At 32.5% G+C, this 72,089-nt stretch overlaps 5 protein-coding genes across 6 annotated transcripts; 2 read left to right on the top strand and 3 right to left on the bottom strand.

Annotated features, from left to right (window-relative positions):
• The first annotated feature begins 206 nt into the window (after positions 1-206).
• Positions 207-6,722, top strand: LOC145598456 (4-hydroxy-tetrahydrodipicolinate reductase 2, chloroplastic-like). Of its 2 annotated transcripts, none has more exons than XM_081654812.1 (9): positions 207-341; positions 453-665; positions 2,432-2,669; positions 3,721-3,854; positions 3,945-4,019; positions 4,379-4,480; positions 5,468-5,577; positions 5,673-5,760; positions 6,355-6,722. In XM_081654812.1, exons 2-9 carry the CDS (start codon positions 465-467, stop codon positions 6,421-6,423), a joined length of 1,017 nt encoding a protein of 338 aa, XP_081510938.1. In that variant the 5' UTR covers positions 207-341; positions 453-464; the 3' UTR covers positions 6,424-6,722. The 2 variants fall into 2 exon arrangements, with proteins under 2 accessions (XP_081510938.1, XP_081510937.1); XM_081654811.1 differs by having other exon boundaries at positions 233-363.
• A 35,571-nt stretch (positions 6,723-42,293) lies between these two features.
• Positions 42,294-49,138, top strand: LOC145597713 (uncharacterized). The gene is made up of 21 exons (XM_081653951.1): positions 42,294-42,692; positions 43,032-43,111; positions 43,943-44,029; positions 44,163-44,213; positions 44,299-44,416; positions 44,507-44,563; positions 44,645-44,709; positions 44,838-44,921; positions 45,006-45,056; positions 45,158-45,220; positions 45,324-45,370; positions 45,457-45,526; positions 45,638-45,700; positions 46,420-46,509; positions 46,603-46,641; positions 46,924-47,160; positions 47,260-47,345; positions 47,432-47,480; positions 47,608-47,688; positions 47,781-47,874; positions 48,259-49,138. The coding sequence occupies exons 1-21, from the start codon at positions 42,575-42,577 to the stop codon at positions 48,774-48,776; spliced, it is 2,148 nt and encodes a 715-aa protein (XP_081510077.1). The 5' UTR covers positions 42,294-42,574; the 3' UTR covers positions 48,777-49,138.
• Positions 49,139-50,956: 1,818 nt separating this feature from the next.
• On the bottom strand, positions 50,957-52,098 carry LOC145597207 (uncharacterized). The gene is made up of 2 exons (XM_081653361.1): positions 51,474-52,098; positions 50,957-51,357 (listed from the first exon to the last, which is right to left on the bottom strand). Exons 1-2 carry the CDS (start codon positions 52,096-52,098, stop codon positions 50,957-50,959), a joined length of 1,026 nt encoding a protein of 341 aa, XP_081509487.1.
• A 375-nt stretch (positions 52,099-52,473) lies between these two features.
• On the bottom strand, positions 52,474-58,622 carry LOC145597944 (glyoxylate/succinic semialdehyde reductase 1-like). Its single transcript, XM_081654226.1, has 8 exons — positions 58,406-58,622; positions 57,058-57,168; positions 56,882-56,983; positions 56,213-56,314; positions 55,726-55,841; positions 53,956-54,034; positions 53,715-53,885; positions 52,474-52,854 (listed from the first exon to the last, which is right to left on the bottom strand). The coding sequence occupies exons 1-8, from the start codon at positions 58,508-58,510 to the stop codon at positions 52,768-52,770; spliced, it is 873 nt and encodes a 290-aa protein (XP_081510352.1). The 5' UTR covers positions 58,511-58,622; the 3' UTR covers positions 52,474-52,767.
• Positions 58,623-63,515: 4,893 nt separating this feature from the next.
• LOC145597206 (uncharacterized) lies at positions 63,516-65,487 on the bottom strand. The gene is made up of 4 exons (XM_081653360.1): positions 65,461-65,487; positions 65,184-65,381; positions 65,069-65,096; positions 63,516-63,955 (listed from the first exon to the last, which is right to left on the bottom strand). The coding sequence occupies exons 1-4, from the start codon at positions 65,485-65,487 to the stop codon at positions 63,516-63,518; spliced, it is 693 nt and encodes a 230-aa protein (XP_081509486.1).
• Positions 65,488-72,089: the final 6,602 nt, after the last annotated feature.

The raw sequence follows: 72,089 nt of genomic DNA, 5'->3' as shown, positions 1-72,089 counted from the left end.
ATTTCACGAGTCCTAATAAAATTAAAGAAATCACTTTCTACGGATTATTTTGGAATGAACCGAGAAATTGACGTTAAGCCTTCCTAATTCTTCAACTCGTATTATGTTGGACCAGACTAATGAACCTAGCCATTAGCCGGCGATACTTAATTGGCTAACTGCTTATTATCTTAAATGGCCTATTAAGCTAATAAGTATTTTTTTTAAAAGATAATTAAGCTAATAAGTATTAGCAAACCTTAAAAGTTGATTCTTGTTCTTTCTTTGTTTAATCTCTCTGGCTTTCTCCCTGCACTGTTCCAAATTTGAACTAGGTTTTTTGTTTATTCACTTTTACTGTTGTAAGCACAAATTATACTTTGGGTTTGTTTCTTCAACTCATTTCAGTAGTATATATTCTGTAAATTTAATCTAATTAATAAAGATAACATTTTTATTTGTTTTCGTTGCAGATTAAAAGATAAATGGCATTTGCAGTAAAAGCTCCTGTGAATTTGAGCATTTTTTCACAATGCAAAATTGGGGGATTTTCTGGGAATAAATTTAGAAATTCTGGGTTTGAAAATGGGCGTAGTTTGTTTATTTCAGCAGCAATGTCAAGCAGCCCTGCTCCAAATGTTGAAAATCTTTCTATCAAGTCCAAAGACATTGGATTGCCCCTTATGGTATAAACCCTCAATTGTTTTCTTAATTAATTGCTATTCAATTTGTAATTCTTGTACTTGCTATCATGTTGAATTGAATCTTGCTAAAGTGTGTTTGTGTTGTAAATTGATACATATATTTTCTGAGAAACTGTTGAAATTACTGATTTTCGAGCCCAGAAATGTATTTTTGACCTATGTTTTGAGGATGGAAGGAGTGTACGAGTTTTACTAAGCTGTATAAACCATCAATTGTTATGTATAGGCGTGTATATCAATTTATCAAGACTTGAATTATAACACATTTATCTCATTAGTAGAATGGTAGTACTATATAACATTTTATTTCTTCCACCTGTATATGAGTAATTTACAACGGATATAACATATAAGATCTGATGACTGCTGTTTGGTTTCCTAGTGATACCCTGCCGTCAAAACAAGTAGATGAATGAAAATTTGTTGCGACTCAATGTTGAAATGTTATCGTGTTTGTCACTTGTATGTGTCTGTTACTTCCTCGCACTTTTAACTTACATTTGTGTATCTGATAAATTATGGGAGGATGGGTGAATGAGTATGGATGCTGAGATTGGAACTGGCTATATTCAGGGAGTTCTCAGTGCTTTTCAAATGGCATAAGGTAGGGGAGGGGAATCTTTTTTTGTATCAGTGTATTTAGGTATTAATATTTAGATACGAGTCCATATGACTGCAATGGGTGGATGTATAGAGTTCAGGAGACTTGAGTGCAGTGATAATCTTCAACTCTACCACGCAATTTATTTATTCTTCATTGTTTATTATCTCGGCATCCTTAACATGGTTAGTAGGACTGGCTATAGAGAATGGCTTTTTGAAATTTGAGTCTTACCTTTGATGCTGGAGGACAATTATAAGTTTATTCAATGTATGTTCTATGAAGCTTTCTGATTGATATCTTAGGTATAAGCAAAGTTCTCTGATTACATAACTAGATTGTTTAATATGTTTTGTTTAGTATTCCTTTATTAATTGGTGAGCATTGATCTGATTCTTTGCTGTATCGGTTTTGTTGGAATTTTTTGAAATGACCCAAGTGTTTGAAATTAGAATCTTCTGGAAGATGTTGGTTGCTTGGCTGATCCTAGGAGTTTGTATCATGCTTATCTAATGGTCCCTAACTCCCTATAAGTTAAAGGAAGTTGTTGAAGTTATACTAATCTGATACCTGTCCATTTATGGGTTTTCTTCTTGCACCTGTGACAAACTAGCCATGGGAAATAGGTATAATGTGGAATTAGAATATGCCTTGAATCTGTTAGAACCCTTCGAGGGACTGTCACGGGGGTCTCATTAGTGAACCACATAAAATCTGTGTACTTGTTTTTGTTGAATTCGTGAATCTTTCTTGCATCCGTTATGACATGTGGACTATGGCATACTCTAATTCCTAGATTTCAAAAGCTTAGCATCAATATTTTGTCTTGGTGAATTATAAAACTTCAAAGATAACATCTAGATAAATATAATAATAATGCTTAGATACCAGAAAACAATTACCTATAGCAATGTGGTCAGCTATCGATTACATTTTTCGAGCTACTGAAACAAAATCTAAGATTGCTATCTTGTATTATGTAACATTTGATGGAAGTTGACAGAATTATATAGTCATTGCTCTGCTATTATTTTGTTGTCAGAGATGGCATTTCACTTTTATGTGATTATCATGGTTGTAACAACATCATGTGTTGGGCAGATGTTTTTTCTTAGAAACTTTGTTCTATGTGATTCTTTAATTGTAGGTCAATAGTTGCATGGGGAAAATGGGAAAGGCAGTTATTGAAGCAGCGACTAATGCTGGACTTCATGTTGTTCCTGTATCATTTGGTGCTCAGGAGGAGAGTGGGCAGTTTGTCCAAGTGGGGGGTAAAGAAATCCAGGTCCACAGTCCTTCAGAAAGAGAAGATATCCTTGCTTCTGTCTATGATGAATATCCAGAGCTGATTGTGGTAGACTATACAGTGCCGACTGCAGTAAATGGTATGCAGAACATATGAAAATTGGTAACTTATAATTTGGTTTTTTTTTTTTTCACTTAAAAGTACTGATGGGGTGCAACTGTTTGATAATTGACACATTCTGAGATTTATCTTGTTACTAGATGATTAATGAAGCCCCCACATTCTGTAAATATAAGGTCTACACCTTCTTGTGGATGCTTCCTTGTTGACCAGCAATCATCAATCATTATTTTATGTACAATACCTCATCTTTTTAGTTCTGTGCAATTAAAATAATGAATTTGAATTTCTTTTCCCTGGTTATCTTGCATCTGACTATTGATAATCAACATATGATCATTAGGATTTTTATATTTATCATGTCTTGGCTTGGTCATATCATGCTATCTAAATTGATTTTTCTCTTTCTGCTGAATACTTGGCATATTTTTTCATGCATATTCTTTGTTATCCTGGGAATTTTTACTGTATTGAAGTTTTCAGTTTATATGTGAACCCTTTTTTTCCCTTTTTTTTTTTTGTTTGTGGATGAATCTTGGGGGTTTGAGTTCTCTATGCTTTCACGGTTGAAGCTACGTTTTTCCTATCTTATTTGTCTAGGATGTTATCTCAAACAAGGTCACGGGAGACTTTCATCATATTTGTCTAAGATGATGTTTTGAACGAGGTCATGAGAGATATTCAGATTTTCTCATCATACGTGGATTTGGCCAGTGAAACTTCAAACCGGGCTCTCTACCCTTTTGTTTCTATAGATTTGCAACAGTTTTGTTGGTCAGCAGTTAAGCTAGATGCAGCAAGACAGAATGCATGATCAATATATTAAAATATTCGAGTTACTCCACCTTAGAACCCCTAGTGCAACCATTTTTATAATGTACCATCAATAAATGTTATGGCCTGATTGTTGAATAATTTCAAGCTAGACTCAAAATTGCTAATGTTTATGTCAGTATGTAGAAGGCTCTATGATAATAATAATAATGTTGTTGTAGAAGTATCCAATGATGCTTTGACTCTTGGAAATACCTTCTAGTTTGATTGATTATTTTTTATAACTTGGTATGCAGATAATGCAGAGTTGTATTGCAAAATTGGGGTGCCATTTGTGATTGGAACCACTGGTGGAGATAGGGAGAGACTCCATAAGACTGTGGAGGACTCAAAAAATTATGCTGTCATATCACCGCAGATGGGAAAGCAGGTGTTCATTTATAGTCCTGTAGCCTAAGCCAGTTTCAAAATATCTATTGTAGTTCTCTTCACTGGATATCTAAACCCTTGGCTATTTAAGGTTGTGGCATTTCTTGCAGCCATGGAAATTATGGCGGAACAATTCCCTGGAGCCTTTTCTGGATATTCTCTTCAGGTACTTCCTCTCCTTATGCTCTCTGATGCATACAAAATATATTTTTTTTATTAGCTGGTTTCAGCATTCCTGACAAGATAGTTCCATTAACTGTTTGGATGGAGCAGTTTCCATTTCAATATCATGTGCATGCCTTGGCAAACTCATTTGAGTACTTTAAGATGGATACAATTTTTTGTTGTTACTGACCAATCTGAAAGTAATCTGATTCAAGCAGTATCGTATCCGTTTTCTAATATATGGTTGAGTATAGTAATTGTGAGTTTGATTCTGCCATTGCCACATCATATATATATAGGTTAAACGGCATGGTTTGACTGCTGAATTATTGGATATGACTGATACCTTGTGTTTTGAAGGTCATGGAGTCTCATCAAGCCAACAAAAAGGATGCATCTGGGACTGCTAAGGCTGTTATCTCATGCTTTCAGAAACTTGGAGTGGACTTTGATATGGATCAGGTAGGTGTTTCTTGTATACAGGGGTTAATTACTTTGGTGAACCTTTTTTTTTAAAAAAACACTTTACTTTTCACTTTTTCAGTTGTCATTCGGATGACTATTTGATCCCAGTAGACAGTTTAGGGGTATTCAAATCATCTTTCTTATGCATCATATTTCTTTCATATGTAGAAATCAGCATTACTAACTATCCTTATCCTTGACTGTGACTTTTTACACCTCTTCTTGTAGGTTTGTTGGATTTTTATCACATGCATATATATTCACCTATTTAATCTCATTCAACCTTGACCCTCTTTCAGTCTCTGTTTTAGTGTTGTTATGAATGTACGGAGTGTTATGCTTTATTTTTATTACTTTTTTAATTTTAGTTCTGTGTGTAGGGGTCCCCCGGGGGGGGGGGGGGGGGGGTGTGGATGGAGACATAGAGTTGTTGATCTAGTTTGGACCTTGGAATACATAGATGGAAAATGATAAACAAGTTTGTACTGTAGCAGTAGTTTACTACAGAGTACTGTAAGCTCTAAATCACGATGCTTCTTTATTAGGTAGGAACACAAGAAGAGAGATTGGTTCTGAATGCTTTCTGAGCTTGCATCTTACATTCTTCCCTGAGGCTAGTCCTGTGCACCTTGCAACATGGCAGCTCATAGAATTGTTAATATGAAGTATAAGATAATTTTAAGCTGGCAATATTTGGAAAACCTTCTATTTTCTTTTCTTTTTGTGATTTTACTCCCATACTATTTTCTTCAGCTTATGATCATCAACTTCAAATCATAGTCGGGTTATTGCTTCACTAAACATAATATTTTGTATATTGCAATGTATGTGTTTAGAATACCTTTGGAGCTTTCTTAGAGGCTCGTTAACGTCATTTAAAGAACCTTTATTGTCCTTGTGTGATTTGAGTTGCTGTTATTATTATCTGTACTTTATCATAATGTGAATTTATATTTTCTGATCATTCACTTGTATTCTTATCAGATACAACTAATACGGGATCCTGAGCTGCAAGTTGAGATGGTTGGTGTCCCAAAAGAACACATTTCTGGTCATGCATTCCACATGTACCACCTAACGTCTCCTGACCAAACGTAAAGTTGCACTTCTCAGTTCTCACACGCCTATTTAGATCTATGTTTAATCTATTCCTACTAAAGAGTTAAGCGCTTTTTGGTCTCTTTTTTAGGGTATCATTTGAGTTTCAGCATAATGTGTGTGGAAGGTCTATATATGCTGAGGGTACTGTCGATGCTGCGCTTTTCCTGGTGAAGAAGGTAAATTGCTTCTTTTGCTCAAATGTTTCACTTTACTTCCCTCTTTATGATGTTATAAAAAAATGGACATTGAGGTGATTTAAATTCATATTCGGCCCTTGCCAGTTCCATTCATATTATTCTCAAAATATGATGGGCATGCTGTGGAAACGAATTTCTCTTGTACAAATGAAATTTCAATGAGCTAGCGCTCATTCTAGGCCTATCTCATACCTTCATTACCTTGTAATTAGTATTTGAGTTTGAGGATTTATATATACCCCTCCCTGAGGACTAAGTATGCTATATGAGGTAAGTGCACCTGTTTTTTGGTGGTTGTGCAAGTATGGTACCAAGGATGTTATGGAGTTAGTTGTTAGATTGGTTGCTAGTTTTGATCCATTTTTCTGAGTAATATAGCTGTTAGTATGAAATTCTGAAATCAAGAACTTATTATTTTGGCATATCAATTTAAAGAAATTTGGAGTGAATTTCTACTTTCAAAACACAGTTTTCTGGCATCAAAATATGTTGCTAACCTTGATTTTCTCTATTTTTTGGCTGTAATATTGATGTTGCATAAACCCATGAGGACTAACATTGCGGTTTATACAGGTTCAATCCAAGGCTACAAAACGAATTTACAATATGATTGATGTCTTGCGTGAAGGCAACATGCGATGATATGTCTGAACTGTTACGATACTTAGAGATTGTTAGCAACTCAGTTCAATGGTTTACATCTTCATACTTTATATCGTTTAGAACGAGATACCTTTGTTGGATAGCATGTATGATTGATGTATCTGTAGGAAACCAGAGTCACAGGCTTAAGCATAATTTTGTAGCATAGGGTAAACTGTTGAGTTGCCTTTGTGATCCAGAATACATGGGAAGGCCCAAGCTATCTGGGCTTGGGCCGTGGATTTTTTTGTTAAATATTAATTTTAATTGTTGAACAATAAAATAAAATCAAGACGGAGTTAGTAATAATTTGATGGGTAATTAAGAATCCTTACGTTATATGGTGATTGGTAATCTGGATGACGATAATACGTGTGTCCAGGCATAGTAGGATGTTTATTTAAGAACGGAGAAAGTATATGTTTTTTTAGATTGGCGATAATGTCCCAACCCAGTTAAGGGACATGGATCGATATGCATCACCAAAATACTTTGGATTGGGCTTATTAAGCAGTACGACTTATCTTGTCATCAAACTTAAGAGCTTAATTTACTCAATTAGGAATAACATAATGACATTATCTATGTACTTTAAATATGTATGGTTCTGCTTAATGACTCAACCTTCCATTTCCTGGAAATTAATGTATGTTTGCTTAGAAATGTATAGTGAAGATATGACAAGCAAAGCATCTTCTAAACCATATTTTCCCTAATTCAATGTATGAAATTTGGATACCCTTTTATGCTTCCTAAAAGACTGTTGATTTCTCTTAATGACTCTTTTTTCTGCAAGGCATAAATAAAGTTTACTTTATGCTTATTCAAAATAGTGTGAATCACTCTATTCACATTGCTTTTTATCTTGAACTCTTCTTTTCCCTTCTAAAAATCTGTAATGTTAGAGGTCAATTCCTATACCGGATAACATTAGGTTTAATTTAAGTCCATTTCTTTTGGGAATTTAAAGGTAAACGAGATTCTATTTTACATTACGTCATTGTTTTCGAATGTTCTAAAGGAATTATGAACCGTAGGGATTATATAAGCCAGCGTTTCAAAATTATATTAAACTGACACACATATCTTGTATATTAAAGTTGTACTGTATAAATTAAAACTTAGTAAATTCTACGAGAAGTTGATTATTATTATATATACGATTTTTTTTATTTGCTTTTAAAAATAGTTAGGGCATGGCTCAAATAAAAATGAAAAAATAAAAAATAAAAAATAAAAAAAAATTACACCATCTAATTTGAGTTTGTTGATACTATTAAAATAAGATATATATATACGTGATGTTTTTTTTTTTTTTTTGAAAGGAATATATACGTGATGTTAATTAAAATAAATAATTCTCTATTGCTGTTCTTTAGCAAACATATAGAAAAAGATGTGGCATATTATAAATCGAGGGAAGAAAATTAATAAATTGTTTACGTACAGAGTATAAACTTGATTCCAAAATTCAAGTTGTGCTTTTTACTACGAATTTTATTCTTGCCCAAGCTAAGTCAAATGGAAAAAAGATGAAAAGGTAATAAAGCATAAATGTGTGATTTTTTTTTTAATTTTTTTTTAAAAGGTAAATGTGTGATAATCTTTTGTAAAGAATACAAATATATTCATGTAAAATCTCATATTCTTACTTTTAGTAATTTAGTAAAAGTAAATAAGGACATAAAATAATGGAAAAGAGACAAAAAGCAACCTAATCCAAACCACCAACTTTTGTGAAAATTGCCATGCGTTAGTTTGAGGAGATTAATGCAATATGTAGTACGTGGTCCTCCCACTAATAAGCTCATACCAAGTAAATTATAAATTTAAATGATTGTGGGGTTTATATTTATTTATTTTTATTAATTCTTTTTAGGTCGACCCAAATATTATGAGATAAAGTGCTTTGTAAACAAGCAATTTGGAAGACATTTTAGCACGGTCAAGGTAAATGATACGTCATTATTTCCAGAAACTTGAAAAAATTATAATCAAGCTAACACTATATGAAATTATGAATGTCTTCTATTTTATTTGGTACTTGTAATAAAATATTATTCAACTTCACTAGTTGTGATCCGATAATGGTGTCAAGTCAAATTATAGACTAATATCAAATCTCGTTAATATATACAAGTATAATTTTTTTTTTTTTATAACTTTCAAACATTATACCTCTGAAATAATTATAATAATAATAATCACCTTAAGTTATTTTAACCAAAAATTAGTGAGAAGTCTTGTTTAATATATGTATACATAACCTTCTCACAAGTCAAACCCCTCAACCAAAAGTCAAATCTTGTTTGGTTCATTAAGAAAATAAATAATCCACTTTCTTAAAATTTGGTGGTGTTTGTTATCTAAGTTATTATATGCTTATAATCTTTCATCTTCAACGTTATTCTTTTTAAACCTTATTGAATATTAAAGGAGTTATTTTTTTCAAACTTTATTTTATTAAATCTATGGAAATACTATTCTTTTTTAGGGATAGGGTCGGAGCTGATGAAAAATGAAAAGTGCAAGCAATATTTATCAAATATTTTATTTTGATTATTTTATTTTATTTTTTTTTTTTTTGACATCTTTATTTTGATTATTGAAAAGTTAAGAATTGCTTCTCTAAACATAATATGGAATATAGGGTACATCAAACATGTCATACACATTATAAATATTATGAAAATTTAAAACTAAAATATAATTATTGTATTCCATAAAATATCTAATTGACATTTGTCACTTCTCATGTTACTAAGGAGGAACCTTTTTTAATTATTAAAAATAAAAAAACTTTTAGCTCCAAAATGATGAAGAAATTAGGGATCTAGAGGGACCATACAAATAATTAAATTAGTAACTTAAGGCAAAGGGCAAATTAATTTTGGGTTAATTAGTAGGACCCAATCAAAAGTTAGAGGGTCATGACTCTTGTTTATGACAGTTGGTCAGTTAGAGATACACTATAAACATGTTATATGATCTCATAATCGTATAAAATCTTAGTGGGACATACTTAGCTTAAATTATTCTAAAATAAATTAAGGAGACAACCATCATTAAAAAAAGCTAAACCCCCCTCCTCTCCTTAATCTTGAAACTTAATTAATAATTAATTAATTAAACCAACCCACCTTAACTTTACTCTAGTACCAAGAATAGTAATTTTATTTTTGAAGCATATTTGCACATTTATAGAATTATAGGTAGTGTAGCATATGGTTTTATTGGGACCTCCAACTGCCATAACTACCATGACTTGGAGTCACATGGGTGCATTGCCTTTAATGACCCGACTAAAGTAATTAAGATATTTCTATCTCATATTTAATAATAAAAATTTTATAATATGGTTTTGATTAATATGATTACTCCATTTGTTGTGCAATATGAAAGAAAAAACAGTTATTCTAGCATAAAATGATCTTAATTTGGTTAGTAGTATTGAAAACTTGTCGGTTTTATTACTAAATTGGCTAGGCATAGTGTTATTGATCTTCACATGGCCCCCTATGATCTTCACATGCATGATGTTTATAATGAGTAAGATAATTTTTCAGTCTTTAGTGTTGTTGATTTGTACTAAATTCCATATTTATACTTTAAAGTTTTTTGTGACTTGGGATTTTGGGAAAGATATGATCGGAGTAATGGTTCGGGACCATATATGAAAAATAATAAAAATAAAAAACAAAGAGCATATGTTGTGGACCAGAATTGTATCCTATTACGACACGAATGATCATAGTTGTGGAGATGATTTCGTCATCTCATATGAATAAATAGATATGCTAACAAAAATAGATGTACCTTTATGGTGATTTATTTCTTAATTGTGATGTGTTTAAAGTTTAAACCAATTTTTATTTTCATTGTTAACACAATATGTTAATCTGAAAATTGTGCACTTGTTTTTTATGAGCTTGAACTCATACGTCTTGTCTAGAAATTACAATGAGGGGAAGTAGTAAAAGAACTAAATATTTCGGAGTATTTTGTATCTTCAAAATATACATTGTGATGTATACTCTTGAAATATAAGAACAACAAAAAATAATGAACATCCACTTTTCATTTTCGAATGTGGACATTCATGATATTGTATTTGCAATCAACATAACTTTTGGAATATTTGATGATCAAAAGTTGACTTTCAATTTATAAATCCAAATCCTTAAATTAAATATAGAGCTAGTATATCTTATAAGAAACGAAGTTATAATTGCATTTTGTATACATCATTATTAGTAAATATTATACACAATAGAACAAGATACACTTTGGATCTTATAGATTTTAAATCTACTTACGTATGGTTTAATAATTTAATGATTGTAATTGTAAGAATTATTTGGAGATCAATCATTGACATGACAATCTCCATCTATCATCTTCACTAAGCAATAATCAAATGATCTATTTTCAAACTCTTGTTGACTTAACTTAGTCTTTATCATTATTCACCAAAATCTATTCATCTAGCTTGCAACATAATCAACAAAAAGAAAACAATACACTTGGCCTGTTGGCCATCAATTAATTATACAAGTATTATTTATCAATAATGTCATAATATATACTCCTTCCCTTCGGATTATATGCGGAGTATGAACAATACAAAAGTCAAAATGTTGCGATTATCATGAAACGGATGTATAGTAATAATCATAAAAGCTTCTGGCCGGAATCCAACATGCAGATTGACTGAGGCATGTGTAGTGAGTGCAACGAACCGCAAGCTATTAATTTGATTGTCAGAGGTTTGCAACAAGTATTGGTCGATAGGTTTTAGAGTAATTAATAAATATAGTTTGGGCCTACTTTTAATCTTTTAGGAAATTCGATGTTGATTTTACAATGCTTTCATTAAGATTCTTTGTGATTTTCATATCACATGCATAATAATTTTATGGATGGTGGTTTTTGTATATCTATTGTTTGTTGCAGTGTTTTTATGGGATTTTCTTTTTCTTATTATGCAATTTGCGACTTGTCATTTTCTTCATTTTCATGGCAATTGTATTTAGCTTTCAAAATATATAATTTCAGTTCAAAATATTAGGGCTTTAGTCCTTAGTGTTAAAATCGGAATAAGTGAATCATGAAGGTAAAATAGGAAAAAAAAAATTAATTAATAGAATGTGGATTACCAAATAGGCAAATACTATTTCGGTTAATAATTACCTACAACTTAAGAATAATTTTTATATTAAACTGATAATACCCTAAAATTGCATATAATAATAACAGTGGTAGTCTCCGTCCTTTTATTAGAGACTTAAGGTCTATTCACGTGTACTGAACTGAACTAAATTGATTAGAGCTGCACTGAACTGAATAGAGCTGAAATAAATATTTTATGAGAGAAGGAAATTAAAAGATGAATTGAACTGAATAGAAATTAAGCTGAAGTGAATAAACCCTTATTTTAACATTTATTACTTACATAATAACGAGAAATTAGTCTCTAACAAAAGCACGGATGGAATATTACAATATGGTCTATGGAGTACTCCAAGAGAATTATGAAGGAAAAAAAAAAAGTAAAACAATTTAATAAAATGTGGATTACTAGATATTATACTCTGAATTTCCTACTAAGAGCTAAATTATAGGGAATGGTGGTATGACAACATTGGGATCCGGCTTGTGGGACTTCATACTTTCATAGTGTCTGCTAAACTAATTTTGGTTAACATAATGTTGCATATGATCCAAATTAATAAACAGTAGATTAAGGAGAAAATCGTGCTACACGGCTTTAGTTGGTTGGGTATAGAGTAGTAAACTATCACAATTAAAAATCTTGAACTCTCTCTAATTTGTACATAAATCTAATAGAGCATTTTTTATAAGGCACGAATTTCGAAGTATCGACCATTTCCATTGGTAAAATAATACGAGTATTGTATAGGTACAAGAGGGTATAATGGAATTCTATACTCCCAAGTATATGTAGATGATAAAACTTGAACATGTGCCTTCAAAGTCACAAGGTGAGTTCCTCTCCAAGCATCCACCAATACTTGGTTAATTATAAACGACCAATTTGATAAATAAGTAGCACTCCATATTCTATAATAATTGATTGTGATGTTAATTTAAAAATATTTGTAAGAAAAAACGATGTTTATTACTCTGTATTCCCATCATGATAAATTGAATTTCATTGGTTAAGTAGACACATCATCATGTTATGGTGACATTTTTTGAAAAATGACACAATAGAATAATCGGTTAAATTAAAGACTCAAGTTAGTGGCTCCTCCAGCAAAACCGAGTAATTCATAAATTGATGTTGCGTTTGGGCATGTCAAAACCACTGCCCACATATTAAGCCAACAATAATATCAGTAATTTAATTGCTTATATGCAATGTGTTACCTTAATTTTGTTTTATTTTTGGTAAATTATGTAGAATTATAATATGTTTAGTTAATATATGTTTAATTATTTGGTACTCTATAAAGGGACCCTGGAAATAAGGATGTTTCATAGACAGTGGAAGTAGCTCTAGCTATAGACAAGGAATACAAGAACCCACTACACTTGCCTGTGATTACGCTTCATGATTAAGTCAATGCACTGCATCATTTATTCATAGTTAATTTTTGTTTAGGAAATTTTATGTTCTCTTCAAGGTTTGTAGTAATTAAGGAGTATTAATCAATAACTATACATTAAAAGATACACCAGCAATGACACGTGTCATTTTCTGGTGTGTCCTTAGTATTTTATTTTTTCTAAAAAATAATAATTTATTTAAGGAAGTTATTCAAAAAAAGTTCGTATTTGTCAACCATATAAATTATCAATGATTTTTACCTTTAATTTCCTATACTGACACACAATTAGCAATAGAATAATAAGGAAATAAATACTCCGTAATATTTTTTAAGAGGATGTAATTTTGGTAGAATATTTTGTATGAATACAATCTAAATTAAATATTAATAAACATTTTACAAATTTTCCATGTATACATTTTTATTTTTATTTTTTAGAAATCACTATACTATATGAATGGAGATATTTATCAAAAATATAATCAAGTTATTTAAATGGACTACACTCTTATTGTTCAAATTGTTTCTTTTTTTTAAAAGTTTGGGATAGTACTATTTTTTCTCTCTTCATTTTAGAAACCGAATAGTAATGTATGTAATGAATCAATCCGTCTACATCAACTAATTTCTTATGGACTATTTCTATAAAGTAGAAATTAATTAAGATTATATTTTTTTTTTCTCTTTTTCATAAAACATAATTTAGAGGGATAATTAACCTTATATCTATCTTATTAGTTGTACAAGATCATTATTTGCCTCTTTAATTGAGCGTTTCCAATAGCAATTATAAGCAAATTTTAATTTTTATTATATAAATTATCAATTTATAATTTAAAGAAAATATGGAGTAATTAAAATAACCGTGCATGGCACGGGACCTAATCCAGTTGCTTAACAAAGGTGGAGTTTTTACTAGCTATAGATCTTTATATACATTCAAATGCATGCAAGGCATATCAAAACATATTTTCACTTAGTTGATGATTTAATATCTTTAAGTGCACCTTGGTGTACGGGTATATAAGATTTTTTTTTTTTTTTTTAGTACTCTAATGTTTTTGTTTTTTTTTTTTAATCTTCCAATAACGGTCGGGAGCCCCAAGTACTCTAATGTTTTGGTCATGCATTTGTGCATTACATTTAAAATATTTTAAAGACCTAATTTTATTTTTTTTAAAAGGAAAAAAAAACCTTAAAGCATAGTGTTAGTGTAATTTACGGTGCAATTTGATAACAATGTCGTCAAAGTTGCACAAAAATAAATTAGATAAAGAAAATTTACATTGCAAAAAATGAAAACATAATAAACTTAAATCAAAATAATTAAAATAGATAGAACCAAATCAAATCGCTCTTCATAAATGAAAGCAAACTACTCCAAACAGCAATACGAAGTACAATTATTTGATGCTACGCAATTAGCAATTTAATGACATCTAAAGAAATGATTTATGCAAAACCAAGCAAATTGACATAAATAGTGTATGATCTAACATGGCCTTACTGTTTGATCCATAAACCATGTTAATTTGATGGACTATCTAATACCAACAACTTGTACAAATGATGCTTGTATATTATATATAAACCTCTATCGGCTCAATGTAATAAAATTGGAACGATACAGGTCTCTCTTTTTATTTACCCCTGTTTTGATTGGACCAACCGATTAGGCCAGATAAGATTGTCCATGTCAACATCAAAGAAAATTCCTAATCTCAATTGTCGCAGATCATGCTATGTTTTGTTTGCTTAAGATCATAAACTTTTCAATTAGGTCGTATGTCATCTTAGTATATTAATTTTAACCTACCTTTTATACACAAATCAACACGTGCTAGGTTCCTATTGCACAAATGACTAATAGATGTTCTTAATTCTTGAACAAATTCCACTCACTTCAGAAAGAAAGATAATGTCTCACTTAATTTTATTAAAACCGTCAATTTGGAATATGGAATATGATGAAGCTTCCTTAAGTTTATCCTTGATTCTGTTTAATTTGGCCCTACTTTTTGTTCATTCCAAACTCTATGTCATCTTATCCAAAAGAATTCTTGAGAAAATTTGGAGAAAATCTTTAGTCTCACCTTTGTAATATGCATGTCCACACATGAACGACATAAGTCGTGTAATAATGAAACGAAAACGACTCGTACATCATAAAGGTGTCAATAGACTTGCTAAATATTTACTCTACTTAAAAGACTATATTTTCGATCCCAAATTTTTAAACATTGTTTTTAGCTAGATTTTTTTGACTAAATAGTTTACAAATCTTGCTAAATACTATTTAGAAAGAATTTTGTTTGGCATTTCTACTTTGAAAAATCAATCTCAGTTTAAGAGATAATAAATTGAAAGTTACATTTTTGTGAAATCTTAGCTTAATCCAATTGGACTTGCTTGATAGGTATAGGAATAATAGCGCCATTGAAAAGAATGAAAAGTACTATAAGAAAAAAAAAAAAAAAAAAAAAAAGTAGTATGAACTATCCAATCAATAGAAAACCAATTTCATACACTTTTTTTTCTTACTTTTAAAATTTTATTCAGTATTAAAATTTCATTATAACCAACTTGTGATTGTGAGTTGTGAGTGACCCATATTATACTACCTTCGTTAAATATTATGTGCAACTTTGGAATATTTTATATTTTACAAATAATACTCCAAAGTTTCATAACAACTAACGGTGGTAGTAATAAAAATTAAATTAAAATAAAAGATGATACTTTATAAGATAGAGAAGTTACTAATACTAATATACTATCATCAATTAAATAATATATTTTTTTTTAGACTATTATATTGACCGACACTCTCCTTGATGTGTTAATTAGCCTAAATTGGTCAAAGAGATATAGACAAATCCTCCAATAATATGATCTACGTGTGTACTCCGTACTAATTTCGCGGTGCAAATTGCAAACTAAAGTAAAACTACTACGTTACACATAAATGATCAAAGTTTCGCATGAAAGGACGATCAAAGTGGGGTATATCAAGATTGAAAATCACATGGCATAACTTGCCAAATTTTATACAGTTACATTTTTTCATATATACTTGTCCAAAAATAAAATAGTAGTTGTCATTTTCAAAATCTTCAAAGGTAACATTACATGATATGTACTATAGTTTATAAAAATTTGGGCAACAGAAAATAATGAGGTATACTGTTACATGAATACGTTGCATAAGAGTATGAATGCATGGTGTGCTGAAATTGTGATCTTTGTTGATTTCTGTTATCAATGAACTTTGCTTTCCAACAGTAGTTGATTATATGCAACTATATATGTAAGTACTATCCTAGCTAGTATATGTTGCTAAAGTAGTGGATGTATGTGTGAGTACAAAATCCGACCACAAAGCCTGTGAAATATATGAATATGAATATGAATATGAATGTATACATCACCACTTTTTATCCATTGCTTACCTACCTCAAACATAATGATCCCCACTTCTTCGTTTCTGTTTGGGAATTGAAATTACTTTTAATTTTTGCACAATTTCTTGATGACTTTTATATGTACATGCTACGTAGAGTACTGAGATATACAACTAATACGAGTATATTTTTAAATTGAACATAGATGAATTGATATAAGAGAAAGTCGATTGTATAAAAAGATTAATTAACTAATAGACTTTTTCTGTACATGGTCATGGTCATCTGATATTGAGATGGAACCTCCTTTGAATTTAGAAAATGAACTATCTCTTCTTAATGTATATGATCTCACGCAAAACCTAGCTTATTGGCTTTTACTCAGTTCGGAGTACATATATAGATTATTCATAGCGCATTTTGGGAGTTGGTTTATATCTACTACTCTATATTTATTTGATTATGTTATCTTGTTAATTTTTCGACATAAATGAACGAGTAGAGTGGCAAGAATAATATCATTCAAGCGGATAAACGAGGTATATTCGATAATGAGGCACTCATAAGAATAATTAATAACTTCATTAATCAATAAATCATACATACGTATATAAGTCTCGCAAGAGGACGGTCTGGCAGGTAGCAATAAAAAGAGTGTTTGTAAAAATTGAAAGAAATGAAGACGACACTAGTTTGTTGGAATGATATGATGGCATATCCCACCATTAATCTATATCTAGGCCAACGAGGCCATCATATGCACACACTTGGATTTAATAGCTACACCTTTATCAATTACATTCGTACGTACATTATAAAAGTTATGATTTTAACGTATGAGGTGGTTATGAGTTTATCAACCGTTTATCGGGTTTTAATTAAATCAAATTTGTTATATTTCTTTGAAAATATATAAATTGTCTTAACTTAAAGTAAATAGAATATGTGTTGTATTTCTTATTTTTCGGGACTTAAGTTAACCAAACTTATTAAAATTTAACATGTTTCCTTGCAAAAATTTAATATCTCTAAAAATGAGCGCAACTAAGGTAGCTTAGTTAGTAATAAATATGGAGTGATATATAGACATTTTTTGAAGTTGAACTAAATTGAACTGAAAAATAAGTCTTAAAGAACAGGAACCTATTAGTATTATTACTTTGCATGTAAGCTAGAGTGACCTATATAAGTGCGCTTGTGAGTAGGCTAATATAATTAGGGCTGGAAATCCCTGATCCGACCCGATAACCCGAACAAACCCGACCCGAAGTTACTGAGAGAAACCCGAACCCGACCCGATCCGAACCCGAATAACCCGAATTCGACCCGATTTGATCAAAATTTCATATTTCGTAATAATATTAAGTTTTACACTATTTTTGATTGTTTCTGAGCATAACCCGAAATTGACCCGAAATCTGACCCGAACCCGACCCACTGACCCGAATTGCCACCCCTAAATATAATGTTTTGTTATAAATAAGTAGCATTACTTTATGAAAATCAGAAAATTCTGATTTTATTGCAATTAAATTGATTAATTTTCTATAAGATTTTCAACAAAGAAAATGCTACCACTCCACTAGTCCACTCTTACCTTGTACTTGTACTATTTTACTTTCCTTTCCTTTAATTTCTAAGCAATTTTGGCTTCAATATTTTTCGTCAACTATAATTTTTTTTTTGAAACCCCGTACAACTATAAATTTGATTATACTTTTCAACAAAATAATATTATTTCAAAATTTGTTACAAGCCTTTTCATATCAATATTAATGTGAAAATTGTGAAAGCAACTGTTCATATGTGTGCGATGTGCCTAATAACTATCCCAACTCAGTTTCCATGGGTCGGCCGTCGGCCATGCCCCTCAAGTCTCAACATCAAAGAAATTAGTAAGAAAAAAGAGGAAAGAATTTCATAATATGTGGTATGACTGATCGAAAAGTGGGATATCATATACCATCAATTTGATAATTTATTGAAATTGTATGCTTGACATCAACTTTAGCTTATCACTTTTATGATAGGGTAATGCTATTCTTGTTATTTTTTCAAAACTTCAAATAAATTTCTTTATATATATTACTAAATCTTGTATGAAAATTTATGTCGTATTTAGCTCAATTTTATTGATTAGTGTATAATAAGTATAAGTGGCACTGATAAAGAGTGAGTAGCAATTTTTTTCCATGGACATATAGGTATTGTCTTGTTCATGTTTTTATTTACACCTATAAAAAATAGTTCAATTACAGATTGATAAAGGTTATAATAAAATTAAATAAGTTCAGATAAATTCAATAAAATTTATTATTAATATTATGTTAGTGAAAATTAAATTTATAGACCATATATACTCTACAACTAACCATTATTGATGTTGACCTGGCGTACGTATATGGTGTACGTATGTAATTATTATAATTAGCTAATATTTGGTATGGACCAATAATGGACGGTATAATGGTAGGGATTGTTAGGTTACATATTCATTCGTTGTGGCCAAGATGAGTCGAATTCCCTCCCATCTCACCAACTCATATCAATTTCCAAGATAAGGAAGCAAGCTACTCCGTAAGATATATCTAGCTTGACAATATGATACTTTGGCCTAAGACTTCCAGGGCAGTATTTGTAGATACCTAGTCAAAAAACATGCATGTGAGTAACATCCTACGCAAACATGACTAGGCTATAGTTATTAGGTCAAATTGGTAGGGTTCCTTACTTATTGTAAGAATTGTATCATGTACTCCATATTATTATTATTATTATTATTATTATTATTATTATTATACAAAAAATTTAGTAATTAATTTGCCCACGATCTCCACGTGATTAAGCAATATTTAATTTTAGATGTTCAGTAAAGTATACGAAATATTTAATACTGTACGAAGTATTCAAAACATATTTAATGAAATTTATAAATCATTTTATTATGTAGCAATAATTTTGTAAAACATAATATTAATGTGAATCTAACTTTTGATTTGATCACTGTTTGATTATTGGGAGATCAAAGCTAGAACAACCGTTACGACCTTAGATTAGATGGCTTACATCATGAATCAAAGGGATCTGATTGACCCGGATATGGGACACTACATATATAGATCGTTTCGTGTCCGAACGCTTGCATTGCATGTAACGCGCCACACGTACGAAGAAGATCATGTTACATGAATTACCTCTACGTGCAATACATGGTCATTGTGATTTTGTGAATGCATACGTTACTTGAGATCGATATAGTAGTAGGTGGAGTTTAAACGTCAATATCTTGTAAACATGCACCCGTAAAAATAGATAATAAAGTTCACTCCCGGCTTACGTAAACTACCACTCTTGATCACTTCTTAAAAATATAGATTTAATATTTGGACATCATTATGGACTTGTTAGTTGAATCTTGAATATGCAGTTAATTAATTGATTAATTAAGCATGCATATAAAACAAAATTAGCGTATAAAACAAATTTGGCGACGTAAAGCATTAGGGCCTGTTTTCATTGACTGAACTCAGCTGAACTAAACTGAACTGAATTGAATTGAGGTGAACTGAAATGAATATTTTATAAGAGAAGGAAATTATGAGTTGAGCTGAATTGAACTGAACTTAGCTGAACTGAATTTCAACGTAGGAGAACAGGGCCTTATAATCTAGTGATTACAAGATGTATTCATAAGTCTTTATCGATCAGTCTCAAACTAATAAGGTGACGTGGTGATTATGAGTTGAAAATTTTTATTCATGTAAAAGCTTGTGATAATACAATACAATTGCTTTCTTAAGATTTCTTTCGAATGAAAACAAATTAAAGGATCGTGTATACTTGGACCACTTGGTAGATCTTTTCATTCAAATCAACCATAGTATTTCTCAATCCAAGTATTTTTTTATGCAATACAACTAACGCCATAACAAGTTAACAACAAAGCGTTATTAGTTATAAAATAATTTAAGGTAGGCTAATTAACATTCAAATTATCCATAAAAATAATGGGACGAAGAAAGAAAAATAATAGTATAATGAAATATGATTTGACTATCATTTCTTGATAGATGGCGACCACATCATCTTGACTATTTTGACAATTTGACTATTATTTCCTTATAGATGGTGATGAGCACATCAAAAGTAATCGCGCACGTCAAAGCCCTAATTCTTAACCTTGTAAGTGTTTTGATTTAAGTGGTTATACAATGCATTATGCTTGTTGAACATAGTGGGCGGTAGAAATGCTAAAAAGTTAATAAACTACTTTTGGACAACTGTAATTTACCTCACTTAATCTTAATGTAATACGGTAGTTAAAGTTACAGATAAGTTAACTAATAATGAGTCAACATTAACTAAAATACCCAAAATAACTGTTGTGGTTGTCTAATAGTATGACATAATAGTTCACTTAGAAATAACTAACAAACTAGTCACGATGTGCCAACTTACTACTTATATTATGTATTGCTGCGGCTAGCTATAGTCGGCTACTATACTATTATTTCCTAGATTAGGACACTACATCCACCTTGCTAGCTACCTAGTACCTACCTTTAAACATCTCAATCACACTTGTTTCGTTTGTCATATCCACATTTTAACTTTGTTTTCTTAAATTAACCTCTTTTTCTAATAATTAATTAACATTGTTCGATTAACTTTGACCCATGGCCACATTTATGGATTATGTTTGAATTTTGTTTTTAGGTTACATAAACAAAGTTTTTAGATGACATTCATACTCTGTTAGATACGGGTCTAGGCCGCATTCGTCACGGGAGAGTGTAAGTCCACCATTTTACAAGACTAAGGAGGTTCCACTTCAAAACCATATGGCAATGAGGGACGAAGTAGCCCCTTAGCCTTATATTATGGTGGTAACTCTTGAATTCTTTCAATATGGAATTTCATTGCCAATACACTCCCCCTTTTTAGTGTTTAGTATTTTTAGTGTGGGACAAGAAGAATGCTCACATGTGGGTTGTTCATGGGCTCAACATACTCGTCTCAATGGTAAAGATGGCATTGAGACGAGTTAATGACCCGCACATAAGCACAACCTAACAACACGAGAAAAAAAAACACTGCATAAGTAAACGACATAGGCACGGTATATGTAGTCATGGCACAACTTAGAACATAGTGTTTCATTTCGTGGGGTAAGCATATGTCGCCTTTATCAAGGTGAATCACGACAAAACATACATGCTAGCCTGACACAACAAAGCACGCTAAAAACAATAATATTTGGCTTATCATACAAGTATGATATAATGGCACATGGGTTTAAGTTGTGCACGACCAACCTTTTGTAAATTTTAGCATAACACTTGCATAGAAATTTGACCGTGGGGTGGGCCGGGAGGCTGGGCCTCGCTAGGCCACCAAACTAACCCCAATAACCGTCTACAAAGGACAATAATGTAGATAATGTTTGACCATATAGCTCTTAATAAATATATCACCTATAAATTTTTAACTAAGTAAGCTTAGCTACATGGCATCCACGAGAATATAATGACTCTACAAATAATGTATATTGATTGGTTAACCACTTAACATATTTCTAAATTTTAATCCAAAGTTGTAAGGGGTGCTTGGCAATTAGCTTTTTACTTGACTTGAGTTTTTTTAGTTTATTCAAACTGCCAAAAAAAATTGTTTGGCTGTTGACTTTTTTGTTAGCTTGTAACTAGGCTTTTTAGCCAAAAGCTACAAGCCAATATAGGGCCAATAAGAGTTAGCGTTTTTTAGTGGCTATTGGCTTGTTGGCCTAGATTTTCACTAATAAATAGCTAGCCGCCATAATTAATTTTTTCCAATACTTCCGTAAAACATTGGCTTAAACAATCAGCTCGAAAAGTTAATCCATACGACTAATAATTCCAGGTGGTCAGACAAATCACACTAACCAGTCAACCGTGCAACAAATGTGTTACAGTTTTCATTTAATTTCAGCCACACCATTGTCCAAAATTTTTAATTATATTTTTATTTTATTTTTTAAAAGTACAAATGAACGTGCGTAGAAATCTGAGAAGGGAGTCACGTGTCCCCGGCTATTTGCATGGTCAATGACCGGCCAAACAAGTCATGTGTCCCCTTAGCCTCCTCCGCAAATCACTAGTGGGGTGGCTGGATTAATCTTTTCTTTTTCTTTTACTTTTTTTTTTTTAGGAGTGTACAAGTATAATTTTAATTACGCCGTAATATATCCTCTCCCTCTTTTTTTTTTTTTTTTTTTTTTTTGAACAAATATATCTTTTTTTTAAAATCAATAATATGTGGACTTTTTCGATTGCTTGTACATTTAATATCATTAAAAGTATTTTACTTACTCCGTCCGTCCCTAAATTACTATCCTATTTCTAACATTTATTGATTTTATTCATCACATAATAGAGAGAATTAGGAATGTAATTTAGGTATGAAGAGAGTATTATTTTGTACTATGAAGTAAGTATGTTATGGAGTAATAAGCTTATGTTTTGGAAGTTTAATTGATTGAAAAAAAAACAAATATAAAAGTGATAACAAAGGTCAAATAATTGTTTGTAAATAGGGGTAAAATTTTAAAAACTATAATTAAAAATAACAAAAAAAGTTTATTTTTTTATATTGATTACTCTGTTCAGTTGGTTGTTATAATATACGGAGCATAAACTTGAGTCATTTCAAATTATTCCGTTCATATAAATCGAAATTTAAAAGTTAAGCCAATCTTTGACTTCGTAATATTCCCTTTATTTTTAAATACTTGCTCCATTTCTCCATGCACGGAGTTCTAGGAGAAATTTGAGAAATTAATATAATATAGAGGTAGTGGGGGTTAGTGTAAGGTAAATTGAAGGAGAGACCGAGAGAGAATCTAAAAGCAATAAAATTGAGTCTCACTCGCTGAGAAAAAATGATTTAAATTGAAGCAAATATTTAAAAACGGTCGTAAAGAAAAAGTAGAGTAAGTATTTAAAAATAGAGAAAGTATTGGAGTAATATGCAAATCATATAAAGGTCAAAGTTAGCATTAATTTGTGTCAAAAAAAAGTTAGCATTAATAGAAAAAATACACGTATTAATTTCAAGCACCCTTAACAGTAATAATACCAAAAGTTAAAAGAGTAAAAAAAAAAATGGATTTGTCGGCAGATGGAAACGGTTAGGATAAAGGGACCCAGTACGATAAAACAGTCAACTGTCAGGTGCTGGACCATATAATGAGAAACACGTGGCAATAGCGTGGTAACTGTGAATAACGGACAGTAACGGTGGCCCCAAAAAGACGACAAGAAAGGAAATTTGGTTCGTTGAGTTGGTTTGGTTAGTTTGTTTGTTGCCTCCCTACTTGACTTCTTCCCCTTGTTTTACTCCCTCTAACCAAGCCGTGATCTTTGCTCCTATCATTTCTATGGATTTCTTTTCACAATATTTTCTCAAAGTCCGATGATATAGTTTAACCCGTCTTTAAAAGTACTCCCCCGTCCCTAAATTATATTCCTAATTCTAGCATTTATTCCTCAATAATAGAGAGAAGTAGGAATGTAATTTAGGGACAGAGTGAGTAAATAAATACTCAAAAGTTAAACAAGCTAGGATAATATTTTATAAATTCAATCATTTTATAACAATCTAAAATAACTAATTAAGCCATTCTTGTAAAATATTGGGATATTTTATATTTATATATAAAACACGGTAATATCAGTACTACGTCTTTACTCATCAATCATTTTTCCCATTTAACTTTTAATATTCTAGCTTCTTTTTTTTTTTTTTTTTTTTTTTGAAAAACCAGCTATTATTTATTAAGCACATTATTCTTCATTTCGTTCCTGGCCTATCCAAATGGTTAACAGCTTAAATTGACAAACTAGTTATCTTGATTATTTTGTCTAAAACAGGTATATATACTTGCAATAACTTTAATTAAACAAGATATTTTGTGTAAAAGTAATGTCTACGAGTGATCTTTATGCATATGGGTTGGGTGAAATTTTATACACAAATAATTTGACAACAACATTTTCTATGCCTTTTTCATGTCGAAAGGTTTTGCACTAATTACTACTCCTAGAATTTAAAAATTAAATTATATTCTTTTTTTTTTTTTTTTGACATTTTAGTTTTATTAGTTAAAATCCATGTTAAAGCTAGAATTAAGTGATCAATATATATATGAGAGTGGTGGTCCAAAAATGTGTAGGGTTATTTTAGTAATTTCCAACAAATATGAAATATGACATTAATTATCATGTATTTTTGGTGCAACATGCATGCTTTAGAAGAATGAACCCACATGTGAGCTGAGGTGGGGGATGATTATTCAAAATAATGAACAAAATAAAATACCAGTACGTGATTAGCAACTAATTACTCCACCTATTATAAATTTGTACATTTTTTAAAAATGAAATTTTGATGGACTTGTATGTTGCCAAAGTCTATTTGACGTGAAGTAACTAACTTATGGAGATTTTAGAATAATAAAAGTATGTTGATCATAAAGAATTAGATAATTTGTTAGAAACATACAAAGCTTAACAATAAATTATAAATGTGATTACACGGTTATACTAAAGGAAAGGGCTATATATTTGACCACATGTTAGATGTTTACAAAAGAGTGTGGTGCGTATGCTGTGAAATTCTATCAAATAGTTGTACGAGTAATAAAAAAGATAGACTTACATGTGATGGGCAATCATACTAATTAAGAAAGTATATTCATACGACAAGTTGCTTCACAATGAAAAAAAAAAAGTTTTTAAAAAGATGACTAATATTTAAGATTAGCAATCTATTTAATGATATTGTTAACCTTATATCAATGTATTGTCAATGTCTCATTCAAAACTAGCTTATATATACAATTATAGGCCCAAAAAAGATATATCAACACGATAACGTGACAATAAATTATGGATAAATGGAGCAAAAACCAAAAACCCATCTAGCAATAAAGCAAGAGTATGGGTTAGTTGTATTTTCATCCTACTCAACTAATTCTCCAATCATAATACGATGATTATGATGTTTTCCAATAATAAATTATGCATGAATTTAGGGACGACACGCTATGTTTATAAGAAGTACATTCTTAACAAAAATTAACGTTAGTTACGTCTGACTAACAAGTTGCATGTAGGAAAAAATAAACAGAATCACCAGAATCTATACAAGCTGAATCATAGGAGCATCAGAACCAAGTCACATGATTCGCTTCGCCACATTCTTCACTCAATTTAGAGAGTTTTTAATTTCAGCATTACATCTATTTTCACTATAAATAGTATCACTAAATGCTACGTGTAAATGTGTAGTAAATCATGCATTGACTATGTATACTCATGAAGTATACACGTACTCGCTATATATCTGTTCTACTCGTAATTTGTTCGTTAACCTTTGGCTTTTACCGTGTTCATATAAAATTGTGTTGTGTTCATTTTTTATTTATTTTATATGAAGCAACTAAATAAATTATACTTTGTATCAGATTGTAAAACGATGTGTTCGTTAATTTTAAATATCTTAATGTATGTATGACGTGAGCGTCTACAAAAAGTAGGTTTATTCAGTATAAGATCATGTTCATTTCCAATTGGTAGTTCGTATACCCGGGTGTACCATGCACATGGTGCACCTGAATTAAAGCAGAAAGAACATAGTACATAATTATAAAGAACATCATGAATATATAAAGGAACATATTACTGAAATATAAATAACACAATAATTTCTGAGCATAGTTTTTAAAATAAGGTTAAAAGATAACTATTAATTGATTTTTCCCAAAAAGTTTCATTCAAATCATTTCAAATATAAAAAATTCTTCTATTTACAATTATTTTCGCTCAAATATAATTCAAAATTTCATTTTTAAATTTCAAAAATTCAAAATGTTATTTTTAAATTTCAAAAATTCAAAATTTAAAAATATATTACTATTTAAGGGCCTGTTCATATTTACTGAACTGAGCTGAACTGAACTGAACTGAACTTAACTGATTGGAGCTGAACTGAACTGAGCTGAACTGATTGGAACTGAACTGAACTGAACTGAACTTAACTGATTGGAGCTGAACTGAACTGAGCTGAACTGATTGGAACTGAACTGAACTGAACTGAACTGAATTGAGCTGAAATGAATATTTTATGTGAGAGGGAAATTAAGAGCTGAACTGAACTGAACTGATTGGAACTGAACTGAACTGAACTGAACTGATTGGAGCTAAACTGAACTGAACTGAACTGAAATTAAGTAAATATGAACAGGCCCTAAGTTAAAAGAACATACTACGTAATTTGTATTACTGATACCCAAAGAACACAATTAATTTATATACCTTAATAAACATTGTTTGTAACGTAAAGAACATATAGTATAGACTTAAAGAACGAACATATAGTATAGACTTAAAGAACATATTGATTAAACTCCAGAAACATATTTCATTTCAATTAAAAAGTGATAAAAGAACATTTATCAGAATATAAAGAACATCATCTTCAACCTTAGAAAATATAACACTAGAATAGAGAAGAAGATAGAAAGAAGAAAAAAAAATTGTAAGTTACCTTTTCCCTCAACAACGAATTCATCAATTACAGCTTTCAATTAAAAGACTCATCAATATGATATAATTAACTCCGGAATTTCATTAAATCTCTTCAAAATTCAAATTTTGTTATTATTTTTCTCTATATAAACTCAATTTCTCTCTCTTAACAAAAAATGAAATTTTGTTTATTAGAAGTGATATAAAATGTAAATAATAAATCAATTTCATAAATCAAGGAATAAAAATAACAAATCAATCCCTTAAATCAAGGAGAGAATCATTTTGAATTTTTTTTTGCTCGTGTACTTTGTAGTTGTACACAATGTTCTTTCCACGTTTTTATAATTCTTGTATATTGACTAGGTGTACCATGAGCATGGTACACCTGGGTGTATGATGAAATTTTCAGTTCATTTCACCTTTAAAAAATAATATTAAGTAAAAATAATTTCAGTTTAGTAAAAATTAGTCTGGTTCAGTAGAAATAGTTTCAGTTCAGTAAAATTCAGTAACTATAAAGAAGAAATACAAGAGAAAATAAGTAAAAAAAATTCAGTTCAGCAAAAATAATTCCAGTTCAGTAAGAATAACTTAAGTTCAACAAAAATAATTTTAGCTTAAAAAAAATAATTTCAGTTCAGTAAAAATAACTCCAGTTCAGCAAAAAATAGGTGAGTGAACGGGGCCTAAATATACATTCAAAAATAATGATGTAAATACATGTGATTTTGAAAGATAAATCTATATATCGAGAACAATTCAATATAATAATTATATTTACAAAATACAATTTGATAATCATTGTAAAATTATTTAACAATAACATAAAAAATTTCAAGTTTCATATCAAAATGTGTACTCCGTCCTATTATATTTTAGTGATATAAAAATACCTAAATACGTACACATTTAAAAATGGACAAAGGGAATACTAATCAACGAGAAGGATAATCAAACCATGTGACAATGTGATATAGTCTTTCACAAGAGATAGTTTGGTACTTAATTAATCGAAACCACATATCATGATATGTTAATGTCGTGTAAGACAATATAATTAAGTGAAATAAAAATTCCTAGCTAGTTCTAGTATAACAAACTTAATTAGAAAGCTAACTAACTGTCAACTCCTATAATTTGTTAGTGACACTCTTCCATGTTATGTCTCCTAATTTTATATCTCATGCATGTTCTTATTGAGTGTTGATTTAAAACATGAGCCACACAACATAATATAATACTTTGTATGAAAACTACAAGTTAATTTATGTGAAATATTAATAATAGTAATAATAATTCTTAGGTATATAACGACATTTACCAATTTATAGTATTTCTTATCTAGTTTGTTTTTTTGCTAATATGATGAAAAGGAAAATTGAAGGATATATAATGTATGTTTGCTTTCTTTTCCTTGACTGACACGTCCAAACTTCTCATTTGGTGAAACATTGTTACATGTAACGCCATATTATGAAATATGAACATGTAAGGTTTAGACACTTGTCGATGAGAAATAGTAAGGAAAGTGATTTATTTATGTTCAATATATATAGCTAGCTTAGTCATCACACTATATTATATCTAGGGTAAATTTTTCTCATTTTTGTTTAACCTTTTTCTCATGTGTCCTTTTTACTAGGACTTCAAGTAAGTAAAATACAATTGAATGATCACAAACGAAAAACTAATATGCGTATTCCTATATATTTTATCAATGGTAAGAAAAAAGTAAATATTAGAAAACCCTCCTCGTATTCCTACACTTAGGTGTTCTGTATCATACAAGAATTTCTATCGCTACTAGCTGTTGGGTTTCTTACAATATGTATTGAGCTAGGGATCAGATCTGAAATTAAGCTTGGCTTAGCTTTGTATATTTATAATGTGCAAGAGTGCTTATTTGGAGTAAATCTTTTTGATTAATTAGACCAAGCCTAAAAGCTATGAATGAACAAAACCATTAAAATCAAACAAGATTGGTGGAAATGGTGAGAGAAATACCTCATGACTTAGATTTAAGTTTGAGTCTGATGACCTACTTATAATCAAGAGTGGAGATTCTCTAACCTTCCTCTCTACTCTTAAACATTGGCCAAGGTAGGATGACTAACCCGCGAAATTTTTTGGTTTATATTTAAGGGTCATTTTTCAAATGTCAGTAATCTTGAAACTAGCTACTTGAAATATCTATCCGATTCTAAAACCATAACCATCACAAAAACAAGATGTGGACTGCCGGATTTGCCTAATCTTACCCAAACTGTCATGATGTTAACTGAAGCCCTAAGAATGCAAGTAAGCAAATTAAACACCTTAACCAACGAATTCCTTGTTTTATTAATTACGTCATCTTTGCAAATTGCAATAGTATAGTTTGTTTTCATCCTCAACTTGAAAGAAAATAATCTAAAGTCAAGTCTATATGTGCAATTTCAATTCTAGCTAATCTAATTTAATTTGTAAGCATGATGCATGTGTCACCTTATTGGAAGATACAAGAATATACTTTCTGCTTGTTTTATTTTCCAAAATAATATTCTTGTTATACTAGTGTCTACGATCACGTCACTATAATCTTATTATCCATATACAAATTAAAGTACTTTTTTATTATAAAAAAAAATAAAAAAATAATGAATTGAAAAATATCTACTTTGAAATTTTTAAACACAAATTTTTATATGTGGTTGGTCACACCGTGTGGTTGGGATTACTTATGTAGAGGTAATCCCTGACCGACTGAGTATCCCCTGACCAAGTAACCCCTAACCAATTGACCGGCCGAGTAACCCCTGGATAAGTAACTCCGTCCACACATTGTGTCCAGCCATACGATATATGTGGCATGCCACACAGAAAATGCGCTGAGTTTTAAAGTAGCATTTTTTTTTTAATTGAGATACAAAGTAACATTTAATTGTATTATTTTTCAATTTGAAGTACAACTTCATCAATCCTTTTTATTGGCTTACAATACAAGTATTAAAATCATGTTTTTATATATTTAAACTTAATTACTACATAAAAATAACAAATTAATCAAATCAAGTGGCCTATATACTTCGTATATATATAAGAGGACTCAATGATCTTGATAGTTAACCAATAAAATAATAACTTATCTTAGTAAATATCAGTGTGTCCTATACGAATTAAATTATTCTATATAAATAAAAACAAGTGGTGAAGTATAATGATGAAAATCTTAGAAAATCCTAGTAATAAATACTAAAATTAGGAAGTGAAGTTGGTAAGAAATATTCCAATTAAGATGGGATAAGAGGGGGAAGGTGGGAGTAGTAAGGTGCAACATCAGAGCTGATGAGGCATACAATCATGTCTTACAAATCCCTAATCATGTCTGACTAGGCTTGCTCACATTTTCTATACGTACTTACTACTGCTCTTATCACTCCTAAGTCTTAACTTCTTCCCCACACCAGGCCACAATATAGAATAAATACGTACGTACATCTACAACAACGTTTTTTCTTTATTAAGCGGCTACACACTCACTCTCAAGTCTCACTAATACTACAACCTATAGTTGTACGAAGTATTGACTATTTCCTAACTATGATGTCTATGTTTTATCCTAACCGGAAATATTGACTATTACACTTCTTGACTCAATATAGTTCGTACGAAGTAGGTCATACTCATATTAATAACTGAAAATCAAATATAACAACCTTTTCTTCCTTTTTTTTTTTTTTTTTTTTTTTTGTTTTCTATATATATATATATATTATCCTTATTTTGTTTACATTTTCATTTCTTGGTATGTTAATAAAATTATAGTTACCTAAATTCATAATGGTGGTGCTCATGCTAATAGTGGTGAATGGATCGGAGTAATTAATATTTATAGTGACAACATGTAGTTAAAAATAAATAAATAAAATGGAGCGATGCATGTTTTATTAATTTAACCTAATAATAATAAATGAAGAAAAAGAAATATTGTACTTCGTAGTAGTTAGGTTGGAAAAAAAAGCAAAACAAGATTCGGTGTGTTGAGAAAACAGATGAAGGGCCGACCAAAGCATGAAGAGATTATGATATGAAATGACTTAGATACGCGTGTGTTTGATTTGCACTATCATATTGGAGCCCATTTTCCCCTTTTCTTATTTATTTAATATTATTGACCCACTTCTTATTTCATTTTATTTGAACAACTATCTGGTTACATTGCATGCACTCCAGTAGTAATAGTACTACATCCTTCGTTGTACGTTTTCATGCATGCATGCTTATTAGCTAGTTATTTAATGATAAATAAAGCAAAAGCTAAGAAATAAATTGTGATTTACTGATTTTAGCTAGTAATAAATCCAAAATTATGGACTAATAATAGCTAGTACATTCATCACTAACACTTATAGTTTAGTTAAAATGTTAAAATATGGAAAACTAGAGATCAAAACTTGTTTACAAAACACTAGTTCACTTAGAATGTGTATGATCTAATGATCCATTCGACTTATTTTAAATTATTATTATAGCGTACTTGTCTTCAATTGTAAATCACAAATATTATGAAAATCAAAATTATATATTGTGACAAATCCAACGTAATTCTATTATACAATTGTATTTAATAAATTTTTTTTTCTTATATTTACGGAGTAGTTTATATATACTGCCAAAATTTTAATTAAACCGAGACATCAAATTAAACCAGATTACACCAGAAAGAAAGATTTTAGACATAACTACTTTCCAAAATTATTTAAAAAATAAAGAAAACTAAAGTAAAAATTACAAGATTCTTAGTCAAAAACTATGAAAGAGTTGTCCTGACTGCATGTGAATAACCAAGTCAGCACCACGTAAGTTGATGGTACAACTAGCTGGTGTGTCCATCTCCACAGTTACCCTTCCTTTCTTTTTAGATTCCTAAATTTAAATCAAAATCAAAATCAAAATCAAATTTAAAATTAAAAAAATTAAAAAAAAAATAAAAAAAATAAAAAAAGTTTACATATAAACATTTTCAGTTAGTAATGTACGTGTGCATGGGTTGTTGGTTTGGTCGTTGATACTTCCCCATAAATGTACAACATTTCATTTTAATTGGGTAAAATTCCTAACTTTATACTATTATATGGTTTATATTCTTTTGAATTTTTGATACACCTAATACGGAGTATAAATTATCTCGATCATTGTCAATTATATAAAACCATCAACGACTACTTTTCTTTCTTTGCGGAAAAGTTAGGATTCTTTACTCTTATCATTTTTTTTTTTTTAAAAAAAAAAAAATTTGTTACAAGTCGTCTTCCTTTCGGTTGCTGTTCTTTTGGAAATTTAGAGACATGGTAATGGTATGGGCAAATAAATTATGGCCTTTTAGGTGGAAACATTTGGGTCCCAATCTATTCAAATTGGTCCTAAAGTCTTGGTCAATTCTAAATCTTGAATAATTGTAAAGGGACGTTTATAGGAAATTTTCGTGGTATACTAGTTGTATACATATAGGTAGACATGTCTAAACTGATACAAGCTGAGAAAATAAATTTTGATACGTCAAAATGGTTAATTGTGGTGTATATTATAGATGAATTTCTTTTGATAAATAATGTATCCCTAATGTTGGTTAATTATAAGCATTAATCATTGCTCACTGGTGGATATACTTTTTCCTCAATATAATCAATTTAGTTAACTTAATTTATATTGCTAATAAAGTTATTTCTACTTAAATTAGCTTATTCCTATTGGAAAAAAAATTATACTTTCTCAAAGTTGTGTCCTCTTCACATAAAGAAATAGAATTTTTTAAAATACAGTTTTAATCAGTAAAACAAATCTCTTGTTCAATAATATTTAATTATTAATTATACACACAAATACAACAATGAAACCAATACAAAATCAAATCATGATCTTATTTTTTTGTAATAAGTGTCATGTAATAAGGTGATGAGTAAACAAACACTTAATTATCACACAAGTGCATACATACGAGTAATATATTTCTAAATTATTAAATAATTAATAATATGGATTAAGTATTTCTCATGTTATAAAAACTAAATATCCATAGATAAACAAGCCATTAATTTGAGAAAATTTACTCTATTATTTAATATAATTGCACATAAGCACAATTTTGTCTGAAAAATTATATAATAGTGTCATACATTGTCACAGTCAAATACAAAAATCAAACAGATTTAAAAAATAAAATAAACATCTGCTTAACTGAAGCTAGCATGGTATCCGGTTTCCAAATTTGGCAACATCTCCAACACAAGCCAGTATATGAGTATCATTGCATAAACTAAAAATGCCCCAAGCTAGTTTTAAATTATATGTCATTATTTAATTAAGTTAATTTTTTTTAATTAATTTTGTACCCATCCACTAAATAGGGATTTGGATTATAGTTTAGCTCAGTCCTTGTCATTGTGTTAGATTTCATTGGATTCTTTGTCATATTGAATTGAAAATATTAATGATTGAACATGTGCACTGAAATCAAGTCGAAAAATACAATTCAGCACCCAAGAGGTGTATATTCTCCATCCTGACCATGTGTGCAGTTCTATTCACCTTATATTTCTACTAATTAGATGAAAATTGAAAAATAATTCATTACAGCTACGTTAGTAAATTTAGGAAAAATATGGTCATTTATAAATTAAGTATTTCAAGAATAATTATGGTATGAGTTAATTTTTTTTTTTTTTTTTTTTTTTGACATCATGGTATGAGTTAATAAGGGATAAGGATTACACAAGTTCAATTTACAGCTAAATATAAACTAAATTTTAATAACTACGAGTAATAAAAATTAGATGAATAAAATGCATCCTCAATGCGTGATCTTGTTTTGTTACATAGCGAGCTACAATGCATGTTACCACCCGATTTTATTTTATGTGAATTCATGCCGTCTTTGTCAGGGAGTAATATCAACTAATTACGTATCATCCAAATCTTAAATCAGGCTAAAGGTCATGGAGCTTGCATGTGCTAGACTCCTCACCCACTCAACACTGCGTAGATTATACATTAATTATGTCAATTGGGGTTATTTTATTTAATCTTGAATTGGTTAATCATATATTTCAAATTTTGTCTCTTTTACCAACCCCTCCCTAGGCCGCAATCTCGGTTCACAAATTAAAGTTAATTCGATCTTAGCTTAATTTTGACCCTAAATCATGTTCTCGAGCCTTAAACTATTTGCCCACAATATCTTTTATATCCGCTCTTAATAATGTTTGCATGCAATATAATATTAGTGTAAACTTTTTGTTTTTGGTTAATTATAAGAGACAAATTAAATATTAATACTACATACCGATCGATAATAACTAATTAGGATTATGCATGCAATAGTCATTATTCCACTCAAAAGTCATTGGTTTATATCAAGTATATAATTATTTTAAATACTCAAAATTGTCACCTTTTACTTATAATAACCATTTTGTGAATAATTCCCAAGAAATCGCAAAATTCTGAATGGAAACATGCATGATAAAATTGATATGGTATAACTAAAACATATACTCCGTATTGAATATCTAGACTAATAAAATTTGAACACTTGAAATTTGGAGCGATATTGTTTAACTATACTTAAACATTATTCATATTGTCCTCGTTATCATTGAGCGAGTATGTATTATGTATATATATCTTGCAAGTGTAAATGTTTTGTGTTTAGGGGGAAATGCTCATCAAATGGATGTGCACTGTCGGTAGAGAGACCATCACAAGTCTTATTGACAGAGATCTCATGCAAAATGAAAAAAACATAGAATTATCTAATGTTTTAATTACTTTATCTAGACTTTGAAAATGATACTGGTAGTATTTTTTTTTGAGTTTGCCCCATCCGGTTCACTGGAGCTTAGCTCTGACTACGTCCGGATCCGACTCGGGTTGCACACCTAGCTTATGGTGGGTGAGTCTCCCAACAAGAGTTTTCTGCATTCGATGAGTCTCGAACTCGAGACCTCCCTTAAGCGACATCAAGCTGCTTACCACTTGAGCCAACTCTTGTTGGTATGATACTGGTAGTATGATTGTATGAAATATCATACAGATCACATATACTAATCACTAATGCACCTCCCTTTTCTTTCAAACTACGTACTTTACATACTTCTTATAACTGTAAATAACACCTTCGACAAATATACAACATTAATAATTTCACCTCTTTTTCCAAATTTATCCACTTGAAATAGATCTCTTTTACCAGTCACTAACCTCGACCAAATCAAATCAAACCAAACCAAACCAAAAAAGTTATTACTCCATCTTATTAATGTAAAATATACTCCATACTTCGTACAATACTAGATATTTTTACTCATCTTATTTTCTTCTAACGTTAAGGTTAATTTGAAAAAGACGATTTTTGGGGCAATGGAGATCGACGGGGACCACAAAGGTAGGTTATTGTTATTCCATGTGAATGTTAGTTAATCAGTTGGCCGTTTGGTTGGGTTACAAAAAAGAATAGCATCGCATCCACGTTACATTGGTCGTCATACTCATAGCATTATATTGTTATATATCTAGTATGGTCTTTATATAAAATTTGACTCGATCATTACAAAAACCTTAGCTCCTTTTTATCAAACTTTCGGAAAGTGGATAATATATCAAAATCCTTTTTTTTATAATTAATTTTCTTGGAAAACCTGGAATATGCTTTCCTTTCACTAAACGATGACATCTAGCTACTTAACTCCGTGTTTAAGTCATTATTAGGTGTGAACAAATCTCTAATTTTTTTTTTCTTTTTTATCTAATTTGACCATTTGATATGATATGATATGATATTTTCCTTTGTTTTATATATTTGTGGAAATTGGATCTACCTTGATAAATCTATATATTATCCGAAATAGTCGGTGAATAGCCTAACTTAATAATAATATTAAATCGAACGACTATAAAATCTGTAACTTTTAGTACTATGTAGCCATAATGTAGGAAATATCGTTAGTTGATGCATGCATGCAGCTTATATCATCAACTTGATCAATGTTGTTTAGAAATTTTGACCATATTTTAATAACGTTTGATTGCGGATCATATTATCGAATATAATAATAAATTTTATCGTGAGTCAAACTTTTTAATGTCGAAATGAAGATTTAGTAGTAATTTTATATCCCATATGTTTAAAATGACTTTTAGAAATTATGGCATACTTCATACTATGTAAGAGCATCATCAGATTCATCACTGGTGCATCAAATGTAATATTTACTATTACATAAGGGCACAATAAAATAAATTTAAATTATATAAAGTAATGAGAATTATGTTTTAGAGTAGGAATTTGAATAAATACTACCTTTGTTCTTTTATGTTTTTAATATTTTTACGTTTTTTCCGTGAGTCTGTCTATGTTGTTCTTTAATTTACACTTTTATTTTATTCTATTTTGCAATGATTTTGTACACTTTTATCCCTTTTACCTCACAAAAGAGTATACTTTTGCTACTTTAGTCCCTACCAACTCAATGTCTATATATTCTTATGTTGAATGTTGTGCATATAGCATAATACCTAATTAATTCAGAATAATAATGCTTGCATTGTTGCATATGATTGTGGCTACTCCGCTGCGCTATGTATGTTCAATTCAACACCTTATGTAATTAAGTAAATACAGAGTATGTATTTGCTTATTTACTAAGTGATTACTTCACATCATAGCATTTGTTGATCGCTAAATATTATTAATTTTGTGATATTCATACATTTCGATCTTAACTAGATTTACATATAAACAATAATTATCGTTTTATAAATAAAAACTTAAAAATAAACGAAGGTAGTGTGAAGAAATTGGTACCTCCGACGAGGCGAGGCACCAACATGGCAATCCGAATTCGCTAATTTCAACTAGGTCGCCAAATCAACATAGTACACGAAAGAAAATGAAATGTGCACCTCGAATTAAACAATGTAAAGCACCAAATTAAACGTGGCAAATTGTTCCCAAATGTCAACTAGCTCGCCAAATGGAGTAGGGAAGCAAGAAAACAACAAGAGAATTCACGAATAATCAAAGAATTAAAAAAGAATATACTAATTCGTATAATAATTATACCAAAGTTAGGCAAGAAAATTACGAGTAGTTTATTTGGAGAATCTAATCTAGGGCATGAAAGCTCGACCAACAAATTAAAATCACCAAATTCACCTGATTTTTTATGCATGAATGAAGTTTGTCTATTAGTGCTAATTAATTCCGTCAATCAACCATGCACGTGAAATTGTGACTTTCATGAAATTATCAGCTCAATTTGGGGGATGGGGAAGGAAATAAGTCTTTGTTGCACAAGTTTTACACCAATCACCGTTATGATTCTTATGAATGTACACGTTAAACACCCCATATACATGCACGATCACTTTGACACCATGTATGTGTTAGAAAGAAAAAATCTATGCACGAATGTAAGGCCATGTTCTGATTTACTGAATTGAACTGAACTAAATGTTTTATGAGAGGAGGAAATTAGAAACTGAAAACTGAACTTAAGCTGAAGAGAACTGACCCTTTAGTGTAGAATAAGTAGTTTGCAATAATCTACTCAGGTCTTTAACTAAATGATCATACTCTTTCCATTACAAAATAATTGACACGTTACACTTTTTTTCACTTTCATATATTAAGACTCAATCATATGTTAAATTTGACCTAAGTTTATTAATAGCATCTTAACAATAATTTTTTCATATGAAACATGATTTTAAAAAGACATTAATATAAAGCTTCACATATATTTTTATATGTTTTTAAATAAAATTTAATTATATTTGTCATCTAAGGTCAACTAATACACTAAAATTTTAAAATGTGTGTCAAGTTTAATTGTGTCAATTATTATAACATAAAAAAAGTACTCTAATAAGATTCTGTTATCTTCAGCTTAATTTTAGTTCAGTTCAGTTCAGCTCCAATCAGTTCAATTTAGTTCAGTTCAGTTCAGTTCTTAATTTCCTTATCTCATAACCAATTCATTTCAGCTCTATTCAGTTCACCTCCAATCAGTTAAGTTTAATTCAGTTCAATAAATCAGAATAGGCCCTAAATTTTTTCATTTCATCCTTCACCAAACATCGGACAACATACTCACATTTGTACCAAACGAAACCATGTCTACCTTAAAGTAAAACGAAAATGTGATAGCCATTGAATTATGATCTAGGCTAGATGAGGTAAGTACAATGGCCATGTGCAGTCCCATGTGGCACCACCCCCAAAACATGTAATGTGAAGAATGAAGATAAATCAAATATCAATAGACAAATGCGGGTTCATGGTCGGGTCATTTTGGTGTGGGCCTACTTACTAATCAAACTATATATTGTAGCAACCTTTCTAGCTTTATTAGCTCTATTCATGCTTACAGGATTCTACTACTGCTGTTACTTGTACTGCTATTACTGGATATAATTTGATACAATCATACAAGTACTATCCATGAAATAGTGAAAATGGATCTCATTATGAGTCAACATTAACAATAGATAACAATCAAATGTGTCTCTACTTATACGTTTCTTAGACCATAATTACTTGTTCTTGTAGATTGTGTCGTATAGCTCAATCAATACTAATTGACAATTACTTCATATCATAGAAAGGTTACTTTTATTCCTCAAAACAATTTATTTTCGTTACAATAATAATTGGAATTTAACTTTTTTTTTCTACTTTCTACGCATCTTGATACTGAAACAAACTTAATCTAAACCCCTAGTATATATAATTTGTGAAAATATTGGTAATTCCTTTTTCTTCGTGTTACACTTGCATTTTGTAATTTAAATCAGAGTTAATTGCTTACATAGAACGACAAAAATAGTTAGAACCCCTTGCCAATTCACAAGAAAACAATACAAGTGTAGAAAATTTAATGTTGTTGCTAAATAAAATGTATTGTTGCATATATTTATATGAATGGACGAGAAATACAAATGAATGAGGTATTTATAGATTGAAATGTGATTTATTGAATTGATTCCTATTAGAGTTAACAAACTCTTTAGAGAAGCACATAAAAAGTTGTTATAAATCTAATAATTTCAAGAGAAAATATTAATTAAAAAACTAATTCATCCATTGTTTAAAAATGATCACAATTGAAGTTTTAGACAAGTAATCAACAATGCTCATCTTTGACTATAAATATCTTTCAAGGTCAATTAGCGTCCTGGATTATTTAGAAGTAGATTGCTATATATTTGTTAACAACCGTCAATTTCATCAAGAATTATGTAAGTATTAACTATTAAGCGATTAATAGTGATATATTAGACAGTAATCACGTACTTAAAGCTCTGTAATTAATTAATATAAACAACCAGTCATTGCTAAATTTTCGGCTTCATTCAAATCCATGACTTAAACACAAGACACAATCTTAATGTAGCCTCAATTTTCTAATATATAGTGCAATATATATGCCAGTGTTTTACACTACAGTCCAACTGTAGTAGCTTTAATCTTATATTCGAATACTGCTACAAAGTACTTGTATTTAACTTGCATTAACAACACTGTGTTGTTCTTGGCCAGACATACACTTTATTAATTGGTTTAATCATTTTTTTTTTTTTTTGTTGAATTTGATGAGAAGGTGAGGTGAAGATTGGAGAAATTATTGACAATTACAATATGTAAGATCAGATATCAGCACATCATATTATGACATGGAGGAGAAGAAAGCTGCGAGCTTTGTTCATTTTAAGACGTAAGGGCAATTTTGTAATTTCACACAAAGGCAATCTATTGTATAGTGTATGCATGATTAATTGACGATAAGAGTATCTCCAATGATTATATTTTTAAGGTATATATATATATGCATGTTTGCAATATGTCGTAGTATATGATAATTACGTAGTTGTACCTTGACCTTTGCACGCAAGACAAATAATCGGTGTGCTTTCAAGCAATGGTTGCTCAACGAAGCTACAAGTTTGAAAAAAAATGTTGATGTTGGATGATACAAGTGGATGGGATGCATCGATCCAAGCTACAAAATGTCGTAGTTAAACTAGTCAAAGAGCTTGTAGCTTGAATATATGTAGTTTGAACATCTAAAGTGTAAAGCCAAACAACATATCTTATGGCCCATTATTGGAGTTGCTATGGTGGTACCAATAGAGAGTATTTTGATTGTAAATATAGGCTTAATATAAAGCTCTTATTTATCATGGAAGTAATATTGATGAAAAGTGTAGGTAGTATTTAAATAATTACTACCTATATTGTGGAGTTCTTCTGTTGTTCATTCGTAATTATAGTACTTTAAAAAAATAGCAAAATCGTGTAATCAGTTGTCTTACAATTAAATAGAGGAAAGCCTATGATCGTTTTATAAGCTTGTAAATTCACCCTTTCTATTATCATCTATAGTTTGATTACACGAACTTTCTCGAGATTTGTTGGTTGTAAACACTCATTCTTCTCATTGAGTTACCTCGAAGCCCATGCAACTTTTTCAATTAAAATATAATGATATATCAAAATTCAGAACCCAATTTAATTTGTTAATTATCCTTCAAACTAAGCTTTTAATGAAGCAACTACATCGGTTTAGCTCTTAATTGAAACCCATTTGTAAAGGCCGTTTTTATTTTAATATTGTAATAAATTTAATATAGATTTCTATTTTTTAAAGGATAGTATATGGTTGTAAACATTTTTTTTTTTTTTAATATATGGTTGGGAACTTGAAATAGATGGGCGATGATTTGCCAATACTTTGTGAGCAAGAATACTACCAAGATAATGTAGTAAGTGTAAGAGTATAGTAGTGACTATTTTTGGTCGACATAAGTTCCCCTTTATTAAAATTTCTTGTAGTGTGAACTGATCATGTGTCTTATTATTTGTCTATTTTGATTCTAATTATCTCTAATTTGGCCCCATCATCAACTTTTGATAATAATACTCGCATTATTAGATGACTTAGGCCATCTCCAATTGCAAAACATGATCTTCGATTATTTGACTAAATAAATATCAATTCTTTTTAATGCTATAATTTTATTTACATTTGAATTTGTTATATATATATAGAGCAAGAGCGCAATGATAGAGATCAATGGCAAATCTTGACTACAAATATTGAACGGGCTACGAATTAAACATCTAACAACATCTAACACCTCACTCAAAACTAACCATTGACCCATAACATATATAACCTATAGTTGCTTAGGTTTATTAACTAGTAAATAGAAAAACTTACTCGAAGCAATTTTAATTAACCGTGATATAGTGAAGGTTCACATTCGATCAAATTAAAGATGATTGTAGGGTCATGTCTCGTGTCAGGCATATATGCTTTGGGGTTAGTTAGGCAATTAGGCCCGACCTTTGGCATATCCCACGAGCTGAGCTTTATTCTGTGGTGTGCCAAAAGTTTCAAAAGATTGACCCTTGTACTACCCAAGGCTACATACCACGATGTCTGACACTACAACCGTGTTGTGCTTGCATGCCTAAGAACCTGTTCACATTTACTTAATTTCAGTTTAGTTTAGTTCAATTCAGCTTCTAATTTCCCTCTCTCATAAAATGTTCATTTCAGCTCAATTCAGTTCAGCTTCTAATTTCCCTCTCTCATAAAATGTTCATTTCAGCTCAGTTCAGTTCAACTCCAATAAGTTCAGTTCAGTAAATGTGAACAGGCCCTAGGTCAAAAATTTTTACATTAGTGTGTTCTCCCAAGCTGTGTCGTGCCAAATAAATACGGTTTGGGGCAGACTTAGCACTATCTTTACCTCTGATGTAGACAAAACTTATCTCCATATTTTAGATACTACCTCAAAAAATTTGACCAATTAAACTAAGTTGTCTTTGTTTGAAACTTGACTTATTTTTGGTAAATATTATTTGAATAAGTTAAAGAGAACCCAGTCTAACAAGTTAAGATACATAAATGAAAACATATGATCTTACTTAGGGGATTGTAAGAGATAAGTGGAGAACTATTACAACTTACAACTATAGACCTATAGTAACAACACAGCAATAAAGTCTTAAAAGTATAGTTTAATAGAGTTGTTTCCTTAAAATTTCCTCCTTTTTTAATAGGAAAGGAAGCATGGGAGGAGGCGGGAAGTAATAAAGGAGCGCCTATTTAACAATACCCCCCCCCCAAAAAAAAAAAAAAAAAACAGGGAAAATATTGACTAGGGTTTTGCTAAAGATTTCTTTTTTTTTTTTTTTTTTTAAAAGTGAAGAAATAAAAAGAAAAAAAGAAAAATCAAAATTGTAGGTAGTTGTTATATAAATATGCAGAGGGGCCGTCACAAGGCTCAACAATGCTAATCTTCCATTCTGCCTCTCTTTCTCTCTCTACGTTCTCTCTCTGAAACTCACCAAATCCCTTCATACTCTTTGCAACATCAACTGCCTCTGTTATCAATTACTACTATTTCACAAATTACGTGCATTTTCCACCATTTTTTTTTTATTAACTTAAACAACAAAACGGCTGAGAACAGGGGAAGTTTAATTTCTGATAATACCCAGAAAATTTGTGACAAAAAAAAAAACCCAGAAATCTTAAGAAATTTGCAGTAAAATTTGGAGAAGATGAAGTATGTTCTTGTAACAGGAGGTGTTGTTAGTGGACTGGGAAAAGGGGTTACTGCTAGTAGTATTGGGGTGCTCCTTAAAGCTTGTGGTCTTCGTGTTACTTCCATTAAAATAGGTATTTAGCTATATTTGCATTTTAATTTTTCTGGGTTTTGATTATTTTTTTGAGATTTTTTACGACGTGGGTTTTGGATTAATGTGGATTAGGTTGAAATTCAAGGGTTTATGGCTGATTTTTGTTTCCCAGATTTTAATTTAGATTATTTTTGTTTTGATGTACATTGCACCATTTTACCCAGAAATGAGTTTGATGTATGAGATTGTTTTTACTGTCTGATTGGGTTGAATGAAGGAAATAAACCCTGAAATGGAATAAAAATCAGAGCTTTTTTTTACCCCTTTTGATTTTTTCTTGTATTTTTGTATGAGTAATTGATTGATTTTGTTGTTGCAGATCCTTATCTGAATACAGATGCAGGAACTATGTCACCCTTTGAGCATGGTGAAGTGTTTGTTTTGGATGATGGAGGCGAGGTAACAAAAAGCTTTATCTAATCATATTATATTAATTTATTAATTTGCATATTTTAGGTTTTGAAATCCAAATTTGTTTAGAAATCAATTTCTTAAGATTTGAATATAAAAAACTTTAGTGAAGTCATTATTGATGTTGACTTAATTTCATTTTCACTGTTAGCAATTTGATTTAGTTTTTGTTGGGTCTTGGCGGCAGTGTAGGTTGTTGGAAAGGATAGGTATCTTAGAAAATGATGTTGATTTCTATACTTATTTTTCCTCAAAGCTTTCATGAAATGTATCCCCTTTTAGCTTGTATGGAACATGCAGACTGAGACTGACCTTGGACGAGTTGTGGGTTCGAACCACGGTGTGTTGTTCATCAGAACATCGATTCGATGCTAGGCAAAAGAAAAGAAAAGAATATCAGTTTTTAGCTTTTGGATTATGCTGTTTTTTCATTAAAAGAAAAAAAGGAACCTAGGATAACAATATAACACAAGGAATTTTATCTCTAAATACCTTGAAGTCAAAAAGCAAGAAAGAAATACGAAGTAGAAGCTTTAGATTGTGAAATCAAATGTGCTTGCTTTTCTCCTTTAAGCAGCAAAATGATTTCCCTTTGTTCTTGCCAATATCGGTGTGGGGCCGAAGTAGAGCATGTTGTTGTTCCCTTCATGAGCTTTATTTATTATGATTTCGAGTTTGAGCTGAAAGATATTGATTCTCTACTCAACATGTGATCAAGTGATCATGACTTTCTAATGTTAAACAATCTATCAACGTTCATACTTCATAGTACTTAACGAACGAACCGAGGTTGATGTTGTTTGTTCAATTGTTTCGCAGGTGGACCTAGATCTTGGTAATTATGAGAGATTCTTAGACATCAAGCTGACACGAGATAATAATATAACAACTGGGAAGATATACCAGGCAAGCTTAATTACCGACACTGCCTTATCTGTTACCTAACTTGTCCCTTAACCCTTCCTATTGAAGGATGGAGTAACCCACTTGACTATGTTTTTCAATTGAAATTGATTTTTGTTTTTGCTATATGTGACAGTCTGTCATTAACAAGGAGAGAAAGGGAGATTATTTGGGAAAAACTGTTCAGGTCTTTTTCCTTTCTAATCCATAATTTTCCACTGCTACTATTGACCCTTCACAGTCATTTTAATTGAATTCTTTGTGATTGTTAGGTTGTCCCGCACATTACCGATGAAATTCAGTTGTGGATAGAACGTGTTGCGCATACACCGGTAGATGGCCAGGAAGGCCCTCCTGATGTTTGTGTCATCGAATTGGGTGGAACTATAGGTGTGCCATCTAATATACCCTAAGGTGTTTTGTCATGAATTTCAACATTGCGTGTACAATTGGTTTGAAATTTGTGTTTTCATGGTGTAGGGGACATTGAGTCTATGCCGTTTATTGAAGCTCTTGGACAATTCTCATATCGCGTTGGTAGGTCTTCTTAGAAGTCTTGCATGCTTGAAACTGCTCTTTCTTTGTTGGAAAAGTTTACTCAATACTTCTTATCAACAGGTTCTGGAAACTTTTGCTTAATTCATGTCAGTTTGGTACCCGTTCTGAATGTTGTTGGGGAGCAGGTAATTCAATCAAATTCCTTATGTTAAATATTTATGTTTTTGTTTGTATGAACTGCCTTTGAGGCTTGGTTTTTAGCCATGTCCATGCTCAAATTAATTGACGTAAATTCTGTATTTACTTCTAACAGAAAACAAAGCCAACTCAGCACAGTGTTCGGGGACTGCGAGGCCTGGGGTTAACAGCAGATATTTTGGCTTGTCGGAGCACAATGGTATATCTTTCTCTATGTCAGTCATGCTCATTTACCCTTTTTCCTTGGTGATGTTTAGCTTAAACATTCATTTTTACCGTGCAGCCTCTTGATGAAAATGTGAAGGCGAAGCTCTCACAATTTTGCCATGTTCCGGTACTTCTAACAGCTAATCCCTTTTATGATTTGATCTCATTTGTTCACTCTTACGTGATTGATATATGAATCAGAGCCTTACCTGAATCTGTCCTTTTCAGGGTGAAAATATTGTAACTCTATATGATGTTCCAAACATCTGGCACATTCCTTTGCTTCTTAGAGTAAGTTATTTTTTTTGTTTTGCTGTTGAAAAGAAATTTTGGTTGTACCCTGTTGAATATATTGCTCATGTTGAGTTTGTGGATTTCCTTTTATTTCCATCAGGATCAAAAGGCTCATGAAGCTATATTAAAAGTGCTCAACCTTAATGGGTTTGTTCTATATCCTTGTATCTCATTTGCCTAATTCATGGTTGATTTTCCTGTATCCCATCTGACTTTTGCTTGCCTTCATGCAGTGTTGCAAAGGAGCCTGTACTAGATGAATGGACTCGGAGAGCTCAACTTTGTAGTATGTTGCAGCAGCCTGTAAGTTCCGATTGACTTTTTAATTTTTTTTTACCTCAGCTATTTGTGTTCTTGTATTAACAAAGCATATTTAGCCGCAACTCATTTTTGTTTTTTATCTTAATCCATTAGGTGAGGATAGCCATGGTTGGAAAGTACACTGGACTTTCAGATTCTTATCTCTCTGTGCTAAAGGTAATTAAGAAACCTACAACTTTATTTCTCAAGTATCTTTTTTTTCTATTTTTTTTTTTGGGGGTGGGGGGTAATTTTGCCTCTTTTTACATACATGCAAGCTGTTGATGAATTTCGAGATTGTATAAATTCTGCATTTTTGGATTTACTGCCACTTTAGAGCCGCAATGGAGTATCCTGGACGTAAGCTTAGCTACTCATAATTATAGGGTTAGAGCTGCATTTTATTTTTCAAATTAAGGAAAATTCAAAATGTTGTAGGGCTATAAGAACCGGACTAATGAAGGCACATGCCATACAGTGAAATTAATTGCCTTTATTGACCACCATTTAAATGCTGTTTATTTTCCCTGCAACGAGAGTATACATGTGTTGACTTTAATTAAGCAAATTATGGACCTATGCAATGAAAGCATAATTGTCTTTGTGCACCGTCTTGTAAAGTTTCTTAAAGATCCTCAATTTTATTATACAAGTATGCATTTTGGGAACACTATTGTCTTTTGTTTATGCTGATCTATTATACAGCATACAGTTAAAAAAATCTTCCCCCTTGTAGCGGTTGACTCACATATGTTTTGTGTAGAAATGAGAACTTAAGGGCATTCTATCTTGATACTTTTTTTTGCTTGTCGCAAATCCTGCAGCCACATCATGTGGGGTCTAGGTAGTCCGGATCGCATTAGGATATTGACCGTATTGAATTTTGCTATGAACAGGCTCTCTTGCACGCCTCAGTTGCATGTCATCATAAACTGCTTGTTGATTGGGTTCCTGCTAGTGACCTTGAAGAATCAACCAAGGAGGAGGTAATGATGATTGCTTTAGTCTTTTTGTTTTGTCCCCTGTACCTCTCCGTGCTGCTCATTTAATTGTATTGATATAAATTTTCAACATTGCAGAATCCTGAAAGCTACAAAGTTGCATGGAATATGCTGAAGGTTAGTGTCCTTATCCTTATCTGTGGTTACTTGTACTTGGAACTTATATTGCTTGTAAACGATATAGGCATGATATTGTATGTGTTTGTAATAACAAAATTCTTGCAAGCCATACACATGGTCTACATATACTCACTTTTTAAAGGCTCAATTCTTTTGCATCTTCAAAGGTCTTGTGTACTTTTTTTAGTCAAGTAACAAAATATCAAAGTTGATTTTTTATTTTTGCATCAAATTTTTGTGTGTTTAATTTTAACATCTCTGGTTACTTTGGCATTTCAGGGTGCAGATGGTGTTCTAGTTCCAGGAGGATTTGGTGATAGAGGTGTTGAAGGGAAAATTCTTGCCGCAAAGTATGCCAGAGAAAATAATGTTCCTTATCTTGGCATTTGTCTGGGAATGCAGCTTGCTGTCGTTGAGTTTGCTCGGTCTGTTCTTGGTGTACAAGATGCAAACAGTGAAGAGTTTGATTCAGAAACCAAAAAAACCCCGAATCCTTTTGTTGTGTTCATGCCAGAGGTGTGTATTATAGTTATTATTGTCTATATTCAGGTGCTATTGTATATTTTCAGCTTATCTCTTCAAGTTGAGGATATGACTAATGATATTAAATGACAGGGATCAAAAACTCATATGGGTGCCACTATGCGTCTCGGTTCAAGGAGAACATACTTCCAGGTCAAGGACTGCAAGAGTGCAAAGCTGTAAGAATTTAGATAGCAGCTGCCTCTTTTGTTGTACAGTAAATGAATGTCTATGAATGCTTATGTATATGTTTCTTCTTTTTTAGATATGGCAATGCAGACTTTGTTGATGAGAGACATCGTCATAGATATGAGGTGAGTAATTGCCAAGCAATGATTACACCTGTTTGTTGCGGAAAATCCATTGATGTGCTACTTCATACCCCGATTGTAGATGCTTACATTTTAAACTAATTTAGATATGTTTATAATTATGTTATAGGTGAACCCTGATATGATTGCTCAGCTTGAGAGTTTTGGCATGTCTTTCACCGGGAAGGATGAAAGTGGCCAGCGAATGGAGGTTGGTTTCAGCTTCAAAAATATTCAATGTAGGAGCTGTCTGATAAATCTTTTGTCCTTGTATTGTTTTTTGACATTCTTTGTGGTTAACAGATTATTGAGCTACCCAATCATCCCTTTTTTGTTGGAGCTCAATTTCATCCTGAGTTTAAATCAAGACCAGGAAATCCTTCTCCCCTGTTTGTAGGTGCGTATTCTGCTATTGTCTGCATTCTCGTATGGAAACAGTTGGTATTTTGAGGCTATTCTTAAAAGTTATTTGTATGGCCAAATTAATTGTCTAATGTCTGAGTGATGAAACTCTATCTGTGATGGGGAATATTTTCCGTTCTCAAACCATCCAGCCACTAAATTGATCAACACACTATTTTTTGGCCAATAACCCTCCCTCTTTCCGCTTGATTATTAGCATTCTTTTGTTAGAGGACATGGGTAAATTTCCCCTTGGAAACGGGTGTATCACTCCTGTGCTTTGCTGAGCGCTATTGGTTGTTGTTATCTAATGGATGTTGATTTGTCAACTAATGTTCTAAGTTCAGTTGATCTCATTTTTAATCTTATTTGCATATAGGTTTAATAGCTGCAGCAACTGGACAGTTGGGTGCTTTTTTGGACAACCCTAACATTGTACATAATATGTTGCAAAGGGATAGTCCAAAGTGCAATGGTCACCTGCCAACGAGATCTCAGCCTTGTAAGTCCAAGAAGGATCAAGTGAATGTTATTAGCAAGCAGCCTGTCTTAGTTAATGGAGTACACAAAAGCACACATAAGGAGCCTGTCTTAGTTATTGGTGCATTGAATGACATTCATCCTGGATATGCTAATGGATCGATGAATGGTATTCATCAAAAGCATGGTAATGGGTCTGTAAATGGCATTTATCCAGAACATGCAAATGGGTTAGCAAACGTTGTTGATCTGCCACATGCTAATGGTTCAATTAATGGTAATTATCCGGAATATAGTCATGGTTCCCTTAATGGCAATTGCAAGGATCATGAGAATGGGTTGTCGAATGGAGTACATATTGAGCATATAAATGGTACCCTCAATAGCATCTATAGCAATGGTAACGGATTTCACTAGTGAAGAAAGGAACGGAGGGTAAGAGCTCCTTTGAAGTTAGTGGCCATGCTTGATCAGCAGATTTTTGATTAGCTCCTTTTGCTAGTATTTTCAGTTTGACTGTACAGTTGATTAGAGTAAGCTCAGGTCTTTTAGCTCTCGGGATTCTGCGTACTAACAGTGCTGAATCCGGTCTTTTATTCAGGAACGGCCTGTTGTATTTGATGGTTGCATTGCTATGTAACTAAGAGGGGTTGAGGTTTTTCTTCTTTTGCTCCTTTTTTTTTTTTCGGGTCGATTATGCCCTCCTCTGTAAGCTGAAACTGGTGTATTTCCTACTGCCTACTGGGTAATGGGTATCTATCTTAAAGAGTGAATGCCTACCTTTTGCATTGTACAACTTACTTTCAGGAGGCTCGATTTGCGACTGGCTCACCTTTTGCTTTGTTTCTTTTTCACCAAGATGTAATCTCTGGAACCTCTTGTTTAATGAATATGTGTTTTGAGGATTTATAAACAAAACTTTTCAAGATATATGTATCTGGTAGATCTACCCCCTCTTTTCCCTCAGATTAGAAGAATTCTAAAGATAAGGTGTACATATTTATTGGTGTGAACTGTGAAGGAACTATAGCAGTATGCCAGTATCATATATCTCAGTTTGTTTACACTGTATTTTTCCCGCATGTACGTGTCACGTGATTTCTAATTTTCTAATGACACCTCCTTTTCCTAAATCCACTCTCTTTCCCCTCCGATTAAACCTCCAATTAAACACCTTATATAATCTATGGCGTTTATAATTGGCTGGGAAAACTGATGCTATCAGTTCGTTAAATAAGTTTTTACAGGTAGGTTTGAGGTAAAACTGGGTTGTGTGTGTTTACTATGTACATAATTAGCTCTCTTTACTTGGAATATGTCATTTATGCTTTGTATATATCAAAATGTATCTAAGATACTTCACGTTCAGAGCTCATGACACTAACATAGCCTAAGAGCTGTCTTCCCTCCCTTAGATTACTGTTGTTTAGATAACATTTCAGCTCTCTGTCCATATTAAATCATCTACTACAGCCGTCTGTTCAGCTACGCTGTAAATTAATTGTTATTTGCAAAGATCTTATTAGCTCCTGAATCTTGGAGTGGTCTTATGTAATGGAGCTACCTGTATATAAGTGTTTCTTGTTCTATTCAGCCACTTTAATGTCACAGGTTTTTCTGCTTATAGTGGCACAATATGGGGATTCATTCTATGGGTTAATTAAATTGATCTTATTAGGCTTTATTTTGTTCTCAAGATGTCAAGCTTACAGACCTATTTGTCTAAGTGTGATTCACTGGTTGGTATATATAAGTAGTTACTGATGCTTACGCGTATATTTGCTGAAATAATCCTTTATATGCATGCTGGTGTTATTGTTATTGTTGTCGCAGTTACCTTTGTTCCTCTTTCATCTTTTTGTTTTTCTCAGAAAGGGGCTCTACTAGTCTGAGCTGTGGGTGCAACGTTGTTCCCTTGACCTGGTGGTGTATTTAGTTGCTCACTACTACTAGTGGTTTGTCTGTGAATTTCTCTAATGCTTCTTGTTCTTCTTGTTTGTGTCATTTCCTAGGTTATAACTCAAGGTTTTATATCACCTTATTAGCTTTTCTTTTTTGGATTTTAACCCAAATTTATTACTCGAAACAATCTGAGCTTTTTCTGTCACTGTAAAATTTTTGTGTTATGAAAGCTAATAATGCTCCTGATACAAGCAAGTCTTTGATGATTATGGGACTTATAGTTTACAGGTTAGCTGTCACTAATATTGTCTTTGATTTTACAGAATTACTCTTTGACATGAATGGTATTAAAATTTTTAAATATATGAGTCAAATGAATGTTCTTATTATGTGCTAAGGTGTAAGGTGGGTGTTGCAGGTTTCCAAAACAGCCTTGGAATTTGACATCAAAATTGCAGCAATTTTGAAAAAATTTGTGGAAGATGTAGATTATTCAACATTAATTTAGCGGAAAAGCATTTAAATATTTTCTTAGTCACAAACTCACAGCTCAAAAGTTAACCAGTTTTTAGTTTTTTTTTTTTTTTGAAACATAACCAGTTTTTAGTTTTAGGTGATAATGAATGTAAGCTTTTTTTTTTTTTTGAGGGGAAACGTTAGCAGGATATATTATTCCAAATCAAGTTCCGCCAAGGCTAAAGTGCCTTGTGGAATAGAGTCAATACAAATAAGCTCCGAAGAGCTACGAGTGTCCCACCTTGCAACAAGGTGAGCAACCGTATTACCTGCTCTACGTACATGAGAAATATTAAAAACATGAAAGGAACTAGCTTAGCTAGCTTTCTAATATCATCGTAAATCAGCCATAGAGGGGAGAAACCAAGAACACCTCTGCTAACTTTGTTCGTAACAACCTGTGAATCGCCTTCAATCCAGACCTTCAAATGGCCCATCCTCCTAGCAACGCTGCACCCAAACCGCACTGCTGCTGCCTCTGCAGCCTCAACATTGCAGCCCACCGCAACTCTTTTTGTGGCAGCCCACAAGATTTTCCCATTACTGTCCCTAGCTACAGCGCCCAAGCCACCAGCAGACCCTACACCAACATGTGCATCAACATTTATTTTAACAACATCAGATTGTGGGCGCATCCACCTCGACACAATAGGAGTGCTAGCACGCGGAGGAGAGTGGAACACCTTCCCAGCATACACACGCTGTGTTCATGGACCATACGAAGAAAGCCTTCAGCCACATAAAACAAGTCAAGCTGCTCATTAGCATATACACGTTTATTACGACAAAACCAAACAGCCCAAGCAATTGTCAAGGCTCTTCGGAGAACATTTCGATCCACCCTATTGCTCATCCAAACCAGCCACTCAGAGAAAGGGTTATGACACGGAGAATCCGCAATTAAGTCATCCAATTCATGCCTACTCCATACCTGTCGAACACCATTACAAGCGAACAAGGCATGGCCAATAGATTCTACCTCAATCCCACACCCCCCACAAAGATCATTAGGTGCAATGTGGCGCCTATGAAGCTCTTTCTTAACCGCCATACTCCCCTTACAAGCATTCCAAACAAAATGGCTTAGCTTTGGTGGTCCACCTAAACCCCACACAATTTTCCAAACCTCTTTATCATTATCATTAGTAACATTTGCAGCCCCTAATTTACCCAACCAATAAGCCGATTTAACACAAAAATTACCATCAGCAGATGGCCACCAATATAGTCTATCATTGGGTAAATTATTTGACAAGGGAATTTGGAGAATGTGTGAGCATACCTCATCTCTGGTGCAAAATGGTTTCCAACCCCTGCACATTATCCAAGCTACCTTATTGTCTTCAACAAATTAACCGCCCAATGGTTTCCAACCCCTGCACATTCTAACTTTTAGTAGAAACACAATGTTTTTATTCATTTACTTAGTTTATCATTATTATTCTCTCTCTTTTATAATAAATCAAGTTGATGTAATTTGAATTTCTTTAAAGCTGCCTTACAAAAGTTGTTAGTATATGTTTAGATCGTAAACAAGTGTTTTAATTTTCTCGATTTGCTGAAATAAATCCTATTTAGTTGAGACCGTAAACAAGGTAGTTTGTCTATGCTTGCGGTGTAAGTGTTGCCAACAATTTCATTATTGAGAGATTCTACTTGGACACCCACTCGTAAAATCCCTGGCTGTAATCGAAAATGCAGCTAAAGGCGTATATGAAGTTGACACTACTGAAATTTGCCTCTCAAAAGACTACTTCCATGTTGTGCTATTATTATGAATACACGATCTTGACCTTTCTCGCTACATTCTCCTCCATAATACAGGTACTTGTACAATCTTAGCACAAAACATCACATAAAGCTCATTAATATTATGCATCAATTCTAAGGAAATTGTCAGATAGGTGTACGTGGTAATCAATCGACCACACATACAACTTGTAATCTTCCATCAAATTCCTGTCTGAAATAAGATTTGTGCTCTTTGTAATTACGGGTGTTTAGGACCCTTAATTGCTTCATGCACAGCTGAAAAATCCTGATTTCCGAGACCCATGCTTCTAGCCTTTTTGAATGCCTGAATAGAATATCAAAGGTAACGATGATCAGAGTTAACAAACATTACATTTTAATCTTTTTGCATACAAATCATGCAAGACTTAGCATAACAAATGTTTATTCGGATTAGATCAGATAGCAACAGGTAAGTTTAGATACAGAAACTATGTTTAATCAAGGCTAATAATTTCAGATGAGGGCTTTTCATGAAAAAGAAGGAAGCTTGGTTTTTAAAAAGTGTCATTATAGATTTATAGATGCATTTTGTGCAATATGCCCTTTCAGTTCACCATTCACACAAATCTTATTAATCTTTTAATCAGATGGCAAACAGAATTTGCATAATTTCTAATATAATCTAAATCTAGGATGACCCCAAAAATGCTTATTTTTTTCTATGTATTTTACTACTAGGACAAATGGTCTATCCTGTTTGAAAATTTTACTTTAGAATAAAGTGCAGAGAATCTCAGAAATACTGCAGAGTTTAAAGCTCACATGAAATAAGAGAAGATAACATCAATAACCTAGAGCCCTAGAGGGTAGGGTGTTGGCTTGCTTTAGGATCATCTTTGAAGTGGCAAGGCATGAACAAGACCCAAGACATGACCAAGGTGGGTGATTTTAGACATGATTACGTAAGGTACAAAGTCATGAGCTAAGGAATGAATTAGATGGTTCCGGGTACCAAATAGGCCTCAAGGATCTTTTGGGGACCCCAAGAAGCACCTTGATGCCCAACCTTTCTAGGCTTGAAAAAATGTTGTCCAGAGGCAAAATTTGAGAGCAATAATACATGAAAACGGGTCATTTTTGGAGAATTAAATATTACTAGTGTTTGCGTAAGACAATTATTCAATATAACAGATAGACTTTCACCTCATTTGCAGCGGCTGCTACTGGCATTGAAACAGCATTCTCGTCTCCAAGGGCAAGAGCCAGTCTCATATCTTTCTGTTGATGCTTTAAAGGAAATGCAGGGGGGTATTTACTTTGAAGCATTGAAGGTCCTTTCATCTTGAACATTGGATTAGCCATAGCTCCCAAGTCCTAGGGAAAAGTAATTTTAGTTCCCATCCAAACCAACAAGATACATTGAAAGTCACATGAGCCATCTTACCAGCACATCAAGAAGAGTATGAGGATCTAGTCCACTGCTTTCAGTCAATTCCAGCCCTTCCGAAAATGCATTCATCATACTGAAGCAAACACAGTATCAAAAGCCTAAAAATTCCGAATTTTAAGGTAATACACAGTTTCTCATGCTATAAAACAAAGTGTCGGATTAATATGAGTTAAGCAGAAGCTGTTCCACAGGCCTTTGAGAAACTCGCAGGCATCTAATGATGGCCAATGGTCAGAATCATCAGACAAAAAAATTATGCTACTTCTGCAGGTTTTGAAGAGCAAACTCTGCAGTTAGTTAAATTTGCATCAAGACCTCTCCAGAACCAACCTACAGCAGGTATGTCACCGGATCCTTGTCGTTGGGTTAATGATAAATCAGCCATGTGTTCTACGGAAGATCCGAAAACAACACACTGGACCTCAGCCAACTTAAATCAAAAGATTGCTTTATAGAGTAAAATTTGAGAATATAAAAGCTAAAATGAGTTAGTACCAGGTTAAACTAAAAAAAGAGTCCTAGGCTCCAAGCGACACAGTTGATATTACCATTCAATGCAATGTATGGAGCTTTTTTAGATTGGTATGTTAGAAAAAGTCAACATTGTTGTCATTTCTTAATCAGTTACCCAAACCATTCCCTGCACCTGACTAGAGAGCAAACGGACTAAATAACATAGAACTGAAGCAAGCGATTGTAAAGGTTGCGTGTGAGGATTAGGCAATTTAAAACATTAATGATGACAATAAGCAGTCCTCCCCATCTTAATAATCATTGACACAAATTGAATAATCTTCAATGGCTTTCAAACATAGATTATAACAGACACAAAACGAATTAACCTTCACGGCTTTTCTATTTTAAGGCAGAAGCAAAACAGCCACCACCACCCAGTGTGTTTGGCTAGTGTAAAAATTACTTATCAACTCCACAAAATGTAATAAACTGAAATTACTCGGTGTAATAACAGTACAACGATGGATAAAACTCAGGAATTTGATTAACAAATTAATGGTTTTACAAACGATAGTAGTAGGTTTAGCCTACAAAGCTCCAATAGTGACTTTAGGTCACAACTCTCCTAAGAAACTACTCCAAAATTCTCCCTCCCTATTTCCTTCCCTTACCTCTCTATTTATACCAAAGACTATTAACCCTAATAAACTAATAAAACTAGAATACCTATACTACCCCTCCAAGTTAGTCTATTACACAAAAAAATAGAGGTTGTTCCCCACAAAATTCCCAGCAGACTGAAGCCAATATAATTTATTTAATAACCAAGTTTGATCCCATCCATCATATGCTGTCTCTGGAGGTCCAGATGCAAACAGCCCTACCCCCTTGTTACTTGTTAAAGACATAAAGTTAACAGAGAATTTGTTTTCAAGTGAAGTCAATAAATGGGTCAAGAGAGGTCCAAATGTACATAGCTCTAAACATTGTTAGTATAAAACCACAGAAACTGATCTGAAGTGCAGTCAATACATGCTTTGTGCTTTGTTGATTATGAAAGGCAGAAGACAACCATGAACTCATGTCATGTCCACAATAAGGATGTAACTAATATAAGTTGCAAGTAGAATAAAGCACAGGATATCAGGTTATCTTATTCTACAGGACTGCAGGTGACTTGTCTTTGAATCTCTACCCTAGTATCTATCGCTGAATTTTTACAGGAAGTGGAAATGCAAATACAGAATATTCACTAATTCGTGTGTGTGTGTGTGTGGGGGGGGGGGGGGGGGGGGGGGGGGGGCTCACCTGCCCATTATCATGTTGACCACAAGCTTCATTTTAGCTCCATTTCCAACCTGCCCCAAGAAGAAAGACTTCTTCCCGAGCACATCAAAAATTGGAATTGCCTCATCATATAGCCCCTACAGTTACAAAACATAACACTTAGAAGTCTTAAGCAACTATCCATGTAGTACAAAAAAATACTAAAAGGCAATCAACAAATGTTTAAAGATGGCCATCGTCATTCATCAACCACTAGATACAGAATCAAGGCTCGTGAAGCAAATTTACAGAAAAAAGCAATTTAAAGATGCTCACTAAGGAACACCAACTTTTAATAATCAATCAAACAATTAATCAAAGCCTTACCAACTCTTAATAACTAAAATAAAAAATTAATAAATAAATAATTAACAATTGAAAAAAAAACACTCCGAAATGAAGTATGGGAGTAAAGCAGATAGGATGCGGTCATAAGTTATTACATGTATGACAAACATCCGTCTTTTACCTTCTCTCCACCGGCTAGGATAATCAATTGACCATCCTCTGCAGGTTTTTTGCTACCGGAAACGGGACCTTCAAGAAATCGCCCACCCTTGGATATAATTCCCTGCAAATCAAATTGAAGTTGGAGGTTTTAAAGAGGAAATTCTGCTGAAGCAAAAGATATAAAAGAATATAGTATGAACCAAAACACAGACTAGTAATCAATCATCTGAGGTTGCTGGGAGATGGAAATTTTATTTGCAACTCAAAGTCTACAAAAATGCAGCCAAACACCAATAAAGAGCTAGGATCGTCCCAGAAATTTGGAGACGAGAATAAAATTCTCTAATTAGCACCATGATCCATACAAGACAGCCAGTTATTCTCTGGTTATGCGATAGGTCACCAAGATATCTCAACAAAATCTAGCAATATATGATTGTCTTGAGCAACCCTGGGTTTTAAATTATTCAATTTGCTTATTAGACTGGAGACAATACAGAGTAATTACAATTAGAAAACCTACATTGGAAATCGTAGTTCAAATGTAAAGCATAAAAGATTTGAGTCAAACCACAAATAATGGAAAAGGTGATGATTAAAAATCTGGAGGAAGGAATCAGAATCACACGAACATAAACCATAACAAAACACTACAAGTCTCCACTAGAAATCAATATACAATACAAACCTCACTGATCTTTGTGGATGTATCAGCATCGACAGTTGACATATCAATATAGCTTTTTCCATTGCAAATTTCCTCAAGGACTCCATCTTTATCAAAAACAACCTAAAGAATCATGAATTATGATTAGATAATATATCTTGATGATTTGACAAAGCATTCAGCACTAATTTACCAACCGAAATGGCGGCTGAGGGATCCGACAACATTGCAATTGTATACTTGCACTTCTTGACCACGGCTGCAGGTGTTTTACCAACAGCAGCTCCGTGTTCCACAAGTTCATCACACTGGTAAAATGAAACAATACATATAGCTAAGATTATTAATATAGATGCACAAATCAGGAATTCCAGATGAAAAGGTTATTTATGGTAAAAAAATATAATTGATGACCTCAGATCAATAAGCATTAATTATCTTAGCTTTCACAGCCAGATATAAAATAACTACAGATATATTACTAGTTTAAGATCCATATTATATTCTTCCACACCCTGATGTAATTTTAGAAAACTTTCTCGTGGCACAAGATATATCCTCATTGACATTACCCCAATACTTTTAAAGAGGCTACGCAGCTAAGGCAGGAGGACTTGCTGCCAAAGACATCTAGTGGAGAACTAAATAGGACATCCTCGCTTCATAAATTTCAAAATCAAACAGTAAGTCCTTCAGGAGCACAAAAGGTTGATATAATTCCAATTCCTCGTAACAAACAAACCTAAAGAACATACCACGCCGCCTAACTGCTTGTCTTTGGTATCAACAAAAAGACCGCTAGAGTTTCCAATACTACTTGAATTGAATTAAATATTTTAAGATCTTTTCTGCTATTCTATGTCAGCATTTCTCATACCCACTTTCTTGCAACTTAATTTCATTGCCACATGATAAGTTGCAGGAACAAGCTTTGTTCAGAAATACTCGATATATGGGTGCGAGCAAAAAATTGAAGAGCAGGATGGAAGAACAGGATACAAACATAACAAGGCCATTAATTACCTCCTATCAAACAGGCCACATTGAAGTATTTGTAGCTACTATGTGCTTAAATTCCTCATAATCAAAACTTCAACAATTAACATCTAAAAAGCTCGAAATACACTCCCAATACAACATAAAGTCCAATTTCACTACTTAAGATTGTAATCTCCCCATCAACCATATAGTAACTAAAAATTGATGTCTCACAAGTTCAGAACCTCTTTCAAATGATTAACATTCCGATCAAATCTTCGGCACCAGCCCACCCGCCGCCTACTGGCAGCTAGCCTCCCATTTTCTGGGTTTCTCTTTTCATCAACTAACAATCTCATAAGAAAGTGATGATTGTTGAATATTAACAAATGTTCTCATAATTTAAACAGATGCATCAATGATGAATTTAAGACACTAAAACCATGAGCTCAGATAAATGAACAGAATTAAGCAGTAACTCCAAAAACATCAAATTCATAGCAAAAACATCAAATTCATAGCAAAAAAAAGTGATTGAAATAAAGAATGAATTTTGCAGCGGATTACCTTGGAAAGAGTTCTATTCCAAACAGTAACCTTGAAGCCATTGCGCAGCAAATTCATGGCCATGGCTTTGCCCATTATACCCAGACCCAAAAACCCTACCTCCATTTTTTTTGTTGTTGATAGAAGATTAGCTGATAATTGGGAGTTGGGAGATTGAGGAAGAGAGTGGTGGTTCACTGGTGTTCTTTTCAGAAACAGACAACTGAAGTCTGAAGGCAGGCAGATTTTGATACCCAGCTTTTATAATAAGATTATAAGAGTACTTAGATTAATTGCAATCGGGAAGGGACTGAAACCTAACCATCTAAACTAATCCAGAATCCGGATTAGCCCAAAGGATGACCGGGTGGAACACCCAAAAAAAAAAAAAATATTGCAAGAGAAAGCCCAACTCTGTACATTGTACGGGTATTCAATTTAAAGGGAAAACCATTACTTGTAGCGGATATAGTACAAATTGCAACAACTCGACTGTAACACTTATTCACACACTTTATATTAAATCGTTGTAAATAATTTGAAACAGAGTTACTATAAAAAGTATAAGGAGTATTCAAAGTATATAGTGACATATTTGCTCAATCGAGTTGGGTTACTTAAATAATACAGCTGTAAAATGTTTTTAAAACTAATCTTAAAGCCGTTAAAGGTATATTTTCATTATATCAATATTGCCTTTTTATACAAGTATGTGTTAATATTATATACTCGTAATTGCAAATATTAATGGTTAAAATGAGCATTGATAAATGTGTTAGGGTCTGATCTCTTCAGCTTAATTTAGTTTAGTTTAGTTCTTACTTTTCTTCTCTCATAAACAATTTAGTTTAGTCCAGCTCAGTTCAGTTTAATTCAGTTTAGTTCAATAAATCAAAACAGGCCCTTAGTCAAATTTGTTTAACTAATTTGGTATTGAATTACTCCCTTTTTACTTATTTCGTTGACACATACCGATGTAAGGATTTATGCAAATTAAATTGAATTTTGTACGGAGTATTGTTGATTTAGTATATAATAAGTATGGAGTACAAAGTTTGGTGGGAGAAATAATAATAATTATAATAATAAAAATAACCAAGTAGGTTTATGTCATTAAACAAAAATAAGGGTGTCATTTTTTTTTTAGGCAATAAGGGTGTCAATTAAATAGTAGAGACTTAATGAAATAAAAAAAATCATTTTATTAAGGATTTAAGAACAAATTTAAACATTTAAAAATGTGCCCACTAAATAAAAACAAATAAAGTAGGTTTACGATGATAATAATTGGGGACCCTTTTATTTGATAAAAAAATTGATCATAGCTTTGCTGAAAGGATTTTTTATTTAATTTAGTTATCATGCATTTGTTAGATATAAATTTTCTGTAAATGTTGTATGACTTTTTTTTTTTTTTTTTATAAAAGTTGTATGACTTTTTTATTAATGAATCAATCTTTTTGTTAAAAGTAAAAGTATGTTTATATTTTTCATCAAAAAGAAAAATAAATCAACAAAACTAATTTATCATTTACATTTTCAAGTTTCTTTTTTTTTTTTGGTGCTCATTTACATTTTCAAGAGAATGATGATAAGGTTAATTTTTCTTGATCCTTTTTTATACGGTCTCGAACTTTTTAGGGATGCCATTATATAAATATGTGAGGTATTGGGCTACTTATCAAAAAGAAAAAGAAACTACATAGTGTGTGTGAGCCCACGCAAGTTTTTTTGGATGGAAAAGCTTGAAGTTGGACCATGGACTCGTGGTGGCAATCTGGTGGTTCTAGGCGGAGAAATGAGCATGACTTCTAGTGAGCTACTCCTTTATTGCTTATACTAGATTAGTCTCGTGCGATGCACGGAAATATAGAGTATATATATTTTATGTATTATTACGTATCAGAAAAATTATTGAGATATAACCATTAGTTGTAAATGCTAATTTTATAAAATTAATTTTGAAGAAAAACAAACCGAATATGAAAATTTAAGCACATACGTAAAAGTTAGATTTTTAATATACGAATTTAATTAAACAAATAAATAATGATTTTAAACTTGTAATATATACTAGAAAATAGAAAAAATGTATACATCAAAGTATTTTGTTCGATGAAGCATAAGGGAAAGATGTATTAGAACCAATAGTTGGTGATAGAAGAAAAATAAATAAATTAAAGAGTATAGATAAATTGAGAGGAGGAGAAATTAAATTTGAAATCAAAGAAAATATAATGACGTCAGATTTTTATTTAGGCGGGAAAATTTTTCTTATAAAGCTGTCACGTGGATAATATGATGTCAGCGGTTGTTCCTTTAGTTTATTTTTAGAAGATTAGTAGATTGCTCCATTGATTTTTTAGCCGGGTTTTAAAAGACACAAATACTCATTAATTAATAAAATATACGGAGTAATATAGTCATATGAGATTATGATTTGTCATTTATGAATTTTTAAAAATTTAAGTTGTTATAGCTCTGTCTTTAAAATCATAAAAAGTCAAACGAAAGTAACAATTGGGAACCTCGGGATGGTAGAAGGAGTGCATAAACCCAAAATTAAGATGGAGTCTCAACTACTTTTTCGAAAAATTAAAGATTTGACATGTCTATATAGAATAGCTTTTTGTATTAAACTGATTCCCACATTTTCCACACATATCTAATGATGTTTGAATTTATGGGAAATAATTATAAGAGCACTCACATCAGTGAGCATTTTTTTGCTCATGAGCAAAAATGGTGAGCAAATTTGTTAGACATGGTTTCTCATCAATGAGCATATTGAAAAATGCTCATGAGCATTTCTCATTTTGCTCATCCTATGAGCAAATTTGAGGATGAACAGTAACTACGTGGGGCCCAGCAACTCTCCAATGAGCAACTCTCCCTGTCAGCCTCTTCACCCAATCAGCAAATGTTACCGTTTTCAAACGGTAATTAAATTAAAACAGCTATTTTTTGGCCAATTTTGATTATATATATATATATATATATATATATATATATATATATATATATATATATATATATATATATATATATATATATATATATATATATATATATATATATATATATATATATAATCAGCAACGATTATAATTTTTTTTTCTCTATCAATAGAGGTCCATTTTGACATATTTTTGTATAATTTCATAAATCACAAAAACACTCTATATTATTGTTATTCCCAAATTTTCTTAAAAATAAAAATTAGGAGAGAGAATGATGATCATTTTTTTTGCTAACTAATGGGATAGAATTTGCTCACCAAAAATGCTCAAATTTTGAAGAGAGAGAAAGTGGCTAGAGAGAGAATGAACATTTTTTTTTGCTTACTAATGTGAGTGCTCTGAGCACTCACAATTGCAATATTAGATATTTAGATTATGATTTTGCCGCTTCTTTACTCCACCCTTCTATAGTTCTATTTCCCTACTCACTTGATCACTACCCCACTTGACACCATCACTCTTAAGAGTCCTAACCACGCTCCATACAACATAACCTTTCAATAGAAAGGCACCCAATTCACACGGTCTTTTCAATGTTTAATTTATAAAAAATTCTACCTTATATTATCGGTTAATTAAAGTGATCGAGTTGCAAGGACAATGACGTAGAAAGATTCAATTTAAAATCTTGAATACCATTTCTGAAACATTAACCAACTATTCTATAAGCTACATGACATCCTTATACGGTGTAATACTTTGAGCGCATATCTTAATTTACTTAGGCAAAGATCGAAATATGTTGCAAAACTATTATGATTGTCATTGTTACATAGTTGTCGCTAAACATGGCTCTGGGCTGTGGCGGGCCCACGTGCTTTGAGGTTAGTTAGCCTTGGCCCACGAGTTTTGTGTCGTGCCAAGCCAAAGTTTTCAAAATGTTAGCCGGTGCACGGCCTAGACCCACGTGCCATCGTGTCGGGCTTGCTCGTCTAAGCAAAATTGCGTTGTTTAACTGTTTTGTTGTGTCGGGCCCGATCGTGTCGTTCCTTATCGTGCTTCTTCCAAAAAAAGGTGGACCTGACCCGGACCACGGCCCACATGCACAATAACGTGTCAAGCCTAATTATTTATCCCTAGACTATAGTGTATGTAACTCTACCTACACTCCCTCTTAAATGATGCGTTTAGCCTCCCACTACCCTCAGAACCTACACCCATCAAAATGACACGCTTCTAAAACCATCGAGATCGCGAGCCAACAATGACATTTCTATCAAGTAATGATAAAACTATTTGAACACCCTCCAAACTACCTCCATGGTTCTGCATTCCCAAATCTCCAACGCTTCAATACTTCAAAGTTGTTGTCGACGACGACGGCCATCGATGGCCGACAAAGATGAATAATCGTGCGTGTGTGTGACTTGAAGTGTGTGATTTGTTCTTTTACTAGTCATTTTCATACTACTTTCTCTTTCTAATTGACAATTATCATAAGCATAGATGCTTTCTTTTTTGTTCCCAAATCAAGAAAGAAAATGTATTATAGTTTTTTTTTTTTTTTTAAAAAAAAAAAAAAATTTTAAAAAAAAGTTGAATTTTTTTATTATTAATGTTCATTTTCATGTCGATAAATGTTCATTTTTATATTGATACATGATCATTTTATTTAATATATATTTATTGTGATATTGATATATACATGGTGTATGTTCATTTTCGTAATAATTAATGTTCTTTTTTGTATTTATAAATATTTGTTAATTTTTTTTTGTGAATTTCATACTGATATTTTTATAAATGTCTATTCTTGTATTAAATATGGATGCATGTTCATTGTTATATTAATACATGTACAGCAAGCTACTGAGCTATAGATACATTGACAATTTAGTTAAAGTAATAACTATAGGAGAACAAACTCGTATTGCACAACCTATAGTATTTACTCGATGAACTATGAAAAAATTCTTTTGGTTGAATGTTCATTTTCATTTTGATAAATGTCCATTTATATCTTAGTATATAGTCATTATTCGCATATTAATAGACGATCCTTTGATTTCTGACAAATGTCCATATAATAAGGAATTTTAATAACAATTTGTAGTTTTCTATAGTTTTACATTTTTTTTTTTTTTTTGACAGGGAGCAAGCTCTTTATTCAATCAAATGTGGCTCCGATCAGCCAAAACAAATTCGGTTACATCACAAGGATACTCTTCCATCCACACTCTAAGCTCATTAAAAGAAATACAAAGCTTTGCAAGATTATGAGCAACATAATTACCACTCCTCCTCACAAAAGAAAAAGCAATTGAATGACAAGAAAGAGTGAGTTGAAGAATGTCCTTCACAATCATCCCAAAGGCAGTAGTAGGGATGATTCTTTTCACTAGGTGATTATGCAACTTCAAGCAATCGGTCTCCAAACACACATGTCGAAACCCAGACTCCAGAGCTATGTTTCGAGCATGTCTCATGGCAAGAGCTTCAACTACATCAACCTCAAACTTAGCCTCCAGCTTAAGACAAGTCGAGACCACCACATCACCTACATAATCACGCATAACACCACCAAGACCCACCCCACTTGGAGGGAACACTGCTGCATCAGAATTAATCTTAATCACGCATAGTTTTGCATTGAAATGCGTGAGTCTTACAATATAATTATAATGGAATATACTTTAAGAATATAAGAATGTTCCAAAATTATAACATAATTCAATTAAATTGGTTATACAAAATCTATTAAATGAATGATGCTAGACTTACTGTTACTATTATTTAGATGTTCATTTTTATTTAATTGATACATGTCTAATTTCATATTAACAACATATGATCATTTCCACACTAAACTATGTTCATTTTCATGTTATTTATTATTTAAATGTTCACTTTTATTTTGATACATGTTCACTTTCATATTAACATATGATCATTTCCATATTGCTAAGTGTCCATCCATATATTAATGGTTTGTTCATATATTAGTTTGTGTTCATTTTCATTTTATAAACATTTATTTAAATTTTTATCAAATATTCAATTTCAAATTTGAAGATATTCATCCAAAATTTAATATTAGTTGAAATTCAATTTTTAATAATACTACGTATATCATTTATTTTCAAACATTGACATTTATATATTTTGTATATTATGAATTTAAAATGAACCATACATCACAATATGTATTTAAGTACATGTTCATTTTAAGAGACAAATATGTATATTTTAGAAGCTAAGTATGTTCATTTTCATTGTCACAATTTGTGCAGTTTAGAGTTACTATTTGTAATTGCCTCGTCATTGCCACTGCCACAACAACAACAAAAAATAGCATTACTATGACCTGTGTTTAAATCTCCATCCCAACCCAAAATTAGGAAATTTTGGCTCAAACTTTCTTTAGGATTTCGCTTGTGTTATATGTAAAATTAGGCATAAGTATTCAACGTTCATTAAGTGAGCAAATTAAAGCACAATATTTATACATCCTGTTAGACTATCTACTAAGATCCTTAAACATACGATGCCGATTTTAATAAGATATAAAATACATGCATAAGCATAACTTAAACTCTATCAAATAATCGTATCTTCATTCCTATAATTTATCGTACAAGTAATATAATATTGCTTTTAGGCTTGTTGTTTGCTTATTAAACTGATTGAACACAAGTTAGAATTATCAATTTGTGATCAAATATACCATTACCATGAAGTGCACTATCTTTATCCTTGAAAAAATGCAGAGATAACGAGGAAAAAATATAAATTCTATAATATAAAATTAATTCTTGTCCCGAAAATTCGAGCAAAAATACAGGTTGAGCGAAGTCGATTGAGTTGCGTGCAAACTCTGTAGCTTCTTTGCTTACTTGTTGTGGTGAGAATGGCCTAATTGTGGCTGGTGGCAATGTGGAAGTTGTTAGGTGCGTGATGTAAGGGGCAGCAGTGAAGTGGAGTTGAGATTTGAGATAATGAGATACGGCGTCGTAAAAGGGGGGTGTAGGGATTAATGCCTACATTAGAGTTTAGGCAAAAATTTGTATGTCAAGCCAGGCCTATATCGTGACGTGTTGTGAGCGGCCCAGTGTCAACTTTAGTTGCTGCCTTGCTGGTAGTCATTTGTCAAAGTAACAATGTAATGTGAGTATGTGACTAATGTCCTCCATACTATTATTGCAATTTGCAATGCAATCTAACATCTCCTTTAAATGACATCTGTTTAAACAAAAGTCATACTGATTGACAGTTATGGTTGCCAAGTCGTGTTCCAAGAAAATTTAAGCTATATATATATGAATATGACCTCAGTTTTAAAGGAGTGCGTGGATAATTATAGCCAATCGCAATTGCCAAAAGCTACGCTTTTCTAATTTCTACAAAGATGTCTACTGTCTACCCTCTACACAAGCGTATCTTCCACCAGCTATTATTTTAATAAAAAAAAAGGGACTAGACTCATACGTTTATAAAGCATTTCTTACTTTTATATAAATTGTGTTTAAGCCAATTATTTTCTTAATAAGAAAATCCGAAAATGTATTCATTAATAAAAAGTCATACGACATTTTTAAAAAAAAATTCACATGTAACAAACACATAACATATTGAATCATATAAACTATGATAAATGCACACCATGTAAACACACCATGTAAAATATAACCCCTTTGTACGTCTATCAAAAATATATTCCAGGTAGATAAATAATTAAATATCCATGTTGATACGGAATTTAAATTACTCCATCCCTTTGTCTCATATATGGTCTCCGTTTTTGTTTTTTTAATGGAAAACAATGCCGATAGTCTTGTAGGAGATTATAGGTACTAAATGCGGAATTAACATGAATCATATTCATATAGCACCAAACCAAGGATCTCATGCATAACACATAAAGAAGTAAGAATTATACCTTTGAAGCGTGATTCCACGATGATCGAGCAAGAACAATGGGGAGATAAAGAACCTCAAATGCGATTCCTCTACTTGGTCCACGGGCACAGATTAAGACCTCCACTAATGCTAGTTAGTCGCGAAAGAACACTTCTATCGACCTTCTACGGAGATGGACGAACGATCAACCAGGCAAGAACCACCGCGCAACACCACGTGGCCACTAGGGGTGGCCGGCCGTGGGTGAGAGGGGAGGAGAGGCGTGCGTGTGAGAGAGGGAGGATGAGGGCCTTTGGATGATGGTTGCTTGATTCACAATTCACTGTATTGTCAATTGTGACTTCTATATTCAACCCTAGGCAAGGCTATTATTTATAGATCACATCTCTAAATAATAGCCCAAGTCCAAATCCAAGCCCACTTCCTAATCCCACTCAAACTATACTTAGCCCACTCATGCTTATGACTAATTGATTGCTCATAAGGCCCATTAATGGGCCTCTAACTTGCTTAACCCAATACCCTTGTGTGTGACCAATATAGGATCCATTCTAAAGGGCTTTGGGCTATTTGACTAGCCCAAAAATCATCTCTCATAGTCTAGCAACAGAGGATGACGCCCCAATAGAATGAACTTATTATCTCCATAATAGTGATCCTTGATATATCTAGTAATTGCACTTATCGAAGACACAATTCCTTCAATCTCCCACTTGTCTGAGACAAGTGCGCAATATTCAAATTCCTTAAGTCATTTTGTGTCGATTTGATAATATGATTGCATCTTATGCGATCTATATTAATCTACAAATCGTTTCTTGAAATCCGAGTTAGAATTACAAAACAAATGGTTATTATATAACACATTTGAGCATGGCCATGCATTTTCTGAATTCTCCCTCTTCAAGAGGCCAAAACATGACACATTCCTAAATAAATAGGAAGACTCTATCCAATCTTGTGGCAACCAAAGCTCCCACTCAACTTCTGAAATAACCAGAAAACACCCTTTATAATCTCCAGTTACGGGAAGACGTTTGAATGTACCACAGTTATATCATCCATTGAATGAAACCAATGTTCCACTCATGTCAAAGGAATCCACTAATATATCAGGAAGTTCTATACTTGAACTTCAAAGTAGGTCTATAGTTCGATCCTGCATCATTCATGCATATCCATGTGATTGACCGAGCCTTATCACTATGCTCCTATAGCCCATGAAACCGAGCTATCCAATCAATCTTACATGCTAGTCCATTCATTGAAATCATTTATGTCCACTTTAATGATTTCGAACTAGGAACTTAAATAATATGTGGATTTTGTTCACCTGTGGGGTTTCATACACCAGGTCTCTATCTAATAGATAACCTGATGAGCCCATCAATCCATAATTATTTTTGGACATTTTATTTAATATTGAAACCACAATTAAATAAGAGAAAAGATAATTTCTGATTAAACATAATTCTGCAAATGAATGTATTACATATGTAATTTATTTTCTCAAAACAAATAACAACTTCTAATTACACCATTCGCTTCAATCCAGTTGCACTAGTATGCTTCTCATGCTTAGGCATTGGAAGGGGTTTAGTAAGCGGATCAGCGATGTTCTCATCCGTGTGAATTTTGCTCATCTTGACATCTCCTCTGTCAACAATCTCTCGAATGAGGTGAAACTTCCTCTCTACATGTTTGGATTTGAAGTGTGACCTAGCTTCCTTTGATTGAGCAATGGCTCCATTATTGTCACAGTATATTTCGATACCCTTTTGAGCACTTGGTACGATATCCAGCTCAGTCAGGAACTTCTTTATCCAAACAGCTTCCTTAGCTGCTTCAACAGCAGCCAAATACTCTGATTCTGTCGTAGAGTCTGCGACAGTGCTTTGCTTCGAACTCTTCCAGCTCACTGCTCCTCCATTCAGACAGAAAATGTATCCAGATTGAGATCTGAAGTCATCCCTGTCTGTTTGGAAACTCGCATCCGTATAACCTTTGACAACCAATTCATCTTCGCCACCATACACTAGAAACATTCCTTTCGTCCTTCTCAAGTACTTAAGGATGTTCTTGGCAGCTGTCCAGTGTGCTTCACCTGGATTTGCCTGAAACCTGCTGCACATGCTTAGAGCATATGCAACATCCGGCCTTGTACAAATCATGGTATACATTATCGATCCTATTGCAGAAGCATAAGGAATGATAGCCATACGTCTCATCTCATCTGGCATAACCGGGGATTGAGATTTACTGAGCGTAATGCCATGGGACATGGGGAGAAAACCTCTCTTGGAGTTTGTCATCTCGAACCTGTCAAGAACCTTATCAATATAAGTCTCTTGACTTAGTCCAATCATCCTTCGAGACCTATCTCGATGGATTTTGATCCCCAATATGTATTCGGCCTCTCCTAAGTCTTTCATGGAAAAACAACTCTTCAACCATTCCTTGACTGATTCAAGCATTGGTATGTCATTTCCCATGAGAAGTATGTCATCCACATACAAGACTAAGAAGACTATGCTGCTCCCACTAAACTTCTTGTATACACAAGGTTCCTCTTCACTTTTGACAAAATCAAACCTTTTGATTGCTTCATCAAAACGAAGATTCCAACTCCTGGATGCCTACTTTAATCCATAAATGGATTTCTCAAGCTTGCATACCTTTCTAGGATTTTCTGGATCTTCAAAACCCTCAGGTTGTGTCATATACACTTCCTCCTTCAAGAACCCATTCAAGAATGCGGTTTTGACATCCATCTGCCATATTTCGTAATCGAAAAATGCGGCGATCGCTAGAAGAATCCGAATGGACTTAAGCATTGCTACTGGGGAAAAAGTTTCATCATAGTCAATACCATGAATCTGTCTGAACCCTTTTGCAACTAGTCTTGCTTTATGGATGTAGGCATTTCCATCCTTGTCTGTTTTAATCTTGTAGACCCATTTGCAACCAATGGGTTTTACCCCATCAGGCAAGTCAACTAGGGTCCACACTTTATTTTCAGACATTGACTCCATTTCGGATTTCATGGCCTCAAGCCATTTATCTGAGTTGGGGCTCACCAAAGCTTGCTTGTAGGTTGTGGGTTCCTCATTCTCCAATAAGAAGATTTCAGAATCCTCAGTTAACAGAATCTCGACAAACTGTTTGTTTCTGATTCTGGCAGACCTGCGTGGGGTAGGAGCAACAGTAGAAATTTTCTCTCCAACTCCTTGAAGATTTTCGCATGAATTAGATTCAAGTGGGACGATAGGAGTCTCGCTGGTGGAATTAGCTTGCTCCGACGCATGATTAATCGTTTCATGCGCCCTCGCCTCTGATGTGGTGTTATCCACATCCATTTGTTGCTCGTCTCGAATTTCTTCGAGAACCACTTTACTCCCACTTGGCTTTCTAGATAGAAATTCCTTTTCTAGAAAGACACCATTGCGAGCAACAAACACTTTGTTATCTTCGCGATTGTAGAAGTAATACCCTTGTGTTTCTTTAGGATAGCCCACAAAGAAACACTTGTCTGATTTAGGGTGTAGTTTATCGCTTTGTAAACGTTTTACATAGGCTTCACAACCCCAAATCTTGAGATAAGACAAATTTGGAACTTTTCCTTTCCATAATTCATATGGTGTCTTCTCAACTGCTTTGGATGGGCTTCTGTTTAGTACTCGGGAAGCTGCTCCTAATGCATATCCCCAAAAGGATATGGGAAGATCAGTAAAGCTCATCATGGACCGAACCATATCTAGTAGAGTCCTATTTCTCCTTTCTGACACTCCATTTAATTGAGGTGTCCCTGGAGGGGTTAATTGTGAAAGTATTCCACAATTAATCAGATGTTCATCAAATTCTTGGGTTAAATATTCGCCACCACGATCAGATCGTAGTGCCTTAATTGTCTTCCCAAGCTGGTTTTGTACTTCATTCTGGAATTCTTTGAACTTTTCAAAGGCTTCCGACTTGAGCTTCATTAAGTAAATGTAACCATATCTACTTAAATCATCAGTGAAAGTAATGAAGTAATTATATCCACCCCTGGCTTTTGAACTCATTGGTCCACACACATCTGTATGTATGAGTCCCAAAAGGTCACTAGCTCTTTCACCTACACCCGTAAAGGGTGACTTAGTCATTTTCCCAAGCAAGCATGACTCACAGTTTTCAAATGATTCATAATCAAAAGAAGAAAGGAGTCCATCCTTACGTAATTTCTGGATGCGCTTTTGGTTAATATGTCCAAGCCTACAATGCCATAGGTAAGTTGGGTTTGAACCATCTGTTTTCTGCTTTTTATGATCTATGTTGTAGACATGAGTTGTATATTCCAAAACATACAAACCATTAATTAACTTAGCATTAGCATATAACATGTTTTCTTTTGAAATAAAACAACGTTTGTCTCTTATTTCAAATGAAAAACCTTCAGTATCTAAAACTGGAACTGAAATAATGTTTTTAGTAATGCTGGGAACGAAATAACAGTTATTAAGTACTAAAATTAGTCCAGAAGGAAGTCTCAAATGATAACTCCCAATAGCAAGTGCAGCAACTTTTGCTCCATTTCCTACTCGAAGTGTCACTTCCCCTGGATCTAGCCTCCTACTTTCTTTCAAGCCCTGCACGTCATTAACGATATGAGCACCACAACCGGTATCAAATACCCAAGTGGAAGATGAAGTAAGATTAATTTCTACAACAAAAACATCAAGTAACACCTTACCTTCTGTTTTCACTGGTGTATAATGGTGACACCCTGGTGTATGGACTTGCCATCCACCACAATAGAAGCACTGGCAATCTCTCCTAATCAGGTACTCCTCAGCATGGTTAAGTAAGATATTGATCAAATTCGCTGATGATCCCTCATCATTATGAGAAAGTCTCACAATGTCAAAACCAGCATGGAGCGAGAACAAGATAATGTCACGCGCAAAGTCATCATCGATCGGTTTCCCGAGGACATCCATTTGGTTGATCATATCAACCAATTCATTGACATGGTTCCTCACTGACTGACCAGGTAAGAGTTTCTTTGCCATTATCTTACCATGAATCCGGTAAGTCTCATACCTTAAACTGTCAGCCAGGAATAGTAAATCTGAGGGATCGAGTTAACGATCTCTCTTACATGTGGATCATTTGAACCTCCGCTACCCAATGCCCCCATGCCACCCCTACAGATAGCACGAAGACATTGATATAAGTTGGTCACCTCATACCGTCTGAACCTATTGTACCAACAGTTTGGAATAGATTCCAGTATTAGGTTCTTGACCTTTATTGCATCCAAAACTAATTTTGCATGCATTTCAGGGTCCTGACCAGGAGCACACTTGTTCTCAACAGGTACATATAAGCGAGCATCAAGCTTGAAGCTTGTGAGAACATTTCTCAATTCGCCCTCCCATTGCCTGTAGTTTCTGAGATTAAGCCTTAAATTGAGTTTCATTGGTAAATCTGTGTTGTCATATAAGTTATTCATCTACAAACAAAAACAAAACGAGGCAAAATTCAATAATTATGTTTAATAAATTTAAAGTACCATAAGTAATTTAGAATTTATTGGTAACTTTAAAGCATTTTATTCAATTTTAAATTGACCCCTATTGAATAAAATGATTCCAAGATCCTTTATTTGTGCAATAATTAACCAGAGTGAAGCTCCGCATCAACCATTACATTTTCAAGGTGAGTAAACTCTTTACTGATTACAACTCTTGTAATTCTTGGTTGAATAATTAACCATCGCATGTTTAATTATTACTCTTAGCTTCAAGGTTCTAAACGATTTAGGTAACCTTGTTGAATATAACCAATTA

This window comes from Chenopodium album, chromosome 20, assembly GCF_948465745.1.
Source record: "Chenopodium album chromosome 20, dcCheAlbu1.1, whole genome shotgun sequence".
NCBI lineage: Eukaryota > Viridiplantae > Streptophyta > Magnoliopsida > Caryophyllales > Amaranthaceae > Chenopodium > Chenopodium album.
Note: the sequence above shows the minus strand (reverse complement) of the source record. Positions and strands in the feature narration are given on the sequence as shown.

What these genes read in the sequence shown, in the direction of transcription:
- LOC145598456 (XM_081654812.1), top strand. Translation starts at nt 465, where the DNA reads ATGGCATTTGCAGTAAAAGCTCCTGTGAATTTGAGCATTTTTTCACAA. An exon ending in AGTGCCGACTGCAGTAAATG is followed by an intron (nt 2,670 to 3,720) that starts GTATGCAGAACA and finishes CTTGGTATGCAG; the next exon opens with ATAATGCAGAGTTGTATTGC. An exon ending in TGGACTTTGATATGGATCAG is followed by an intron (nt 4,481 to 5,467) that starts GTAGGTGTTTCT and finishes TATTCTTATCAG; the next exon opens with ATACAACTAATACGGGATCC.
- LOC145597713 (XM_081653951.1), top strand. Translation starts at nt 42,575, where the DNA reads ATGAAGTATGTTCTTGTAACAGGAGGTGTTGTTAGTGGACTGGGAAAA. An exon ending in CGAATTGGGTGGAACTATAG is followed by an intron (nt 44,417 to 44,506) that starts GTGTGCCATCTA and finishes TTCATGGTGTAG; the next exon opens with GGGACATTGAGTCTATGCCG. An exon ending in AAAGTGCTCAACCTTAATGG is followed by an intron (nt 45,371 to 45,456) that starts GTTTGTTCTATA and finishes GCCTTCATGCAG; the next exon opens with TGTTGCAAAGGAGCCTGTAC.
- LOC145597207 (XM_081653361.1), bottom strand. Translation starts at nt 52,098, where the DNA reads ATGTGCAGGGGTTGGAAACCATTTTGCACCAGAGATGAGGTATGCTCA. An exon ending in GGTCCATGAACACAGCGTGT is followed by an intron (nt 51,358 to 51,473) that starts GTATGCTGGGAA and finishes ATGTTGGTGTAG; the next exon opens with GGTCTGCTGGTGGCTTGGGC.
- LOC145597944 (XM_081654226.1), bottom strand. Translation starts at nt 58,510, where the DNA reads ATGGAGGTAGGGTTTTTGGGTCTGGGTATAATGGGCAAAGCCATGGCC. An exon ending in GTCAACATGATAATGGGCAG is followed by an intron (nt 54,035 to 55,725) that starts GTGAGCCCCCCC and finishes TGTTTGCTTCAG; the next exon opens with TATGATGAATGCATTTTCGG. An exon ending in ATACTCTTCTTGATGTGCTG is followed by an intron (nt 53,886 to 53,955) that starts GTAAGATGGCTC and finishes ACTTTTCCCTAG; the next exon opens with GACTTGGGAGCTATGGCTAA.
- LOC145597206 (XM_081653360.1), bottom strand. Translation starts at nt 65,487, where the DNA reads ATGACTACCAGCAAGGCAGCAACTAAA. An exon ending in CAATCGACTTCGCTCAACCT is followed by an intron (nt 65,097 to 65,183) that starts GTATTTTTGCTC and finishes CATTTTTTCAAG; the next exon opens with GATAAAGATAGTGCACTTCA. An exon ending in TAGTGCACTTCATGGTAATG is followed by an intron (nt 63,956 to 65,068) that starts GTATATTTGATC and finishes ATTCTGATGCAG; the next exon opens with CAGTGTTCCCTCCAAGTGGG.